General features: G+C 38.8%; 2 protein-coding genes and 1 pseudogene across 7 annotated transcripts in view; all 3 read left to right on the top strand.

The window, feature by feature from the left end:
* The window catches only part of LOC104870878, a 16640-nt pseudogene extending 12816 nt beyond the window's left edge, over positions 1 to 3824 (top strand).
* Positions 3825 to 9189: 5365 nt separating this feature from the next.
* Positions 9190 to 28084, top strand: LOC104870879 (guanylate-binding protein 4). 5 transcript variants are annotated; one of them, XM_010636650.3, is made up of 12 exons: positions 9191 to 9480; positions 10373 to 10512; positions 11624 to 11819; positions 15383 to 15510; positions 17530 to 17639; positions 17825 to 18021; positions 19448 to 19693; positions 20652 to 20932; positions 22612 to 22824; positions 25128 to 25230; positions 25558 to 25751; positions 26502 to 28083. In XM_010636650.3, exons 3-12 carry the CDS (start codon positions 11630 to 11632, stop codon positions 26721 to 26723), a joined length of 1884 nt encoding a protein of 627 aa, XP_010634952.1. In that variant the 5' UTR covers positions 9191 to 9480; positions 10373 to 10512; positions 11624 to 11629; the 3' UTR covers positions 26724 to 28083. The 5 variants fall into 5 exon arrangements, with proteins under 5 accessions (XP_010634954.1, XP_010634952.1, XP_033614192.1 ...); XM_033758301.1 differs by lacking the exon at positions 9191 to 9480 and adding an exon at positions 10152 to 10230; XM_010636652.3 differs by lacking the exon at positions 10373 to 10512 and having other exon boundaries at positions 9190 to 9480; positions 26502 to 28084.
* A 36750-nt stretch (positions 28085 to 64834) lies between these two features.
* LOC104870880 (guanylate-binding protein 1) overlaps positions 64835 to 68707 on the top strand; it is a 19847-nt gene continuing 15974 nt past the window's right edge. The window contains exons 1-3 of one of the 2 annotated variants that reach the window (XM_010636656.3): positions 64835 to 64886; positions 66593 to 66698; positions 68041 to 68249. In XM_010636656.3, coding sequence (XP_010634958.1) covers positions 68060 to 68249 — 190 coding nt within the window. In that variant the 5' untranslated portion in view covers positions 64835 to 64886; positions 66593 to 66698; positions 68041 to 68059. Of the gene's footprint in view, positions 64887 to 66304; positions 66447 to 66592; positions 66699 to 68040; positions 68250 to 68707 lie in introns of those variants that run through there. The other variant, XM_010636655.3, reaches the window with a different exon arrangement.

Below are 68707 nucleotides of genomic sequence, written 5' to 3'. Positions count from 1 at the left end.
AAAAAAAAAAAAAAAAAAAAAAAGATGCAAGCATACTAAAAGAAGAAAAGAATGCTAAAATATATGAAACAACAGAGAGTATGTTTTGAGGATTTTTCTCACTGCTAAGACAAAATACCCAGCATTCACAAGTTAAGGGAGGAAGAGTTTATTTAGCTCACCGTTTGTAGAGGTTTCAGTCCATAATCAGCCGGGTCCAAAGCAGGGTGGATGGCAGACAGGCATTGCAGAGGAGAAACAGTTCATGGTGGGCAGAAGGTAGCAAAGCAGGTGAGCAAGAGGCCTTAGCAGCTTCTTTCTGACTCTTTTATACACTGTCTAGACTACCAGAATTAGGGTGGCAGACGAAAAACCGTTCATGGCAGGCAGTAGGTAGCAAAACAAGCAAGCAAAGGGCATTAGCAGCTTCTTGCAGCCCAGTTTGTACTCTGTCTAAGCTACAGGACTGAAGGAATGCCAAACCAATCAGTGGACTGATTTAGTAATCACACACCCGTGACCCCAGTATCACACACTCTAGATTTAGCCACCTCTGAAAAAGCCCAACCTATGACCACATGAGCCTTTGGGGGGATATCTAGACACAAATCATAACATTCCACCCCTGGCCCCCCAAGGATTCCTGTATATTCCTATACACAAATGACATTTAGTTCATCTCTAAGAGTTGCCAAAGTCCTAACAGTTGCAGCATTGCTGAAAAGTCCAAGTCCCAAGTCTCCTCTGAGATTTAAGGAAAACTCTTAGCTCTGAGCCCCTGTACAAGTGAAAAGAATGTTAAACACTTCCAACATACAAAGGCACAAGATAAACATTACCATTTTAAAAGGTACAAATAGGGAGATACAGAGGAATAAGACCTAAGTAAGTCCAAAATACAGCAGGGGTAACATTAAGTTCTGTAATTCCATGTGTAGCATCTGAGGCAATCTGTGGCTAGAAGTGAACTCCAATGGGCTTGGATGGCTCCACCCCTATGGTTCTTCTGGTGGTTGTAGCTCCCACGACTTTCTTCTTTGGCTGGCTTTGCTTACTTCTTCCAGATTTCCTTGGACAATCCACATTGACTTCTCCAACTTTCTGGGATCTTTGGCCTCACACCAAAGCTTCATACACTGCCCTCTCAGGGGCACACTGGCTGGCCTCATAGGTCTTCTTCTAGAATCTGGGTGGATGCCTTCTTGTGATGCCCGCTTTTTGATACTCCTGTTACTTCTCAGAAAACAAGATCTCCTCTGCTCTACCTTTGTAGTCCACAGCTTTACTGGAGCTTCCTTTCTGGCCAAACTCAAAATGTTTTAAATCATCCTGCTGGTCTCTTTGCTCTTGATTCTCAACATAAATCTTGACTAAAAGTCCCCAACAGTATCCATGCCACCTGAACATTAGAACATCTTGAAATTTTTTCTACAAGATTAATTAGTCTGCTGCCTTTAATCTCAGTCTCAGGCAAAGTCTCTGGACGTAAGCAAACTGCAAAAAAAACTTTCTGCCAAGCCATGACACACATTGTCTGGAGTCCAACAGCCAATGCAGTCCTTTTTCCTAGCAGAAATCTGCTGAGTCTGGTCTTTTCCAGCAGGATTTCTATCAGCCTGTAGTCTTCTGAGCTCTGACCAGAATCTTCCATCAGATACAGCCTCAGGTGTTCCAGTTCTACTTTTTCGGAAGCATATCCAAACCTTTCCTTACTCTTCCCTCTTTCCACAAGCCAGTTTGAAAGGCTCCTAAACCACATGGTCACATACAGTCACAGCAGAGACCTCACTTCTCTGGTATCAAATTTTGTCTTCATTACTTTTCTCACTGTTGGGACAAAATGCCCAATACTCACAAGTTAAGGAAGAAAAGGCTTATTTAGTTCATAACTTATAGAGAATTTAGTCCATAATTGGCTGTCTGCAAAATAAGGTGGCATGACAGACAGGCATTGCAGAGGAGAAACCGTTCATGGTGGGCAGAAGGTAGCAAAGCAGGTGAGCAAGAGGCTTTAGCAGCTTCTTTCTGACTCTTTTATACTCTGTCTAGACTACCAGAATTAGGGTGGTACCAAACCCATCAGTAGGTTGATATAGTAATTGCACATACTTAATACCAGCATCATACACTCTAGCCACCTCTGAAAAAGCCCAACCTATGACCACATTAGGCTTTGAGGGGACATCTAGAGAAAAGGTATGACACTGGGGTTCATGGTAGAAGACTTTGTGAAACAAGAATGGAAAGCTAGGATAGAGACTGGAATGGAAGGCTTTGAAGTCCCACAAAAGAGACAAGAATTTATATTGTGAATGTGGCTAGAAAGGAAGCAAGGAAATCTTAAGGAGGATACAAAACCATAAAGTTTAGAGAATAGTAATCTGCCCAAGAAAATATTTGCTCCCTGATATTTTTCTGCCCATTCTTGGTTCCTCAGGCAAATGAGATACTCCAGAGCTTAGTACAATCATAGGCTGCTATAGAGAAATCCATCCTGCAGTCTTACAAAGCCCTCACTGATGGGGAGAAGGCCTTAGCAGGTACGATTGTGGAGGCTGAGGGGAGGTTGCCACAAAGCCCTCTGGCTAATTGGTCAGGAAAATCTTCCTTAAACAATGAGAGTCCTCTCCTACACTAGATCTCCTGCTCCCCCTAATCTGAAAATAAGAGGGCAGGTGTGTAGCTAGTCAGGTGAATTCTAACAAATGTGCTCCAGAAGACGCGGGGACCAGGAGCATTAAATGATTTCTCTCTTGTCCTTTTCAAAATCAATTTGGTCTCTAAACTCAAGCCTGACTGTTGGTTCTTTTTCTTTCTAAAATCTTTGTGGAGCTGCCGAGCGGACCATGAAGGAAGCAGCTGAGAAGGAACAGGAGCTGCTAAAACAGAAACAGAAAGAACAGTAGCAAATGATGGAAGCACAAGAGAAAAGCTACCAGGAAAACATGGCTCAACTGAAAAAGCAGATGGAGAGGGAAAAGGAGAATATTCTGAGGGAGCAGGAAAAGATGCTGGAGCACAAGGTGAAGGTGCGTCTGCATGGGGCCTAGAACATATCATGGGGACAGTTGTCAAGCCTGTCTCTGCCCAATCCCTCCTTACTCTCACTAAGGAGGCACTGAGGGAATCCTAGGAAACTAGGAGCCAGGGAACGTGAAACATCAGACACTGCCATCAAGGAGCACTTTGGGGGTGGAAGTAGATGCAATCGTTGAGGGCAAACCCCAGACCCTCAATGAGTGTGATTTTCTGCTTATAGATCCAAAAAGACCTGCTTGAGGAAGGATTTGCAAAGAAAGCGGAGGAGATGAACATAGAGATGCATCGACTACAAAAAGAATACGAGGCAACTAAGAAGCAAGCACACTCTTTGGGTGCACGCATCATTGATGGGATTGGCAATGTGCTACTTTCAGAATTGCCAGGTGTCACCAAACTATTTGGTGAAGGGTTGAAAATTATGAGTGAAAAAATGAAAAAAAAATCTCTTATTAAACTATAAGCAGGCTTCTTTTGTTTTTCTGAGGCTGTTTTGAAGACTGTCATGTTAGTTTCACTTTATTAAGTTAAAAATTTAAAAGTATGTACCAGAGCCTATCACCCAGTGAATGCATAAAGATGTGGGTTTTTTACACAACATAATACTACTCCGCCATAAAGAAAGATAAGCTTAAGATATGTCTAGGTAAATAGTTGCATCTTGAGACCATACTCTTAAGTGAAATAAATGGGACACATTTGTTTAACTAACACACTGTTTCTCTACTGTGTGAAATCAAAAGTGTAAATAAGGAACAAAATGTACAATAGATATTGGGGAATAGGAAGAAAATGTTCAAATATGAGGGGCACAAAGACGAGGGGAAGGGAAAGAAAAAATGAGAAAAGAGGGGAAAAAATAAAGCAAAGCTTTTGTAAATAAGGAGGGGAAAAGGGGTTGAAGAAAGGAGAGGGGAATGTGAAATATATATATATATATATATTGCACAGGTACAAATTCCCTGTGATGCCTATTATCATCATGTGTACCTAAAATGTACCAATAAAATTTTTTAAAGATTTTCTGTTTCCTAAATTCTGGCCGGGTTGTTTCCTCTGCACAGCCATTGATGCATGATGTCACTCTCATGGCAGTTAAATCTGTTGAGAGCAACATGGGGAGCTCTTCCTGATACTTTTTATTAGTCCATGTTTGCAGTAAATAACTTTTCCTTGTACAGAGTTGGTGCATGTACATGGCACATCTTAATTCTTTTTTTCATTTCTCCCCTCATCTCTTGGTCCCCTGCTTTCCATTTTAGACAGATCTATCTCCCTGCTTCTTATTGTCTGTCTTTTATTTTGCTATTTATTTTGACTCACATTTTATTCCTGGCTTGAAGTCTTATCATCATATAGAGGATGCCTTCATCCTTGTTTCAGAATTTCTTTTCTTGGAACTTGTATAATAGCTATGTTCTTATATACTATACCTGATTCTTCACAGGACTGGAGATGACTTACAATCCTGCAGGGATACAGTTAGGGTTGTAAATCAGCAATATAGCACTTGTCTAGTATGGTCAAGGCCCTAAGTTTGATCCACAACAACACAAAAATAGAAAGAAAATACAACACACAAAGAAATTCCCTTGAGCTAAGCCATGATGGCACCAAATGGGTTTTTTGAGGTTCTTGAACCACTGTGCATTTGGTTTCACACTGTCCCTGACAGCCACCCACAGGGGCTCTCTGGCTTTTCACCTTGGTTCTTTGTATCCTTATATGATGAAGCTAAGTGGCCCATTGTCAGATGTCATCTTCTATGACCAACACCAGTATCCCTTGGTGGTTACATAAGAGGGAGCCTAAATCCTTGAAGTCAAAATTCCATGCCAGGTTTTTGGTTACAATAAGAAAATGCTTAAATTAAACTTTGTTGAATATTGCATTGCACATATATGTGCCTGGATAATAGCAAGGAGATAGGAATTTTTAAAGAATCTATCTGTAGTCATGGGAGTGCCTTCCCTTTGAAACATTTGGGCATGAAAACAGGGAATTTCTGTGGCAGGAATTCTGACCTTGCAGTGATTTTTAGGAGCAGGACCCTTCAGGGGAATGGGGGTGTAGCAGGTTGTAGCCCTGGAACAGGGCATAACTGGCATGTGTTAGCAGGCCTGCTACTCGCCACACCTGTTCATAGAAGTGTATCCTGTCCTGCTCTTCCTCCTGACCCAACTCATGCTCTAAACTTCACTGACTCTTTACCCACTCTTCTGCCATTTAGCAATGACTTTGTTACTGATTCAAAAGCCAGTGCTTCTAATCCTTAAGGGAGCTCTTCCTGAGTAGAGAGTTCCCTGTGCTTATTACAAAAAGGGCTCAGTATCCAGACACATAGAACATGGCTAATTGTAAAATATTTACATAAACTGCCACATAAATAAAATTAAAATTTGTCCTAATTACAACATGCTATTGTCATCCAGTTTTATCTAATTTGGAAGTCCAACCATGCACCTTTCTTGTCTGCAGTGATTATCAATCAGAAGCCTATTTCTGTTGAAGCCCATACAGTTCCTTATTCTAAGCAGCCTCTGCAGTCTAAAATACTAGTACATAAACAAGTTATGTGTGCCCAATCTAATACTAATATGTACATAACTATTGCTTGTAAATAAATTTCTAACAGTAAGTGACCAGTTGAAAAGCAGTACCCAGTATGTAGGGCTACCAGAAATTGTTTCTTGAAATAATTTCCTTTGTAAAATGGAAAATGCTTTATATTATCCATATGTATTTGTATGATTGTTGTATTAACACTTCCTATTCATGTAAACAAATTCTTCTTACTCCACAAAAACAAAACAAAACAAAACAACAACAAAAAAACAAAAAACCCAGACCAAATGTGTAGGGACAGTGAGAAGGATAGGGAAGGGGGAATAAGAGAAAAGGAAAAAAATATGAGAAAATGTAAAAATGGAATTCAAGTGTTTGAAGTGGGGAGGGGAGGAGGGGGTGAAGGGCAGGTGGGGAAAAGGGGAAAAAATGAGAAACAAGACCTGGCATGTAAAGGTACAGGATCCCAGTAATGAATGTAACTGTACTGTATCCCTAAAATGTACCAATAAATTAAATTTAAAAAAAACAGAAAAATAAAAATAATCACTAATAAATTCACTGATCTAGTAATCCTGTAAGTCTTGGAGTATATATGCTTTTATGGTCTCATCAAGTATTTTTCATGAATAGAATCTCATTAAAATTACCTGAAATTAAATTATTATCCAATATTTCTAAATTTAACTTCAGACGATTTAACTTTTAACTTTCTCTGGAAAGAAGCTTGGTAGGTACAAAATTCAGTTCTTGTACATATGAAGTTCAAACTTTACTTGTCCCTGAAGCTGTCTTTTGGTGGTCTGATGTAAACACAAATTTTACTGGTGAGAAGGAAAATCTGCTGATTTCCTAGCAATGCTCCTCTTTCCGAGAAGCCTTGCCTTGTTTTCACTTTCGATCTGTTCACATAGTTTCAGTTTGTGTCCTAAAATAAACACTGGAATTTGGTTCCAAAGAAAATCTAGGAATAACCTTATCTCTTAACATTACAAAACTAGGAAACTGGTGGGCTGAAAACAAAGCAACAGTAAGAAGGAACAAGTGGAACTCGTGAGCCCTTGCCAGCTATTCTTAGGTTATGGTTTGAGACACACTGACTGGCAACGGTAGAATCTGAACAACTTTTTCTGACAGCCCATGTAGGAATCTTATTTCAAATTATCCAATGACTCCAGAGGAGACTCCAAATTCTATAGGTGACCCAGACACAGCAGAGGCAAACTTTTTTACATTAGACATTGGGTTTGTCTGTTTGTAAACCTCATCTAAGTGGAATCACACAATGTGTACCTTTTGTGTCCAATTCCTTTTGCTCAACATGATGATTGTGATGTTTACTTATCTTCCGTGTGACTAGAGATTAGAAATGTTTATTGCCATAAATTTTTCTGTGTAACAAATATGTCACATTGATTACCTAATAACGGTGAATGGACAGTTGGGAGATTTTCATTTGGAGCTACTATAAATATTCTTTTTATGATTGCTATGATGATTCTGTATAATTTTGTGCACACACAAATACATTTTCATCAGGTGTATAATTAGGAAACATGTAGCCAAATGAAAGAATATATTTGTTCCTTAGTAGATAATGGTTTTCCATTGTGTACGTTAAATGATCCTCAAACTTACAATGCTTTCTAAAACAGAAGTAGATTTCAGGAGGAGTAACTATTTGTTCATATTCAATGATCTTACTTCTGTCTATTTGATTGGAAATGATGCACTTTTGAAAACAATGTGCAGAATAATCTCTGGGAAGTTTCTGATTGAACAGGTTTGTAAGAAACCCAAGGAGCAGGAGGAGCAGGCGTCATGGAGAGAAGAAGAGTTCAAAAGAAAAGAAGAAAAGGGGAAGAAAGAAAGATATAAATTCTGCCAAAAAAAGAAAAAAGGCAGGAGAGGTAAAACACCTCTTCTCGATTGGGAGGAATTGATACCGTCCTTCGGATTTGGTCATTCCTCTGAGAGGTTGGGCAACATTGCTCTGGACATCTGGGCCCATTGGTGACCCAAACAACTGCTGGTGAGATTGGATGGGACCATCCTAAAATTTTTCTGTTCTCCATTAAGAAAACCTAAGTCTACTTGTGAAAGGGGGTTCGCGTGTCCTTTCGGGTGCCCCTTCCCAATTAGGCCACTCATGCACCGAGAGGTCCAGCAGGAGAACTTTATTGTAGGGAGGCGAGCAGGAGGCAGGAAGTCAGAGAGAGAGAGAGAGAGAGAGAGAGAGAGAGGAGGAAGAAGCAGAAGGAGAGAGAAGAACAAAGAAAGGAAGGTCCTTTTATCAGTTTTGGGTGGGCTATTGCTTATTTAGGAGGAGTGAGCTACTTTTAACCCCTCACAGGCCAGATTGCTTTTATGGGCCCAGTCCTGCAGACACAGGTTTCAACTTTCCTGGACCACTGTGGCCTTGCGGGGGAGAGAAACCAGAGATAAGGGCATGAGGTCATTTTAGGAACCAAGATGTACCAGGAGAATGCAGCCTGTGAGGCGGCGTCACAGCGTACTTTAACATGATCAATTCCCTAACAACTTGTAATTACTAAAACATGTGAGAGAATGCAGTGTGAGGCGGCGTCACAGCGTACTTTAACATGATCAATTCCCTAACAACTTGTAATTACTAAAACATGTGGAAGAAGATATTGTATCTTACATATCTCTCTTTCCCCAGAAAACAAAGGAAAAGACATGATAATAGCCGCAATGTGCTTCCTATGCCCAGACATGTCTGCACACTGATACCTAGAAATATATTTTTATGTCTGTAATTTATTTTACTTTGATGTTTCAAATTTACTTTAATTTTATTAATTGTAATTATTCTATTTTACATCATGGGGTTTGGTGTGATAATTCAATAATATGTATACAATATGTGATAATCAAATTTAAATAATTAGCACATAAATCCATATTGCCACACACAATAGCCATACTTTATTTGTGGCCATGCTGCTCTTGGTCTGCACCCAGTTTTCTAAATAGTCTTTTGATTGGTTTCTAGTTGTATTTCTTCCTTAACCAAACCACAACTACTGGTGCTCAGGGATTTGCTCCACTCTCCTCAGTCTCATATTTTACAAGGAAGAACAGACAACGATCCACCTAAAAACTAGGAAGCAAAGACTTGCACAAATGAAAAACCCTTCCCTTATTCCTACAAAGTTGCTCTCCTCACTGGGTAACATAGCCAAAGGAGTTAACGTCTCAGTATTAAAAATTAAAATTATTTCCAAGAAGCATTTTTTAACCACAGCTAGTGAAAGGAGTGAATACTGAATCCTCCAGTCCTGGCTGTCTTCGACTTCTTGCAGCTAGTGTTATTTTTAATTTTTCAATCTCCTAGTTAGGTGGAAATGCAGAGTCTAAGGAAAATGAGGAATTCTCCAAGTCCAAACTGCAGTACTAGTGTACACAGATCACAACTCCAGGGACTGAGACAGTGTCCAAGTGCACATCCTGGTGAGCACGTGTATAAAACACAACGAAACTGAAGTTCCATCGCACAGAGCTTCTTTATAATTTAAACAAAGTTAGCTCTTGGGCCCCATTGCCTCTTGTAGTAGAAAAGTTGTTCCCCCCAAAAAGTTAAATTCGATTATTTTGGTTTAATCTTGTTTTGTGCAGGTTGGGTGTACCATATTTGAAATGCCTTCTTTGAACTTTCTGTACAATTCTCAGCCTTGGGAAGATGAGGACTTTGGCTGAAGGAACAGAATAGAGAGCTGATAGGAGAAATGGGAAATTGAAAAATAAAAATAACAGTTGCAAAAAGGCTAAGATACCCAGGGCTGGAGGATTCCGCTCACTCTTCACTCACAACAGATTCGCTTCAGCCCTCAGCTGCAGGTTTCTTCCCAGTAGACACAGGAAACAGAAGAAGTGGTGAGTTGGGGCTGCAGACCTTAGAGGCACTCGCCCTTGCAGGGACCGGAAGCCTGGTGTCAGGCTGTGTCAATGCTGCTCTGTTGCTCCATCTGTAAAGTGATGATTGCGCCCCAGGGTTCTTTCTTTCTGAGTGGGAAGTGTGGTGAGCTGTCCGCTTCCGGGAGGCTTAGAGGACCCAGCAGCACTGAAAGAGATGAGAAACTGGTTCTGTTACAGTGGTCACAGCTCGAAAGCACCAGGGACAGACGGGTGGGGGGGTCACGTTTTGTGCGAAACCCTGCTTTCTCCCCTTGTGTGGCATTATGGTCAAGCCCGTTCTGCCCACCTCAAATACCAGGTCTCTCAGCTTGAACTTTGAGAGGACTTTGGCTTTCAAGGAATGAGAAGTATTGTTCCCAAATAACTTATTCCTCTTTTAAATGGGACTGGAGAGGATATGAGTGGGCGCGTTCCAACAGTGAAACCTGTATCAGGTCCCAGGGTTAAAGGTTCTTGGATTTAAAACGCAGAGGGCCTGAAAGCGAGCTCTCTGAGGGTGCTCTGAAAACAGTGGGCTCACTTCTGCCTTCACCGACCCAAACGTGCTCAAGCGGGCCTCCAGGAGGCCCAGCAAGCTGCCCCTGGCCCGTCCTTTCCCAGTGTCTGGAGACAAAGTGGCTTTGTCCCTGGACTCCTTCCCAAGTCAATGGGCCTGGTTCCCAGGGACCCTGGAGAGTGCGTGAGGTCGCAGCAGCGCTGTGGCACAAGGTGAAGACTTGACTTTAGGGGGAGAGGCTGCAGGCTCCAGTCTGAAGGGAGAGGACTCGGCAAATTCATAAATGGGTTTGAAAGTTTAGGACGTTCCTCCCTCCTCATCTCATAATCTGTCTTTCTGCTTACTTGGAAACAGGGCAAAAACCTCAAAATACAATGTAGTTTCGATTTCGGTTTTATCTTAGCCGGCTGTAAGAGCTGGGCTGTTTTCAGAACTGTGGTTTCCGCGGGCTAGAGCGGCTGAGAACTTGTCCCTCGCTGCAGCGCCGGCGCTAGGTGAGTTCGCGTTTGCCTTCCGCCAGCCCGTCCGCAGTCAGCGCCACTCCCTGGGGTGACAAGCTCGCGCTGGAGGGTGGTGCGGACCTTGGGAGGACTCTGTGGCTTTGCCCTATGGTGTGTGACCCGCAAAGCGCCTTCCGGAGGCGGCTGCAGAGGGACAGCGGCGCCCCGCATCCGCGCGGTGCGCTCTGCTGCAACAGCCTGGGACGCTGAGGAGCGCATCCCACCCTCATCTTGGGTACAGGAGCAGGAAGCCTACTCTGGGGACCATACCCCGACCCCCTTGTGGAGGGGCTTCTCCGAGGTCACTTCTTCCAGCCTCCCTCTTCCTGCGCTCAGTGGTGTGACTGACTGACTCCCTGAATCTGTCCTCGTCAATATCCATGAGATCATTGACTTTGTTTCATTCTCATGGAGGCTTTCCCAGATTATCTCAAGTGTAAATCGAACTTCTAACGTCCCTATCCCCAGTCCCTGTTTATTTTCCTCCGAGAACTTACCTTTAATGTGCATTGCGTGTGTGTGGGGGGGGTTACGTATATATTACAGGCATATATGTGTGTATAGAGTTTATGGCTTGTTTATTAGCTTTCATTGTCTGTTTCCTTCACCAGAACCATTATCTGTAAGGCAGAAATGTGTAAGCATTTTGTTCAGTCCTGGATGATGTGCACCTAGAACATTGGATACCACACGCCAGATACTCTATACAAACTCTCTGAAAGAATGAGAGACACAATTCTTCTAGGATGCTTAGAACCTTTCCTACCCATTCTTCATCTCTGTCTTGTCACCTCCTGCCTCTACCCATCCCCAAATGCTAAGGTTTTCAGGGCTCTGTCAATAGCACTGTCCTTTTCTCATTCTATTCTTACAAAGTCTGGGTAGTGCTTTTTTGTATTTCTTGTAGAAATCATAAGATAACTACCAAAAGGCATTCTGTACTAGGTCTGGACATGCTATACTATTTTTTTTCTTTAGAAACATACAAAATGTAGAAAATTAATAAATACATTCCACAAGCAAAAAATTGACATGCATGTGCCTTGAATAACCATCAGAGATGACTGTAAGATCTGCTCCAAAGCGTGGCTTTTCTGGGTTGCAGGTTACCATGGCATCAGAATCTATCATGGAGGCTCCAGTTTGTCTGGTGGAAAACAAGAAAGGGCAGCTGACCGTGAATTCCAAAACCCTAAGGATTCTTGACAAGATATCTCAACCGGTGGTGGTGGTGGCCATTGTAGGTATATATCGTACTGGAAAATCCTACCTCATGAATCGTCTGGCAGGGCAGAACCATGGTGAGTGTGATCCTCGGCCAGGGACAATTTGCTTGAAACCAAAGATAGAACACACTGACTATACCTTCTCTACGGTCATTTTAAGGAAGGGTTTACCTTCCCACTGAAGAAAATTTCTAATCACTACCATCCCATTCATAACTTGAAACTTATCCATAAACCTCACTCTTTGGTTCATTAAGAGTTTCCAACCTTATCAGAAGTTCCAGAATACTATTCTGCCCCAACTCCTCCACTGTCACCTGCTCAGATTCTCGCTCCAAAAATCACTCCCTTTCTTTCTCCTGCATCTTTCGTATGCTTTGCCCAAGTGACATACTCATTTCAAGTAGCAGGCAAATACAGATTAATGTGTTATTTGGGGGGGGGCTAAAGAAGGTGCAGTAGGATCCCACTTGTCTGATATCTGAATTGGGCTACTATCCAGTTTTTTTTCTTTTCTCTATTTCATAGCAAATTTTTGACAAGTAATCACTCTCACACTTTTTCTATTGTGTCTTTTGTAACATACAAACTATAACATATTGAGTACATGCAGCATACACATAAAATAAAGTTAATAGAGTAAATATCTGTTATCCATTCAAAATTTAATTTGGCTTTTTGAATTTTATTTTGGGTGTTTTGCTGCTTTTGTATGACAAGAAATTTATAATCTTTGTCTAGTTGTCATGTATATCTATAATTTTTTACACTATGCTTAGTATGCTATTTTCTAAGGATACCACAATTTACTTGTTATTGATGACTATGTTATTGATAAACAGTGGTGTTATTCCTAGTTTTTATCTTTCATGAATATGTTGTCATGAGTATTCTTACATTTACATTCTGGTGCACATGTACAAAAACTCATCTTGTACAAATATATCCAGAATTTCTGGATCAGAGAATAGGTAAATCTCCAGCCTTTCTGAAGGCTGAGTAATATTAAACAGCTTACCGAACTTTATATGCAATTTACTGTACATCGTATTTCATCAGTAATTGAGGATTCCACAAATTCCACAAAAATTTAATAATATAAGGCAAGCTTTCTCTCTTTTTGCTGTTAATTTTGGGAGGATGTTTGGTGAGTCAGTCTTTAAAGTCTATGCACTCAGGCAGGGGATTTAGCTCAGTGGTTCTGCAGCCTGCCTCACAGGCACAAGGACCTGAGTTCGATCTCTGGTAACAAAAAAATAAATTAAAAATACAGACTGTGTAGCCATTTCCTCTTTCATGTCTTACTTTCTGTCCAGCTCAGCATCTGAGGACCATGAAGAGGCCATGATTTGGCTCAGTGCCTCCTCCTCCTGCCTTGCAAGCGCAAGGACAGGAGTTTGATCCCTGGGGGTATGGGGGGAAGAGTTGAAACTCAGTCTACTAAGCTAAAGATCCCTGGGTCTTATCTCTCCACTGCCTTGCTTATTCTATCACTCTCTCCCCCTGTTTTTGATTGTCTTTCTCAATTTCCTCCCATTGTTTCCCCTCTCTTTTACCCTTTCCATTCTTCACTATTCCTAAAGAAAACATTTTGTCGGTATCTTTTAGAATTCTGGACCATCAATTAGGGGAGGACATTTTTCCTTTCATAGAACAAATAAATTCAAAGCTTATTTTTAAAAATTAAGTTTATTGGTACAGTCAAGGTATACAATATAATGACATTCATCATTGGAAATTTGCACCTTTTCACAATCCAACTTGGTTTTTTTCCCCCATTCCCCTGCCCTCCCTTTAACTCTTCCCACCTTTAGTATTTATTTACACTTTCATTTCTCACACTAGAGAAACTTCAAAGCTCATTTTTAAGGAATTAGAGTTGAGAACCCTCAGATGATAGACTTATTAGAAAGGAAGTTTTAGGATCATGGAAAAAAAATACTTTCCTACTCAAAGTAAAGTCAAGTAACAAGGAGATAATTTCCCAGGGCTCAGCTATAGGAGGCTGTGATCCCCAAATACTTTAAGAATCTGAACAGTGACTCTACTATCCTCCTGTGGCATAGGAAGAGCGGAAAAAAAGAGTCCCACTCCAAGTCAAAGACCATGAGCAGGAACCAGAACTTCACTCTATGTGCTAACTCACTTTGCTTTATTGCCTCTCAGATTACTGAGAGTGGAGATCTGCCATCACACTTTACAATTTTACAGTGATAGCAATGTGACACTGTCACAGTGTAGGAAAGTGCTGATTTGATACCCTCTTTATGGAAATCACACAGGGTGTAAAGTTGATTGGTCTGAGTCATGGGGAAGCAATCCTCCAGGAACTTTATCGTACTGATTTCTGTTCTCAGTTGAAGGAAGGAAGTATTGGTCTATGGCAAATGGTCAAAATCTTGCCTATTGTCCAAGTTATAACATCCATGTGTTCCTGGAAGCAATCTTCAGATCCCTTCCACTGTGGGCTTAAATCTGTGGAAAGAAAGGCCTATAGGTGTTGTTTCTTGTTTTTCCTTCACTTCTATGACTGCCACTAATGAGGCAATAGACAGAGAGCTCATCATTTGCTTGGAGAGAAGAAAGTATGAGTAAAATAAAGAGAATAAAATAAAGGGTATACTAAACCCAACAAAAGCTAATAATATAGCAGTTCAGGTCCTGGCAGGACACGGATCACCCACTGTGTCAGTTTTCCATCACTATAAGACATACGGGAGATAAGTTAACTTATAAAGATAAAAGGTTTGTTTTGCCTCACAGTTTTAAAGATTTCAGTTCATGTTTGGCTTGGCCTTGTGCCTTTGAGCTTGAGATGCGGCAGCATATTGTGGTGGTAGCACATGGCAGGACATAACAGCTTACCTCATGGAAGGTCAGGGAGAAAAAGAAGAGGGAGAAACCAGGGTCCCACAGTATCCTGAAGACCTCTCACTAGGTCTTGCTTCTTAAAGTTTCCACCACCTCCCAATAGCACAAGCCTTTAACACATGGGCCTTTGGGAACTATTCCAGATCCAGACTGTAGCAAACACAGTAAATCCTTTATGAGAGAGCACAGGGAGTTCACAAAGTGTGAGAAAGCCCCCCACCCCCATGAGTGAAACATTTTATGGCCAAATGAGAATTGCCATTTTGTCACTCTTATTCTCTGAGGAGGTTAGCAATGGATGGAAGCCAGTATGTTGGAAAGAGAATAACTCTTGGATGGAAATGATGAAAGGAACTGTGACCTGAGGTAGAGGAAAAGAAACAAGCCCCGGGCACTGTGGCCTTGCAGGGTGGAAGCTGGAGGAGCACATGCCTGCCTTCTGTTGTCTCCTGTTGCTTCCTACTGGCTTCCTACTGGCTGAACTCTACCAGAATCCAGAGGACAGGAAAACTCTTCAAGGTCAAATAAAAATACACAACAGACTTCACACTAATATCATAATGTGACACAATTTGAGTAAAAAAAGTCAGGTGAACAGGACACAAAATGTTTCTCTCCAAGTCTTTAATGCAGACCTAAAGACTGGACTGGCTATCCTCCTGAAATAGCTTTCCTTGCCTAGCACTTGCATTCCTGTAACTTTAGCCAATGTAACCCCTGCTGGCTTAGTCTCTGTGCTGTTACTGTTTTTTCTCCTCTCCCTTTAGGATTTGCTCTGGGGTCCACAGTACAATCTAAAACCAAGGGCATCTGGATGTGGTGTGTTCCCCACCCCACCAAGCCAAACCATACCCTGGTCCTTCTGGATACTGAGGGCCTGGGAGATGTGGAAAAGGTGAGTCAGATAATCACCTTAGTTCACCTTCTGTGATATATTACTACAAACTGAAAATCCGTTTATAAACAATGGGGCTAGATTCCATTTCCTCAAATACATTGGTATATTAAGGATATTTCATTTTTTTTAATACTAGGGAGAATGATTTAATTTAATAAACATTCATTGAACAAATGAATTTCAGGGTTCTGTATTAAGTGCAACAGATAAAACAGTAAACAAAATAATGTCTTAGAGTCTGGTTGTGGAAGCAAGAAATGTGGAGTATGATCAGTACAAGATAATGCAGAGGCAAAAAGTGGGGAATTGATCCAGTTATTAGGGAAAGCCTCCTGGAGAAAACTGTAAAACATGGCATTAGTGAAATCTTCTACTTAAGATGTGAGGATGTAATGGAGTTGACGATAGGGACCATGAAAATAGTCTGAGTGGTTTCAGGTGGTGCACACTTATAAATCCAAGCACTCAGCAGGGGAAGCAGGATTGCAAGTTTCAGGCCTGCAAAGACTACCTAAAAAGACCCTGTCTCAAAAGAAGCATGGGAAAGATAAGGAGCACAAGAAGACAATGAGAAAGAAGAAAAAGGAGAAGAAACAGGATTTCTATGGTTGAATCTATTTAAATAACCCAAGTAATCTTCATAAAAGCCTTCATTTCATCATTAAGGATTTGGTCCATGTCTCTGAGCTCTGGAGATGAATTCTTCCCTATTGAAAAAGCATGTGAGGGCCAGGGATTTAGCTCAGTGGTTGGGTGGCCTGCCTTGCAAGCGCAAGGACCCGAGTTCAATCCCTGGTACCAAAAAAAAAAAAAAAAAAAAAAAAAAAAAAAAAAAAGCATGTGCTAGACGCATCAAAACTATTGCATCTAGGATAATTTAAAATGCTTTGTCAATATTGATTGCAGTCAATCTTTTCTCCTAGTTTCTATTAGCCTAATCTAAACTGAAAGTAGCAGTGGATCTTTGGATTCCATTGTTGCAAAAAAGAAGGGGAAACACAAGGAAGGAAATCACAGACTTAGAAATTCAGAATTTTAAAAATTCAGCTTTAAAGTTCTCAATTTTCTTCTCAATATCAAGCCAAGATTCACTATCAATGTATAATTGATTGCACTTTGCATAAAGCTTTTTCTTTATATCTCATTTCATTTGTTATAAGACCAAAACATAACAAGATTTGAACAGTTGGCAGAAAAACTACAGACTGTCTTTTCAGCTTGTGAGGTGCTTGGGGTGGGCCCTGAACCCATTCAAAGCTTTTCATGTCTCGCATGAAACTTGTTTTCAGCCTCCTTTTTCAGTCTGGCCTATATACTCTCTGCCTCAGTCAAATAAAATAACTCTGGTGCCTTCCTAAGCCTGTCCTCTAGCAATTATTCTATCGACTCTTTAAAGTTCACCTACTCTACCTCTTGCCATATTTCAATATAACGTTTTGGGGGCAGTATTAGAGATTGAACTCAAGGTCTTGCACATGCTGGCCAAGCACTTAATCACTGAATTACTTCCCCAGTCCCCAACATGATAACATCTTGCTCGGAATTCACAGAATAATTATTCAGTTATGTGCTTTCCCATACTGACTTTTTTATATGTTGTCATGTTTGCAGAACTTGGTATTCACAAAACTAAATTCAGTGTCTAGTGTTTTGCCGAGTGTTCAAATAAATAGTTTTAAACTTGATTGGCATTTATGTGATTGAGATGAAATTTGTAATGCAGTAATTGCCCATTTATTACTGGACAGCAACTATGTTCTGGGTACTTCATTAGATATTTTTATACAAGTTGAGAATGGCTTTCATTTGTTTGAATATCTAATAAGTTAATGTCTTGAGAAGGACCAAGGTAAATATCAAATATGAGTTATGTATTTATTATCATCTTCAGAATTTATTGTTTCTCTTGTACTCAGCAATGGTATAGCTAAAAGAATGAACAAAGTACTGAATAAGTGAATGAATGCGTGAGTAAACAGTAAATTCCTTAGTCCCTCAGTGTAATGTGCTTTCTAGGCTGATCCTAAGAATGACTCGTGGATCTTTGCCCTGGCCGTGCTTCTGAGCAGCGTCTTTGTCTACAACAGCATGAGCACCATCAACCACCAGGCCCTGGAGCAGCTGCAGTATCCTTCCAGGACCTGAGCCACCACGTGTCATCAGGTTTAGACAAATGGCAACTAGGAATGCTTCTTCTCCTCTGCAGCTCAATTGTCATGGTTGAGTAAAAGCAGAAACTGGAGAACGAGTGCTGTTTTTAATACTTGTTTCTAAAGGAAACTTGTTTCTCATTCCTTAGCTAAGATCCCAGCTATGTGACTGAATTAACACAGCTGATCAGGACAAAAGCTAGCTCTGGACCTGATGAAATAGAGGACTCTGCCGAGTTTGTAAGTTTCTTTCCAGACTTTATTTGGGCTGTTCGGGATTTCACACTGGAGCTGAAGTTAGGTGGACGTCCCATCACCGAAGATGAGTACCTGGAGAATGCCTTGAAGCTGATTCCAGGTACTGTGGCATGGCTTGGGTGGAGGAAGCTTCATTACGGCTGTGGGAGCAACTAAGCTCTGTCATTCATCACTCGACATATAGTGATCCGCGACTGACAGGTGGCCATGATTTTAGCAGTTATTACTACTCAAAAATCTGCAGAGGCTAAGATTTCAATTCACTAAGGAAATAGATGTCTCGAGGTTGTATCAAATAGTTTTAAATCAGTCAATACCAAGAAAAAGAAGTGAGGTTCATAATCAATAATACCACTTCCTTAGCCTGATGTATTTACTTACTAAGTTTATCTGCTCCTATTCCATTTGGAGAAAAATAGCTCCTCAAGTTAGAAAATGTTAAGTCCAGAATCACAAGGAAATCTCGTGGCCTCATTAAAAAGTATATTTTATTCAGTGCAGTATATTTTACTAATCTGTATAGTCACATCCTTCAGAGAAAGCATATTAATACACTACATGATTCTGAAATAAAAATACTGATATGTGTTTCTAATAATACAGTCCAATCATTCACTTTACCTTTTTGATAACATCATCTTCATCCTATAGCAGTATACATTATAATGACCTGTTAATACTATAAATTCATTACTTGAATTTTGCTTGATAGAATAGATAAGCAATAATACCTACAATTAATAACATTTTTTCATTTATTTATTCATTTTTGAACCAACATTTATTTGAACAGGTGATTTATACCACAGAACTTCTGCAAAGCAATGTGAAATATAATAGCATTTGATATCAAGGAGTAGTGAGATCTTCAAATTATGTTTTGATTAATTTTACTTTGGATTCTAGTAAACTAATCTCTGAATATAATTATGGTATGTGTGTGTGTCTGTCTGTGTATGCTTGTGTTAGTTCTGATTTTGAAATACTTTTTTCTTTTACAGATGTGTCTATTAGCTCTTCCCCTAGCATTCCACTACTTTAGAGCCCACATCTCATTTCTGACATGGGTCTCAATATCAGAAGGTCTGACAATGTTTTTGATTAAAATGTTAAAGATTTTAATTATATTACAGTGACATACCCATGTCCAGCACAAAATTCATAGTAGCTAAATCTTGGAAGTGGACTACATGTCCATCAGCTGATGAGTGGATGAAGAAGATCTGATATTTACATACAATAGGGTACTGTTCTTCCATAAAGAAGGATAAACTTGAGGCATCTGTAGGAAAATGGATGTATTTTGAGTCCTCTGTGTTCAAAATTAGCATGAGATGAGTGCTTCCTCTTTCCACCACTCTCAGCTCTGGTTCAGAAGTGGATTACCCATGCACTGGGTAGATTAGCATAAAACTGCTCTATGTGATTGGACGAAGGAAGATTTATAAATCCAAGAATACAGTTATGCAGAGATGCTCATTCTACTTGCCTGCAGGCAGTCTTTTCAATAAATGCTTGTTTTACAGGGAAAAATCCCCAAATCCAAAATTCCAACATTCCTAGAGAGTGTATCAGATATTTCTTTCCAGTACGGAAGTGCTTTGTCTTTGACCGGCCTACAAATGATAAGAACTTATTATTCAGTATTGAAGATGTTCCAGAAAGCCAGCTGGAATGGAGTTTTCAGATGCAATCAAAAAATTTCTGTTCATATATTTTTACCCATGCAAAGACCAAGAGGCTGAGAGAAGGAATCGTTGTCACTGGAAATCGTAAGTTTTGGTTCATTTTGGTTTGGTTTGGTTTTGTAATTGCAAAGCATGTCTCTGTGATTCAGCATAAGTGATGTAGCTATGTGTCTTTTGTGGATTTGCCCATTTGCTTGCTTTTGTAAAGGAATATGGAAAACAGATATTCATGCCACAGATAGAAATATATGTTTCTTAGTTAAAATTTCTCTAGATGAATGTTTATTGAGCCTTAATACATCTCAGAAAGCCAATATACTAAGAATACAAGCACAGACTACTGCCAATGAGAGACATCTTTAAAATGAGAGGTTCCATAGGATAAATGCTTCTGATATTTTATGAATTGATACCAGTTAAATGTAGGCACGGCACTACTGAGCTAAATCTCCAGCCTGATAGCAGTTAGAAAATATGGAGCAGGCTAAGAATTTCATGCAAGCTCATTGAGTAATTAAGAAACAAATTTAAAACAGACTAACTTCATGGAAAAATAGCCTGTACACCAGTGCAGTCTCCATGGGATGGGCCCATACTGGATTCAATACACTATGGTTCCTTCTTCAAATTTATGATGATACATTTTAGAAAGGTACTTGAATTTTCATTTGGAATTAGGAATCACAAGTTATGTAATACATATTACCTAATAAACTCCTTTTATTTTATTTAAATCGAAAAGTATTTTTCCAGGAAATCCTATAACCTCTTGTTTGCAATTGGTAATTTAACTTTGTATTGTGGTAAATTTACCATAAAAGAATGTGTGGGACAAATGTTGCTGTTGTCCAAAAAATTGGCTCATACAGAGATAAAAAAGAACGGATTGCGATTAAAGAAAGAAAAGAAAGAGGAAGAGAAAGGGAAGAAAATTTTAAGATATATATAGAAGTTGTTGTGATTTTTGTAATGGCATTCTTTAAAGCTTGTAAAAATGATGAGTGAGAGCTTTCTATTTATTCCCTAAATATACATCATTCAGGGCTGGGGACTCTGGTGGAGACCTATGTGAAGGCCATTAATAGTGGGGCAGTGCCTTGCTTGGAGAATGCAGTGACCACTCTGGCCCAGCGAGAGAACTCAGCAGCCATGCAGAAGGCAGCCAGCCACTATAGCGAGCAGATGGCCCAGCGAGTGCAGTTCCCCACAGACACGCTACAGGAGCTGTTGGACATGCACACAGCCTGTGAGAAGGAGGCCATCAAGGTCTTCATGGATCACTCCTTCAAGGATGAAAATCAGGAATTTCAGAAGCAGCTGGTGGTAATACACCTTAGCATTTATCCTTTCACAGCCCTGGCCTTCTGGAATGAGGCTTAGACTCCACACTCCTGATCCCATGGTTTACATCCACCTCAGCCTTAAAGGAACCTGGGTTTTTGTGGCTAACAGGGCTCTTTGGGCTCTTCTAAAAGATGGCACCTAATTTCCTATTGCTAGGAAACAAATTATGTGCTTAACAGCTTAACACAACATTATTCATTTATTAGTTCACAGTTCTCTAGAGGATTCTGCAAAGGGGACTAAGTCCTGTGTTCTGTGCACCACAAGCCAAACACAGGATGTTATGTGGGTTTAGTTCTCATCTAGAGGCTTTGTAGAAGCTATTTATACAATCGAAAGCAATTCCTTCTCTTGTTTCTAGACCTTCAAATTTTCTTTTTTGCTAAATTCAGAGAAAACTGCTTGGTAAAGACATTTATGATTAACTAATACCCAACAGTGTGCTCTCCATTTCCTACGGTCCCTTTGTGTCATATAACATAATGTAATCATAGGCTTGATGTGATCTGACTCACAGATCAAGGGATGGTTCAGCAAAAGAACTCTCCTGAGACACCTTCATTCTGTCAACCCCAGGCACCTTCCCCAAAAGTCACCTTTCATTCTCTCTAGGACTAACCTTAGAGTACCAAAAATATTAGTTCTTTTTTTTTTAAATCTAGCTAGACTGAGATTTACAAGAGTTAGCAAATAAAAAACACCTCTTCCTGTATCCTCACACAAACTGTCACTGAGACAGTTCATGAAGAGTTCAAAATTCTGTTCAGAACACATGTAAGTCTTTCCTGGGGATTTATTTTATCATGTACATATTTTTATCCACAGCAACCCATATTGTCTGATTTTTACTTCCATCCAGAGTTTAACTTTTTTGGTCATTGATAGAGTTTGGGTCCTTGTTAGTTATATTATAGCTGAATAAAACTTAAAATTTAAGTCTTCTGACTTCATCATTTGACAGAATGAGCCTGACTACGAGAGACTTTCCAGAACTCAGATGGAATTGACAAAATTTGGGACTAAAATAAGTCCCCTGGCTCTTTTCCATATTCCAATCCACTCTGGAGTAGTCAGATTTTTTTTATAGTGTTGTGTTGCTTTCAAAGAGAATCCCAGTTACCCCTACTCTCTAAGAGCTTCTTTCTAAGAGCTTCTTTGTAGTGTGTTTCCTATATTTTTATATATTGCATATATTTTATGTATTTTTAATTTTTTAATAGTTTATTGGTGCATTTTAGGTATACAGTACAGTTACATTCATCATTGGGATCTTGTACCTTTACATGACAGATCTTGGTTCTTGTTTTTCCCCTTGTTCCTGCCCTCCCTTCACCCCCTCCTCCCCACCCTGTTTACAAACACTTTATTTCCATTTTTTTCATTTTCTCCTATTTTTTTTCTTTTCCCTTATTACCTTTCCCCTACCCTTCCCACTTTCCCTACACCTTTAGCCCTTTTTTTCCTATTTCACATTGTCAATTTTCTCATTAGGATCTTATGTACTATTATAGTTCTTCACACCAGCGAAACTATTCAGTATTTGCACATGTGTGACTTATTTATTTCACTTAGGAGTATATCCTCAATATGTATCCATTTTCCTATGAACGACTAATTTCTCATTCTTTGTGGCTGTGTTTCCTATATTTTATTGGCAGAGCACCATGGAGAGAAGGAAGGAAGATTTCTTGCTGCAAAATGAAGCTGTATCTATCAAGTACTGCCAGGATAAGCTGGAGCAGCTCTCAGCGTCACTGATGAAAAACATTTCAGAAGGAATTTTCTCTGTTCCTGGAGGCCATGGTCTCTACTTAGAAGCAAAAAGAGGGGTTGAAGAGGGCTACAAGCATGTGCCCAGGAAAGGAGTTAAGGTGAGGAATAAGAAGGTGGTATGGGGGCGGTCAGCAGGGTAGAGTCAGAAAGTCTTTGCTGCTCCTTCTAAAAATTTAAGGCCACAGCACCATTTGTAAAACTTAATCAGAGCATGGTGATGTGTTGACATTTTTCATTTTTATATCTACTCTTAATTAGATGCTCTTAAATAAATCAGAAATATTTTCCCAGAGTGGATACTGTACTAAGAATTCAAGTGAAACAAACTATTTCCTTTATTTATCAAAAAATGGGTAGTTTGGGGGCCAAGCGTAGAAGATGCAATATGAAAGAAATTACTTTCTTCTCCATAAGCTGATCTTACTTAAGATGGGCAAAGTTCTATTCAGTTGTTATGGTGTGATAATGGTTATTATACACCCACAGTACCTGTTATGTACTGACAGTGACCGTGTGGCTAATAGAAATTGAGCATTCTCTCTTTTGATACCAGGTACAACCATATTTTCAGGTGATTCTGTTGGGTTACCAATTTAGTTCTCGAATAACACAAACTAGGTAGTACTGTCTTCCATGCTTATGCACTAGAAAACAGTGATCCACAGAGGACCAAAAAAGTTGCCTAAGATCACACACAATTGAGTGGTAAAGCTGATGGGGCAGCCTTTAGCGACTTGGAAGTTTTCCTCTTGAGAAGTCTTCGTACTATTGTCAGTGGGGGCTGTACAAATTTACATTCTACCAACAGTTCTACAAAAGTGCCCTTTTCTGCACAGCCTCAGGAACATCTTTTATCCTTTATGTCCAACAAGTGTGAGGTAATATCTCATCATGGTTTTGATTTGTATTTCAGTGATGATTAGTGATGTGAAGCACTTTCACAAATATCTACTGGCCATTTGAATTTCGTTTCTTTTTTTTTTTTTTTTGAAATATGTTTTTTTAGGTCCATTTCCCACTTTAAAAAAATCAGATTCTTTGTTATTTCTACTGTTGAGCTGTATGAGTTCCACATATACTTCAGGCATTAACCCCTTATCAGACATGTATTTTACAAACATTTTCTCCATTCTATATGTTACCTTTTCATTTTGTTGATCATTTCCTTTGCTGTGAAGGAACTGTTTAGTTTGATGTCATCTCATTTTTTTGTAAGTTTTACTTTTGCTATCTGGGCTTTTGGCATCAAATCCAAAAGTTCATTGCCAAAGTGATTGTCAAAGAGATTTTTCCCTGTAATTCTTAAGAGTACAGTTTTAGATATTGTGTTTAAATATTCAATCCATATTAATTTTATTTTTATGTAAGCTTTAAGGTATGGGTACAATTTCATTCCTTCTTGGCTTTCCTGTTCTATTGGTCTATATACAGCAGTAACATGTGAATTTTCATTACTAAATAAGTATGATGGAATATTCAGACTTAACAAAGTCCTGTTGATTGTGATAATATGGATGAGGAATATTCATACTGTTTTCCATGGATGATCCTGAGGACTCTAAGTGAAATAAGCAAGATGTAGGAGGGCACTCAGTCTTAGTGGCACAAACAAAAATCCCAAAGTCAATCTTCTATCAAAATACAGTAGAATGATGATTACTAGGCATTGAGGGGGAGGTAATGATAAATAGATATAAGCAAACAGTTGTTAGATGAAATAGTTCTGGAAACCTAATGTACAGCATGGTGGTTACAGTTCAAATTATCCATTACATGCCTGAAAGTTACTTAGAAAGTATGCCTTAAGTGTTCTAATGGCAACAACAAAATGCAAACATAAGAGGTGAAGGATATGTAAATTAGCTTGATTATAGTAATCATTTAATAATGTATACATATATCAAAACATAATGTTATATACCTTAAATGTATGCAATTATTTTTGACAATCACACTTCAACAAACCTGGAAAATCTCAGAAGGCATTTTAGAAATCTTCCTGATCTGGGAGGGAGAAGATAAAAGATGAAGTATCTATATATCCTGTTAGGAAAGGACAGAGCACCATCAAGGCAGAAGAGGTATATGTGAATATTGCAAATGGTGGAAGTTCTGTGCTTGTAGGAATGCACACAAGTCTGATAGGAGCCGTAGCTTGGTGTGGCTGGTAGGCAGAATCACTGAGAGGAGGCCAGAAGGCTGGGAAGGAAGGTGCTGTAAGTTTTCATGGGCCCAAACAGCTTGGACTTTCAGCTGTGACCACCAAAGCAAAGAACCTCTATGAAATCCTAAGAAGAATGGAAAATTTATGAAGTCAGATTTATACTTTTATTGAATAATAACTTTCTCATCAGAAGACTAGATGCTTTCCTAAAGTGTTTTGTTGCTTCTTGGTTTCCAGGCAAATGAGGTCCTCCAGAGCTTCCTCCTGTCTCAGGCTACTATAGAAAAATCCATCCTACAATCAGACAAAGCCCTCACTGATGGAGAGAGGGCAATAGCAGGTACAAAGAAGGGCTTAGATCTCAAGTGGGGTGGATAGGTTTCTGCAAACCACTCTGGCTAATTGGGCAGGAAACCCTCCCTGCAATAAGGAGCTTCCTCTCCGACAACTGATCTCCTACTCTGCTAAATCTGAAAACTGTAAGGAGAGTTGAGGTTCACACCCAGCTAATCAATGCCTTTCCATATTTGGAATCCTGGCCCTACTGGCTTGGATAATGGGTGAATTCATGTTTCCCCTCTTTTCAAAATCAGTTTGATTTCTGAGCTCGAGGTTAGAGTTAGGCCTGACTGTTGTTCCTTCCCTCTCTAAAATCTTTGGGGAGCAGCTGAGAGGACCAAGAAGGAAGCAGCTGAGAAGGAGAAGGAGCTGCTAAAGCAGAAAAGCAAGGAGCAGCAGCAAATGATGGAGGCTCAAGAGAGAAGCTTCAGGGAAAATGTGGCTCAGCTAAAGGAGAAGATGGAGAGGGAAAAGGAGGACATTCTGAGGGAACAGGAAAGGATGTTGGAGCACAAGCTGAAGGTGAGTGGAGCTTGGTAGTGCCTGAGGGAGAAAGGACCAAAATTTTAAACAGGAATGATTCCAATTTTTTTCCCAGGGAAATCCCAAAGATAAACATTTCACTAAAACTTCGGTACACCATAGAAATTCTGTCCCTCTGTAGTGTCAGGCTTTGGAAGGTATAAATAATGTCCCCCAAGGTCTGGGTGGCTATTTATTGAGATTATACGATGTTCTCACTGTGTACCATTTGAATAGTACCTTAGTCCTCTAATCCTTACTTAGGATTCTTCGTAAAAACATCAAAGAGACCTGAAACAGAACCCTTTGATCTAAATTTATTAGATTTGTCCTGATACAAAATAGAAGATAGTAAAAGTTCAGAAAAGGCTCCATTTGTTTCAATATCTGCCTGATTCACTCTATAAGTAAACCCTTGTCCCACACTGTTGCTTGATGAACAGAGTTCTATAAAAGCTCATCATTTCCAATATTTTGTTAAATGAACATTACTACTATTCCTCCTTAATTGCAATTCAACCTGCATTCTTTGCCAAAGGGCATTATTTGGGCAGGAACCAAATGCTTGACTCCAGTGAGACTGCCATGAGGAAACCTCTCACTGTCAGGCTCAAACACTGGAAATAGCAAAAAGTATTCTAAGATCAAAGGAAAATAAATAGATGTGCTTAGCTACTGAAGTGAATAAATGCACAACTCTGGCTGACAATAATCGAGGATTTTCAGAAATGAATGCTTCATCTTTTATAGGTCCAAAGAGAGCTACTTATGGATGGCTTTAAAAAGAAATCTGAAGCATTAAATAGAGAGATACACCAAATAAAAGAAGAGATTACAAGAACTAGGAAGAAGAAATCCTCTTTCTTTTCACAGCTCTTTGATACAATTGGTGATGTTTTTATAGCAGTATTGCCTGGGGCTGGTAAAATGGTTGGTTTAGGGATGAAAATGCTCGGTTCACAAATGCAATAATCTGAGAGTTCTTGGCACAAAAATAATAAAATGAGACTTCTTTAATTTTAATAGCATAAGCATATGACTCATAAAGTGTATGTCATAGCAGTTTTATTCATGAAAAAATTAAGACAGAAAGTAATCAAAGAATGGCAGAGGTATCCATAAAAATGAAATAGATTTTGATTGAATTAATTAATTTAAAGAAGTGGGAAACAAGTTAGAAGATAATGAAATTATTTCTACAAAAGATTTAAGTAAAGCAAAAACCAATGGAATGATGAAGAAAAGATTAGCAGATTATATTTTAATCATGAAGATAATTTAAATTATGGAGAGCTCTTCTGAGAATAGGCCAATAACATTTTTAAATAAACATATAAGAAAAATGTTTCCACTTTGACATAATGAAAGTGGTGCAAAGTAAAACTATGAAGTTTTTGTTTCACCTCAATTATGGGCAAGAAAAATGGTTTTGACAAAACCTTAAGCTGACTAGGGGTTAAGAGAAGTTAACAGTCTCATATTTGCTACTGAGAATATGAACTATTGAAATAATATATCAAAAATTAAAATGCACATACCTGTGATTTAACAATACTGCATTAGGGATTTTTTTTATGGCTTTAGCCTAGTTGAAAATGCCATTTTTAATATTTTATTTGTTGAGGATCATTTGAATTCTAGAACAATGGAAACCACTTTAAAGTTCCTCTGTTAGTTGTTGGTACGTAAATTTCAAAACATGCTTTAAGAAAAATACTGTATAGTCACTAAAATGAAAGAGGACACTTTCATTAATATTAATATGAGGGATGTTAATATGAAAACATATTAGTATCAGATATTAATATGAGAATGTCTCTAAGATGTAAGTGACAAAAAGTATAGAAAGTGTATAAGGTTACTGTCATAGAATTTAGAAAATAATGACTAACTTTGAAAAAATAGCTAACTCTGAAACTCCTTTTGTGCTTTTAATTGTATGAATGTGTTGCTTATTTGAACAAATATATACAATTATTAAAATTGAAATTATAAATAAAATAAAATATGGCTGGGAAATTTTCCCTGATAGGATGACAGAGCCATCAGACGGCAATATTGTGATGCCTCCTTATTTCTTTCTTCCACCTAACGTCCTAAGAGCACAACCTGCTTTCTTCAGGGTTTTGAAGTAGTACTTGGTCACCTGCTATTTTTCTTCATGAAAACCACTGGCAAGAGAACTCCTGCTTCTGTCACTGACAGGATGGCTGTGAATGCAGTGCATCGAGATGTTCTGTGAGGGCAGTGAGAGAGCAGGACACATCCTGCTTCCCCATCGCATCTCCCCAATGCACAGAACCGGCATTAGACAAATAAAACATTCGATAAGAAAATGTTGAAATCATAGCTATTATACATCAGGAAAAGATCATGAACGGAAAAACAAAATGATAAAAGCAGAGTAATACTTAAAATAATCCTTATGTCATTTTTTACAGAAATAGAAAAATACTAAAATGTATGAAATCTCTGGGACATCCAAGGGAAAAGTCTTGAAACAGGAACAAATTTGGTGGTTTTGCTTTTCTATTCGCCCTTTTATTATTGCTATATCAGAATGCCTGGTGGTAGGTAGTGTATTTTTCAAAAGAGGTTTACTTAGTATACAGTTCAGGAGGTCCAAGAGCACTGAAACAGTAGCTGCCAGCTGTGCTATGGGCTTCCTGGCTGTATCATAACACAGTGGAAATATTGTACTGGGAGCACATGCAAGAGGGATAGGTCCCACAGAGAGACGGGAAGCAAGAGAGGTGGAGGGGAGCTGCCCAGTACCTCATAACAGCGACTCTGAAAGGACTAATCAAGCCCCATGAGACACTGAGCTCATACTAAGCAAAATAAACTCATTCCCTGAGCATGGTGTCACCATGGCCTAAGTACTTCCCACTACATCCTGCCTTAAACACTCCACCGGCTTAACAATGTTGCCTCAGCTCTGGGAGACACATTCACACATGCTGACACCGAGAACACTTCTTGAGTTTAAAATGTTGGCGGGGTTGTGGGGAGAAAGGAACCCTTCTCCATTGTTGGTGGGAGTACAGACTGGTGCAGCCACTAAGGAAATCAATACGGAGATACCTCAAAGAGCTGGACTAGAGGTTCCATTTGACCCAGCCATCCCTCTGCTGGGTATCTTTCCAAAAGAATTAAAGAATCAAATCACAGTGATATATGTGCACCTATGCTTATAGTGGCACAGTTTGCAATAGCTAAAACTTGGAAACAGACCATTTGCCCATGAGTTGGAAACTGAATGAAGAGGATGTGGTTTTTCTATAAAATAGAATACTACTCAGCCATAAAAAATGAGAAATTAGAGTCATTCATAAGAAAATGGATATATATTGAGGATATACTCCTATGTGAAATAAATAAGTCACACATGTGAATACTGAATAGTTTCTCTGGTGTGAAAAACTACAATAGTACACAAGATCCTAATGAGATAATTGACAATGTGAAATAGGAAGAAAAGGGCTAAAGGTGTAGGGAAAGTGGGAAGGGTAGGGGAAAGATAATAAGGGAAAAGAAAAAAATGAAAAATGGGAATAAAGTGTTTGTAAACAGGGCAGAGAGGAGGGGGTGAAGGGAGGGCAGGGGTAAGGGGGAAAAATGAGAACCAAGACCTGTCATGTAAAGGTACAAGATCCCAATAATGAATGTAACCATACTGTATACCTAAAATGCACCAATAAACTCAATTTAAAAGAACATATTATAAAGCTGCAGAAGTCAAAACCAGGGTGACTGGCATAAAATGACAGACAAATAGACCAATGGATCAGAGAAGAGAATCCAGAAGTAAACCCTAATGTAAATGGTAAAATGATATATGACAGGGGTGTTGAGACCATGCAACAATAAAAGAATAGTCTCTTCAACAAGTGGTGTGAAAACATAAAGAATGAAGTTGGACACTTACCTTATCCACACATAAAAATTAACACAAAGCAGATTAAAAATCTCAGTGTAAGGCATAAACTATAAAACTCTGAGACGAAACACCAAGGGAAAGCTTCATCACACTTAGGTTGGGAATTATTTCTTTGATATGACACTAAAGTTGCAGGCAACAAAACCAAGACTATATCAAGAATTCCTACAATTTAACAAAAGAGAAAACCCTAGATAATGAGCAAAGAATTTAAAAAGACAATTCCCCAAATCATATGTACAAGTGGCCAAAATACATGAAAAGTTGCTTAACATCTTTTGTCATGAAAAAAGCATGTGATTTTTCTATAAAATGGAATACTGCTCAGCCGTAAAGAATGAGAAATTAGATTCTTTCATAGGAAAACAGATATATATTGAGGATATACTCCTAAGTGAAATAAATAAGTCACACATACTGAATAGTTTCTCTGATGTAAAAAACTATAATAGTACATAAGATCCTAATGAGACAATTGACAATGTGAAATAGGAAAAGGGCTAAAGGTGTAGGGAAAGTGAGAAGGGTAGGGGAAAGGTAATAAGGGAAAAGAAAAAAATAGGAGAAAATTTAAAAATGAAAATAAAGTGTTTGTAAATGGGGAGGGTAGGAGGGGGTGAAGGGAGGGCAGGGACAAGGGGTAAAAATGAGAACCAAGACCTGTCATGTAAAGGTACAAGATCCCAATGAAGAATGTAACTGTACTTTATATCTAAAATGTACCAATAAACTCAATGAGGAAAAGAAAGAAGTACACCTCAAATCCTCAATGATATATCCACTAACACCTGCAGTGGAGAAAGCTTCTGGTTTCCCCCAGGCCTTGGAGAAAAAAAAGTTCTTCTTGCAATAGAATACAATACAGTGGCTTCTTAAATTACCACAAGGTGCAGCAATTCTACTTCTGGATATATATCCAAAGTGATTGAAAAGAGGGTACAAAGAGATATTTGTGCACCCAATGTCATTCATCATAGATAAGATGGTAAAGCAAAACAACTGTACCCTAATAGATGAACGAATAAAATGTGCTATATGAATATGGTAGAACACTATTTAGATTTTTTAAAAATAGGAAATACTATGGCACAGCATATCACAGATGCTAGTGTTTAGATGGATATCCCTGAAAGAATTGATGAAAACGGTTTTGTCCACACGGTGGCCAAATGGAAGTTACTGTGGTTCTTTAGAGTTGGACATGATGAGATTTCCTTAGTTCTTTCAGGATGTGCCCTCAAAAGTAATTTGGGGTCCCCACCAATCTCCTTTTCTATTTTCTGCTTCCAGATGTGAACACTCACTCTTGAGAGTGCACCTGCCGTAATGTCAGTCTCACCAAATGCTGAAACAGATAAAGCTATAAATCCTGAATCTGAAACGCTAAAATATGAGTTATGTAAATACACATTATCATTTTATAATTGCCTAATCTGAATACTACAATGGGAAAATCTTGAATACTTAAACCAAGTGAAATCAGCCAGTCTCAAAAGATAAACACTTGTATAAGTGTTAGTCAAGATATAGAAATGGGACAGATACATAGATTTCTGGCAGGAGATTTTCTAGGGGAAGTCGTGCCTGTGCTCATGGAAGCTGAAGAAGTCCCCCGAGAGGCCTTCAACAAGCTACAGATCTTATTACACCAGTAGAGTGGCTCTGTCCAAGTCTAATGATCTGAACATCTGGGTTTATGTTGTCCAACAGTGAGGGAAGTGTGTATGCCAGCTCCAGGAAACAGACACCTGCAATCATCTCTCTTCTCTATTCAAGCCCTTAGCTGACTTGTGGGTGCATGGCCAACTTAAAGCACATCTTGCTTGCTCATCTCACTGACTCAAATGCCAATCCCTCTAAGAACAGCCTCAGAGACACACCCACTAATGATGTTTACTAGTTCTCTAGGCATTCCTTAATCCAGTCAATTTGACACCAGTGTTTAAACACCACAGAGATGTGACCAAAAGAGTCAAACTCTTAAAAACAGAATAGAGTAGTGGTTGCCAGGGATTTTGGTGTAGAAGAATGAGAAGTTGTCTTTGAATAGGGACAATTTTTGTTTTATGAAGCAAAGGAGTTCTCTATTGTGTTGTACTAAAACATGAACATACTTCACACACTGACTTGTTTGTGGAAGGGGGATATGATGGTAAATGTTATGTTTCTTTTGGCTCAATTTAAAAGGAAAAGAAAAATGACTGCATCAATAAGCTGATTATAAGATTTGAATTTGAATGGAAATATACAAAAGCAACAAATATTAATGAGAAATTTATGCAGTTTTAAACAGCTGAGTAGTTTTATACCACACCTTAACTCACAGGGGACTACCACAGGAGAAGTGCAGCTTCCAGGCCAGTCTAGGTTACGTTAACAAGTTCTAGGCTAGCCTAGGCTACATCAGGACATTCTGTCTAATAATAACAACAACAACAAAAACAACAGCAGAGTTTTGAATAAATAAAGCAAAAATCTAGGCCATGAAAGGAAAGGAATGAACAATAAATAGTAGGAATAAGTAAATTTATATTTTCCCACTATACTCACTACAACTCCAATGTTGGTGAAACTTCATAGAATGATTCTAATTCTCACTGTGAGAAATTAGTCGGTCGTTAGAGTTAAAACAATGGACTGGGAAAGAAATCACTGCAATCTGAAAGAAGGTTTTCATTTTATAGAGCTGGTAGATCTTTATAGCATTGTTCTGAGTTCAGTAAACTAAAAAGAAAACAGGAGATAGTTTTTTGCTTGTTTTGGGGTTTTTTTTTTTTTTGGTTTTTTTGAGACAGGGTCTCACTATGTAGTTGAGTCTGACCTGGAACTCACTATGCAGCCCAGGCTGGTCTCAAACTCACAGTGACCCTCCTGCCCCAGCCTCCCAAGTGCTGGGATTACAGGCGTGGACCACCATGCCAGGCTAGGAGATAGTTTAAATACATTTAAATATAAATAAGAGCAACTGTTGGACCATGTTTTAAATTATTAAATACATTTCACATATCTAACATCAAACTAAATTCCTCATGTTAACATTTCAAGCATCCACATTTGCAGTCTTGGCTGCTTTTTGGTGTCCAGTGCTCCTCCCTTCCTCTCTTTTCCAGGCCTTTGCTTTCATTAGGGAGAGTTCAGGTTGATCTCCCCCTAGGGTAAGTTGTGTGAGGGCAGGGACTGTGTGAATTCTCACACTCAGAGCCTGCAAAGTGCAGTGCAGTGCAGTCAGTACATCTGAACACACACACACACACACACACACATGATGCATAGGTCTTGTCTTCATTTTGCACGGTACTCAGTGAGCCCAGCTGAGTGAACAGTCCATGTTGCTATGTTCTGTGGCACATTTACATGGAGCTCTTTATGTAAAAAGCAGTTTATTATAAAACCTTCCTATAATCTCAGAACTCTAGGAAGCTGAGGCAGAGCATCAAAATTCCAGCCCTGGCCTGGACAGTTTGGCAAGACTCTGTCTCAAAAGTAAAAAATAAAAAAGGCCTGGTGATTTAGCAAGAAAGGTGGAAGAAAGAAAGATAGAAAGGAAAAAAAAGAAAGAAAGGAAGGAAGGAAATCCACACCTGAAATTTATAGTATATCTACCCTTGAGATACAAGTATTTAGAAAAATTATTGAAACTACTAAATATATGTACTAAATTGTGAATTAATTTAACCTACAACCCATTTTTAAATAATATAACAATTCCATGTGCTACAATGTGCTAGATGAACAGGAAAGGGAGGAAATGCAGCTTCCTCACGCCAGCATTCAAAAACTCTAGAAACTCAAAAACTCTAGAAAATGTTTCAGCAGCCTGACCCACAAACAAAAAAATGCATGCTTGCTCAGTATGCATGGTGCTGGGAAATGAGCTATTACCTTAACATCTAGTCATTTCTGAGAAACTAAAAGCACACCACAGTTCCACTTTCAATCTGACTTGTGTCCAATACAAAAATCGTTTCAAGTTGTCCTGAACTGATACCAGAAATCTTTTATTAGTGAATAGAAGTGGAGACATCCTCATTTCCTGGAGAGCTACTTTAAAAGTAGAGTGATGTGTGCCTTATCAAAACATTACAGGTCACTTTAGCAAAACATACAGCCATAAAGGAGCCTTATGTGAACTTCTTTTAACTCACTGTTCCATTATTTCAGGAAATTGAAAACCAGAAAGCAGTCAGGATTTTATAGTCTGACAACAGCTACAAAAACATATCAGTCATGTTTAAACTGCATCTACTGGCCTGAGAAAAATGCAGATAATAGCACCTATATCATAGGCACACACAGAAGGAAAATTCATTAATAATACTTGTAAACAATTTAATGTTCCACCTCCCACAGAGTAGACACCACAGACATTTTACTTTTTATCACCGCACTCTCTCTGGCTTCCTCACCTCATGGTAGTCAGTGTATTGAGATACAAATGTGGTGAAAATAATTCAATAAGAAACAAAACTTATCTATTAAAACATTTCATTTCTTCCCTGTCAGTTAAGCTCAGGTTTAATAAAGGGGAGGATGCAGAAATCTTCATAAACACTTGGAGAAGTGGAAAGGACTGACTACAAATGTTTCCAGAAGCAAAATTCATAGTAAGTTTCAAAAAGCTTTAAAAGAAGCATAGTTTTTAATAAATTCACTTATAGACATCCTTACTATCCAGGACAGTTTGCTTTTGGTGACAAGAAAACATTCAAGTGCAAAAGCCCCAGAAAACTCTTCTAGGATTTTTTAATCACATTCTATCATAGCAGGTGTGGATGCAATTTTCAAATATTAATGATAATTTTAAGAAGTATTTTTCTACAGCAAGAAAAAATTATTTTGCAACATTAACTTGTGTTTGTTAGATGCTTTCCATTTTGTGGGCAACGTAGAGGTAACAGTTAAAAATTAAATAAGATAAATATATAAGTAAAACACCTGAGTTATTTCTAAATGTGTTAAAATATTAAGACATTTGCTAAGTATAAATTCTTGTACGCTTTGCTTCTTAAAATTTATAAATTATAATGTATTTGAGTCTATTAAGTATATTTCATAGATTGTATGTATGTATATAACACTGACATAAGATAAAAAAATACTTGATTCATGTTTCAAAATAACCATCTTAGAGGGACAATTAGTATCTGAAAACAGAGACTTGGAGAGCTGGGAATTTAGCTTAGTGGTTCTGCCACCTGCCTCACAAGTGCAAGGACCTGAGTTCAATCCCCAGTACAAAAAAAAATGCAAATAGACCTGTGAAACTATTATATAGGCACAATTCATTTAATATTCTAGTACCAGTTGTGTTTAAGAAAAAAAAAAAACAGCTTTTGCTATGAAGAGTTAAGAGTGATGACTTACCTGATGCCTTAATGTATTGGTTTATGCAGTCTAATGCTAATAGTTTTAGGAGATGCTAAAAGCTCTCCCTGTGATAGGTAAACTGCTATTATTTTACTGTCTAATATTTCTGTAAATTAATTACTTTAAATAAGTTTTTTCCAAAAAACCATATTGTTTTTACCAAAAAGCCTTGCAGCTTTCAAAAACAAACATTGAGCATTCCCAATTCAAGTAAGTTATATGCTCTTTTATAGAACAGTTATTATACTTATACATGAGTTAATAACATGAGTTTTTAAAGTATGGGTAAACTACATGGAGGAAAAATAACTATAATAATGTAAGAGTTGTGTTTTGTTGTAAATTCATCATATACATTAACAGTATATCTTTTCAGTAAAACTTTGCTAATTAGAGACAGTATTCTAAGAAAATATTTAAGAAAAAATTAAAAATATATTGCACAAAGATAACATCAGAATCTTTATGTTTAAAACAAGACTTAGGCTATAGATCTGTTGTAAAATTTACAGCAAAACTTTAAAAGAGGTTTTACATTTGTCAATTTCTTGTGTTTTCTACTGCCTTGTTAGTTTTTAAATGGTTAGAAAAAATTATTAGGCAGTTCCCATTTACTTGGATATCTGTTTAAAGTTTTATTTTATAATTCAGGTTAATTATTATTATAATTGACTTGCCTTATTTTTTTTCAGCTTTAATTGAGTCTATTCGTACATTTTAGGGATACAGTACAGTTACATTCATTGTTGGGATCATGTACCTCTACATGGCAAGTCTTGATTCTCATTTTTTCCCCTTACCTCTGCCCTCCCTTCACCCCCTCTTCCCCTCCCCATCTACAAACACTTTATTTTCAACTTTTCATTCTCTCACATTTTTTTCTTTTCCCTTTTTACTCTTCCCCTACCCATCCCACCTTCCCTACACCTTTAGCTCCTTTCTTCCCATTTCTCAATGTCAGTAATCTTATTAGAATCTTATGCATTGTTGCAGATTATTCACACCAGGGACACTATTCGGTATTCACACATGTGTGACTTATTTATTTCACTTAGGAGTATATCTTCAATATGTATCCATTTTCCTATGAATGAATCTATTTTCTTGTTCTTTATGGCTGAGTAATATTCCACTTTATAGAAAAACCACAACTTCTTTATCCAGTTTCCAACGGATGGGCAAATAGGCTGTTTCCAAGATTTAGCTATTACAAACTGTGCCGCTATAAACATGGGTGCACATACTTCTCTGTGATATGATTCTTTTAGTTCTCTTGGAAAAATACCCAGCAGAGGGATGGCTGGGTCAAATGGAACCTCCAGTCCAAGCTCTTTGAGGTATCTCCATATTGATTTCCATAGTGGTTGCACTAGTCTGCACTCCCACCAACAAAGGAGAAGGGTTCCTTTCTCCCCACAACCCCGCCAACATTTGTTATTGTGTGATTTCTTGATAGCAGCCATTCTTTGTGGGGTGAGGTGGAATCTCAGTGTTGTTTTCATCTGCATCTCTCGAATGACCAGTGATGTGGAACATTTTTTCATATATTTTCTTGCTGCTTTCACTTCTTTGTATGAGAAATGTCTGTTCATTTCGGATGCCCATTTTTGGATCGGGTCTTTATATTTGGGGGGACTGATTGTTTTGAGTTCTTTATATATCCTTGATAATAGTCCTTTGTCTGAGGTACAGCTGGTAAAAATTTTTTCCCACATTGTAGATTGTCTCTTAGTTCTGCTAATGGTTTCTTTTGAAGTACAGAAGCTTTTTAGTAAGATGAGATCCCAGTTGTTGATTCTTTCTGCTAGTTCCCGTGCTACTGAGGATTTGTTCATAAAGTCTTTTCCTATACCAATGTCTTCCAGAGTTCTGCCTAACTTACTTTCCAGCAAGTTTAATGTTTCTGTTTTAATATTTAGATCTTTAATCCATTTGGATTTTAATTTAGTGCATGGCGAAAGATAAGGGTCTAATTTTAATCTGTGGCAGGTTGATATCCAGTTTTTCCAACACCATTTATTAAAGAGGCTATCTTTCCTCCACTGAGGATGGTGAGCTCCTTTGTCAAAGATGAGGTAGCTGAGTACATCTGCATTTGTTTTTGTGTCTTCCAGTCTGTTCCATTGATCCTCAGGCCTATTTCTTTGCCAGTACCATGCTGTTTTTATCACAGTGGCTTTGTAGTATAGTTTCAAATTGGGAATTGTTACACCTGGTGCCATGTGTCTGTTGCCTATAATGGCTTTTGCTATTCTAGGTCTCTTGTGGTTCCAAATGAATTTTTGGATTCTTTTTTCTAGTTCTGTGAAATATAGTGTTGGAATTTCAATTGGCATTGCATTGAATGTATATAGCAGTTTTGGTAGTATGGCCATTTTCACTATGTTGATTCTTCCTATCCAGGAGCAGGGGATATCTTTCCATTTTTTTGTATCCTCTTCGATTTCTTTTTTCAGAGTGCTATAGTTTTCAGTGTAGAGATCTTTTGTTTCTTTTGTTAGATTGATTCCTAGATACTTCATTTTTTTGGATGCTATTGTAAAAGGAATTTTTTCCCTTATTTCTTTTTCCGTGTGTCTGTTATTTGTGTATAGTGACTTGCCTTATTTTTTTAAATGTACTCATCCTTGTATAATGCAATCCATCATGATTATTGTCTTAACTGTTGTAAAGTTACTAAATTGCTTTGCTACCTTTAGTCATACAAGCAGTAAAAGCCATGTTCCTCTTCTTTGATGAGACAGCCTTATAAAAAAAATCTTGATTAAAAAGCAATCTTATCAAATATTCTTATTTGGTGAAATGGACATTAATTCATACTTTTATATTTCTGTACACTTAAGAAATCCTAAAGGTGTTACTAAATTGTAAATTCTTTGATCTGGGCATTAGTAAATTATATGCTTTTTCCCCAATGGTAATTTACATTGGTTTATAAGAAGAGTACACTCTTAAGAATTTGTTTGATATACCTTTCTGGCAGAACTAAAAGAAAGGGCTTGAAGAGATGTCAGCTTTGTCCCAAGAAGAATTTGAGGTTAGAAGCCAACCACAGTTCAGAATGGTTCTGCAGTTTGAACTGAAGTTTTGACTCCAACATTTTCCCTGAGGCCTTTTCCCTGTTAAAGTCAATGGAGAGGGTGATATAAAGTACAGTTTTTTCTCAGTGAAAGCAGCCAACACTGCTCTGGTATGGCAATCAACTCCACTTTAGGAATGAAGTAAAACAGTAGTCACTAGACTATCTGCCTGTCTGCCTGACAGATTTATAAAGCACATCTTTGTGAGCCTTGCTTTGTGAGGCAGTTTGGCCTAGAGAGTACCATCCAGTTCTCCTGAAAAAAAAAAAGGGCTTGGAGAGCTGTCAACTTTGTCCTAAGAAGAACTTGAGCTTAGAAGCCAAACACACTTTTCAAAATGGTTCTGCAATTTGAACTGAAGTTTTGTGTCAAACTTACCAGAATAAGAGCTATAGAATCATAAAAGAAGGTTGTTATACACAGTTGCCTAAAGGCAAAAGGCCCTTTGTAGCAGGTGTAGATATCTCCTGGCACTTTGATTTTCTTTTGTATTTGACCTCACAATCTTTAATGATAACCTTTTCAGGTAGAAGCATCTGGTCTCCCTCTGCTCGTGTTCCAGGTGTCTTTGATGAAATCTATGCTGAAATCCAACCTAAGAGAGACAGCCAGATAATGTGACACCTCAAGACCCTCAAGATTGAGGGCTGTGCTAAAGCAAAGAGGCAACTGTAACTGACAGTACAAGATGTAACTTTAAAAATTAGATCTTTTTCCTTTATAAATAAGTGGCTTCTCCAAACTTATTCAGGCCCAGGGAATAAATGGCTATTTCACCTCTCTTTAGTCCAGAGGCATGGACAGAATATGCAGATACTAATATGCACAAAGTGGAAGTGCAGTTTCCTTTCCTCCTGAAAGGGGACATGAGATGATGATGGCTGGAAACATAAAGCATGTGTGGAGATCAGCATTATGTCTGTGCTTCCCCATCCTCTGTTCCTTAATATATGAGACCCTCATCCACCTGTGTATGGTGAGGTGGTGATTTTAGGCAAGTGGGCCCCTTCATGTCCCCAGAGCTAGCTTTGACTAAATCCTTTTTACCAAATCAAATAACTAAGTGAGTAAATAAATAAATGAACCATTTTAAGTCTCAGCAAATTGCCCTAAAAACTAAATTGACAATGAAACATTTTCCCCAGAAGATCTGCTACAACTCTGGAACCAATAATAAGTCTAGCACTGAGTCAAGACCTGCTTTCTCCCTGTCCTGAGACAGTTTGACAAAAGCTCTCCTAATGTCATTTCAGCAAAAAGATGCGGCTTCTTCATCTTTTGTTATGAAAGCAGGGATAAGACATCCCAATAGAACAACAAACCACCAGCACTTCTTGCCTCAGAAATCCCAGTTGTAGAGACTAAATTTCTGCTCTCTATGATCAGAGATCAAGAGTTCCCCCTTCGGACTCAGCAGCACTCACAGATAGCAGTCTGTAACCCAGGAATATCAGGATGAAACCCGGCCTAATCACACCCAACCTCCAACTCTGCTACAGTCCTCACTTCAGTTTCCAGGCTGACAGAAGCAAGAGAGAAGGTCAGCAGCCGCCACCCTTACCCAGTGGAAGGAGGAAAGAGCAGTCTCTCAGAGAATGTCCTAGGGAGTGGGCAGTCCATAAAAGCAGTGCTCTGAAGGTCTCTCCAGGGAGCAGGCTTGGTGTGTGGGAAATTGCTATTTAGAGACAAGAGAAAATGTATTGTTTGCAGATGTACATCATAAACTATATTAAAAGAATTTTTTCAGGCAAGAAACAAATGACCCTACCATAATACAAATCCACAAAGAAAAATAAAAATCACCATTAAAGGAAGTAATTATAAAAGACAGCATGAATACATATTTCTTCCCTCTCCTCTTAACTAATTAAAAATTTGCATGTATATAAATGTACTGCATGGTATATAACATACAGAAATATAATGTATTTAACAGAGTACAAAGTAGGTAATTGGGAGCAAAATTGTATTATAATAAAGAAATGACAGTAGATTTTGACTTTGCCCACAGGAATGAAGATTTTTAAAAAATCAGAATGGGAAGAAAAGGGCTTAAAGGTGTAGGGAAAGTGGGAAGGGTAGGGAAAGATAATAAGAGAAAAGAAAAAAATGTGAGAAGATGAAAAGATGGAAATAAAGTGTTTGTAAATGGGAGGGGAGGAGGGGGTGAAGGGAGGGCAGGGACAAGGGGAAAAAATGAGAACCACGACCTGTCATGTAAAGGTACAGGATCCCAATAATGAATGTAACTGTACTATATACCTAAAATGTCCTTATAAACTCAATTAAAAAATCAGAGATTGTATCTCAGAAAGCTCTGTAAAGTTGTACTTTATTCTTGTGGTTCTTTAAGACATAAAATTATATAAACTCATTTATAGTAATGTTAATGGTATTAAGCCTATAGGTTTAATATATATGGCAGTATTAGCACAAAAAGAAAGAAAAGTTCATAGAGTTATATAGTTGAATGAATAACAATTGTATATGTTATTGAAATTAATTTATCATAAATTTGAAGTATATGCTGATTTCTCTAATACATACATACACACACACATATGTGTGTGTGTGTAGAAAATAATAATGTTAAATCAATGCTGTACCATTTCAACTTCTGATCCTAGTAAAAGAAGAGAAAAATAAATCTGAAGGAAGCAGAAGGAAGAAAACAACACTTTTGCAAAATAAATCTGAAGGAAGCAGAAGAAAGAAAATAATACTTTTGGTTATTCATGGAGAGAAAATTAATGAAATAGAGAATACCAAATAGAGAAAATAATGGAAATTATACATAAGTTGGTCGTTTGAAAAGTTTGACAAAATTCACAATCTCTTAACCATACTGGTAAGAGACAAAGAACAACAACAAAACCAAAATCAAAACAAACAAACAAACAAAACATCAGAAGATTCAAGTTGCTAAAATGCAGAATGAAACAACAGACTTGCCTGCTGCTCTACAGAAATAAAAAGTGATACAAGGGCATCTACAAACAACTGTATCCTAACAAATTAAATTACATGACATGGACAAATTCCTAGGACACAACCTGAAAGTGCACCCTAAGTTAAAAGGTTTTCCTCTCTCCTTTCCCTTTCAGTTTGCTTTCTCTGTGCTCCCTACCCCAGATTGTCCTGAGTAACTGTGAAGATGCTTTAAATGCACCAACCATTTCCCTGTACACCCTCCATTCCTAGATTACAGGAGAGGTCACAATTAAAAGGCAATGAGCAGTCAGAAAAATATAGAACAGACACTGTTCACAATCTCATTGATCGTTGAGACTTCAATTGTGACCACTGGCATACAGAAGCCTATCTCCAAACACCAGACAAAAGGTCAATTAGAAATTTACACTTAGGCCTTGGAGTGACTCACAACCTTAATCAATAGCCAGATTCATAAACCAAATCAATACTCTCTAAAACTTGCTCAGTGTTGTTTTAAGCTGATCTCCTACAAAGATCAGATGCTCAAAACAGTATTCAAGTGAGCAGGGCATGGTGGCGCATGCCTGTAATCCCAGCACTCAGGAGGATGAGGCAAGAGGATCACTGTGAGTTCGAGACCAGTCTGGGCTACCTAGGTACTTCCAGGTGAGTCTCAACTACATAGTGATGTAAGACTTAAGTCTCACTTTTACTCCTGGAGCGTGAACAGCCAAGAGGCTTCCACGATGCTGAGCTCAGAAGCTCAGCAAGGCTCCAGGAGCTTGTCACACAGCGAGAGTCACCCAGGAAGGAACACACCAGGCAAGTTGGCAAATAGACCTTTATTAGTCTGGCCAGATGGCACTCCCCAAGCCAAGTAGTTCAGAGAGGTGGTCAGCTCAGAAACAGAGGCCATTTTATATAGGGCTGAAAGGGGGGTTTACACTTAAAACTTACAGGAAAAGGACAAAGGCAAAGAGTCAGTTGATCTGAGTTAGTGGTCGTCCACATACTAATGATCAGCAGAATGATTATCCATTGTTCCATTTACAACCTAGATCATCATAAAGTTCAGAACATTCAGACTACAGGCATACAAGGAGTGGCGTGACCTGTGTTGGGTCTCTGTGTTCACTACAATTTCCACCTAGTTTCCTAGCTACTTCAAAACAGCCACCTAACAATTCACAATTAATCATTAGTTATCCTATAAGGGAGGGGGAGAGCGACAGTCTCTAGGTCATTCACTGGTCAAGATGGAGTCGCTCTGGTTCAGCCAGGCTCCCACATTCCCCACTGATTTTTGGACCTGAATCAAATCTTTGATTTACTTATATCTGACTCTGGGCCTTATTAATGGAACACATTGTAAAAGATAACAAGTTATTATAATATATAATCTTAATGCCATTATACAGAGTATCAGTTGTTTTATCCAGGTAATGTCAGGAAACCAACTTGTTAACCATTTAAACAAATCCCATCCTATCCATTCATTATGAATCTTTGTAGCTAAATCTTTGAGCTTTTCTATGTCTTGTTTTATAGCTGGCCCATTATTTGTTAAATTGAAGCAGCACATATTTTTGACCCTCTCACAACCTTGGTGATGAAGTAATAGCAAATAATCAATGGTCGCCCTATTATGTAAGATTGCCTATCTCTGTTCCTGGAGTTCTTGATTAATTAGCACCAGCGCGGCAGAGGTGGTATTTAACCTTTTAATTACCTTGCAAGCTAGTTTTCTAACTGACTTTTCAGCATGTATTCCAATTGAGGGCAAACCTATCACAGAAATAATCATAGGAATAACTTCAGCATCTGTTAAAAGTCCCACATCATCATCACAGCCTGGTGAAGTATAGGGAGACCAGCGTTTTGTTCTGTTGGGTGGTGAGAAGTCTCCCCTGTCAGGTAAGACGACTGCCAATTTATTAAGATAACAGCGGGCCTCATTTAAATTTGCTGGGATGTAATTGTAAGTTATTCCCTCACAAGTATAAAACCATCCCAGTGGCAAAGTAATATGGCATTTGCTGTAAGGAATCTTTTGTTCTCTAGAACACTTCATTATATCTGCTTTTTTAAGATTTAAACATTGGGAAGTATAACCTTTATATTTGGCACAGAGAGTCTTATTGGACATAGCTACTCGATGGGTATATAGCTTAATAGCATTCTTTGGTTTGTAACATGTCACCTGTCCGCAATTGTAACTATCTAAATAACTGAGATTTACTTGTGGGAAATTTTTGAACATAGTATATGGTCTAATATCTTCAAGTGGGGTGTATATTGGAACCAAATAATTTCCAAGCACATAATGAAAATTTATATCAGCATTTAAACATATTTTAGACAAATTTAAGGATTCAGCTAGTTGTATCCAAACATTTTTAGTATGACCTAAGTCCTCTTTGGACAATGCTATTATTGTCTCAAGGGAAATTATCCAGATCATAATGAAGGTCCAGTTGAGGGGAGTTTTACTTTCAATTCTCCGGGTCTGTTGACGATGCTCCATTTTCCATGTGCCTCCGGGCTGTTGTCTGGTCCGGGCTTGAGGTGGTTGCGATGGATCCACGTCGGGTGTCCTGCAACCTTCACAGTCAGAGGAGTAGACAGGACAACTGGAAAAGGTCCCTTCCACCGTGGTTCCAAGGTTTTGGAGTCAAACCTGCGAATATAAACCAGTTCTCCCGGCTTATAGGGCAGTGGCTGTAAAGGTTTCTCATGAGGAAGGGTCAGAGATCCTCTAACCTGGTCTTGTAGTTGAGACTGTATTTCATGTAAAGTTCTCAGAGACTTAAGTAACTTCAGATGAGAGAATTTTTCCTTTAATTCCATATCTATATGGGGAACCAAGGGGGGAGTACGCCCATAGGTAATTTGGAAGGGTGACAGATTCAGAGGATCCCTGTTTGTGAACACCTTTATTGTTATATTTATTAATTTTTCCCTATTCTCTCCTTCAAAGCCCTCAATTCTCTGTAACTTTTTCCGAATATCTGGGGCTGACTGAGTTATAAAAGCCAGATTAATTGTCTGCCTGTTCGCTGGAGCGTCTGGGTCAATTGGAGTGTACGTGCGGTATGTTTCCAGTAAATGTTCCAGAAAGGCAGAGGGGGATTTTTCAGGCCCTTGTAGGACCTCGCTTATCTTGTTCAAATTGGTAGGCTTGCGAGCGGCTCCCCTAAGGCCGGCCAGGAGATGCTGACGGTAGTTGCGAAGAGCTTCCCTATCTCCAGTGGAATTTGATTTCCATTTGGGATGGGAGATGGGGAGTTGTGCCTCGACTCGGGCCTGTTGTTGGTCGTCAACAGGCCCCTCAGTTCCCCCCAGCATTGACCGAATAGTGTGTCTTTTAATTCTTTCTCGTTCCTCGGATGTAAACAGAGCCTGTAAAAGTTGTTGACAATCATCTCAGGTGGGGTCATGGGTGTTAAACACAGACTCAAGGAGGGAGATTAGGGCTTGCGGCTTCTCAGAGAAGGGGAGATTCTGGTGCTTCCAGTTATATAAATCACTTGTAGAGAAAGGAATGTATACATAATGACTTTGTTCTATTTCCCTCAATGGGAGCACAGGGACAGGATCTGGTTTCTCCTGGGGCGCCTCCAGGGGCCCATAAGTAGAGCCCCCTCGGGTACAGGAAGGAGAGGTGGTGGAATCCGGGATCTCCCCTTCTTTCAGGGGAGATGGGTAGATGGACTTAACTTCTGCCTCCCCAGGGGATGGTTTTGCATATGGAGGGGGTCTTAACCCAGGGTCAGTAGGCTCTAAGGGATCTGAATCCTGGGTAAACACCAGCCTAGGTGCCTGCCGCTTTGCAGACTTTATCTCATTAGGTACCATTACCAGAATATGAGAACTGGTGCACAGGGAGCAGTGTTGTAACCATTCCGGAGGTTCTTCACAGGCCTGGGCCCAGATATTAATATAAGGGAATTGGTCAGGGTGTCCAGGGTGTCCAACGACTTTTGCCCAGACTGCTCGGCAAAGCCTTGGTTCGAAAGAACCTTCAGCTGGCCAGCCCACTCCGAAGGCGGGCCACTCCAAGTTGCAGAGGGTTTGGAGTTTCTCTCGAGAAAACTTCATTCCATATTTATCTTCCTGCTCAGGGGAAAAAGCCAATTTAAAGTTAGTGAGAAAACAGTCCAATGGGGTATTTTTGGAGTTCGATCCTCCCATCTTGTTCCTAGGAATGAATGTAAAGTTAATACTCAACAGACAGGACACAGACAAGACACACAGGCGCCACACAAAAGAAAAGAACTTAGATTCCACCCGGAGTCCTCGTCAGGGCCGGGGTCAGGGGAGGCTTCCCGGCTCGTCAGCCACCTTTATCTTGACATCAAATGGTTGCAACCAATTCAAATCTTACCTCCGGAGGCTTTTCAGGTCTATGTTTGAGAATCTCCTGCTGGATATTCCTGGAGCGTGAACAGCCAAGAGGCCTTCACGAACAGCCAAGAGGCCTTCACGATGCTGGGCTCAGCAGCTCAGCGAGGCTCCAGGAGCTTGTCCTGCGACAGAGAATTTCGGTCGGATTTATAGTTCCCACCTGGGGATCTTGCTGGGGCCTCCAAGATGTAAGACTTAAGTCTCACTTTTACTCCTGGAGCATGAACAGCCAAGAGGCTTCCACGATGCTGAGCTCAGAAGCTCAGCGAGGCTCCAGGAGCTTGTCACACAGCAAGAGTCACCCAGGAAGGAACACACCAGGCAAGTTGGCAAATAGACCTTTATTAGTCTGGCCAGACGGCACTCCCCAAGCCAAGTAGTTCAGAGAGGTGGCCAGCTCAGAAACAGAGGCCATTTTATATAGGGCTGAAAGGGGGGTTTACACTTAAAACTTACAGGAAAAGGACAAAGGCAAAGAGTCAGTTGATCTGAGTTAGTGGTCATCACGTACTAATGATCAGCAGAATGATCATCCATTGTTCCATTTACAACCTAGATCATCATAAAGTTCAGAACATTCAGACTACAGGCATACAAGGAGTGGCGTGACCTGTGTTGGGTCTCTGTGTTCACTACAATTTCCACCTAGTTTCCTAGCTACTTCAAAACAGCCACCTAACAATTCACAATTAATCATTAGTTATCCTATAAGGGAGGGGGGGAGCTACAGTCTCTAGGGCATTCGCTGGTCAAGATGGAGTCACTCTGGTTCAGCCAGGCTCCCACAGTGAGACCCTGTCTCAAAAAACAAAACAAAACAAAAAACAGTATTCAAGAAATGACCATTTTTCAAGTCTAATGGACAACCCTGGCTTCCATCTGCATGAGATAAGTAACAAACTTGATAAGTATTGGAGGATTGAAGGAATCAAACTGTGCCACGACCACTCCAGTGGAGTCTGCGTGACAATGCCGGTCACCTGGCAGAAACCAGACCCGAGGTATCGTCCCCACGGGGTTAAGCCTCCTGGAAGTCCTTGGCACACACCGCATGCAAAGTCAGCCGTGAAGAGAATAGCTGGCCTCTCTGCCTGCAGTTTGGGGACATTGGGTTCATTTGTAATTCTGTTCTATTTTGTCTTTATTACTATTTGTTCATTATCTGTAGAATTGCATTCTGGGCCCAGGAAAGATCAGGAACAATTAGGTGTTCCTAGAGATTGGCAGGTGTTGGGGCACAAGAGGATGGGCGGCCAAAGTGCTGACCCTGAGCCCCGGACTGTGAAGTCCTGAAGGTGAACCTGAAGGTGACATGCTGAAGCCAGTCCTTTGTTTTACAAACTTCCCCTTCTGACTGCGTATAGGTGTGGTCTTACCTTGACTTAATGGTCTTAGCTTTTGTGATGGTATATAGGTGTGGTCTTACCTTGACCTTGTGGTCTTAGTTTTTACAGTACTATTGTCTATCTTTCTCATGCTTGCCTGTGACTGAAATCACTCTTGAGGTGTGCCCTTGAAACTAGTATATAAACACCTAGAGTTAGAAATAAAATTGTAGCAGCTACTACCTTCACTACTCAGTGCTGTGTGGTTTCTGACTGTCACCGCCGAACCTGCTCCCACCTTTCTGAAGATCCCTGTTCTCCACGTGAAATCCAGTCTTTGCTCCCCTATGGTCGGTAGCAAAACTGTGTAAGTAAACATATTGAAAAAAATTAGGCTGTTTTTAATGATTTTAGAGCCATATTATGGAGAATGCTTTATGGAATATTTCAGGCCCTTGCACTCTTCCCAGTGTTTATTTGGAACAGGTGGAAACATGCTTTAAATCTCAGTTCAAGTGATGAGGTAAATGATATATGATAATACAGAAAATTTTGGTTCCTATTGAAAAAGCACGTGTTTATATGATTTTCACTGTCTTTCCAACTCAGCATGGTAACTACCTTGAGGTGACAAAGCCTAAGTGATTGCAGTAATAACAAGTAAAATGGCCCTGGTGTCTACTCTATGATAAGTGGTATGCTAAATTCTTTGCACGTGTTATCAACTTTTCTTCTGTATGTCCTTGTGATTTAGTGTTATCATCTGCATTTTCCAGACCAGTAAATCCAGTTGAAAAATGCTCAATGTGGGTTTTTTTTCAGCTTTAATTGAGTTTATTGGTATATTTTAGGGATACAGTACAGTTACATTCATTGTTGGGATCTTGTACCTCTACATGACAAGTCTTGATTCTCATTTTTCCCCTTACCCCTGCCCTCCCTTCAATGTGGTTTTAATAGCAGCTTGTGTAAATCACTGTTTCCCAGCAGCAGTTGATTTATGGTTTCCTGACATGTTCAGTCAGTGTATTGAAAGATGTTTGACTTAGGTTTTTTAAGGATTCCATGTTTAACAAAATGAACTAAAAATTTCTGATAATGTATGTTTCCTCCTTTATTTTTCCTCTGTTTGAAGTCTGAATAGTTCTCTGATAAATGAAAGTCCCAGGTCTTCTCCATTTTTACTTATGAATGAGAATTCTGGGGTCAATTCAGGACAAGTTGAACATTTCTTCATGTTGGGCTCAGTCATTTGGAAAGTGAAAGCACAGTATTTGGAAATAAACTAGATATTAAACCAAAAAAAGCTAGATAGTAAGGTACAGGTCCTTGCCCAGCAGCAAAAATTGGAAGGAGGATTGTGTATTCTGTTTATCTGTTAGGCAACACAAAAATTATCTGGGGACAGTATTTTTTTTTAAGCTGGTTATGAAAGAGCTACATTTCCTCCCTTTGCTGTTGACTTAATTCACAATCCATAGAACTTTCTATAGTTGTAGTATGAGCTTGCAGATGAGATTAATTCACAATTTAATATGTTTGCTGGTTTCAAAGATTGCCCCAATTACTGCCATGCAAATGATAGATGGACTATTACCTTCAGGTGTGCAATGCTTTTTATATCAAGGTGCTTGTCACAAAAAATCCTTCTGTACGGTTGGTGGGAATGCAAACTAGTACAACCACTATGAATATAAGTATGTAGATTTGGGAAAAAAAACTGAAACTAGAAATTCCATTTGACCCAGCTATTCCATTTATAGGCATCCTCTCAAAAGAGCTAATGACATCATATTATAGTGATACCAACATACCCATGTTCATAGCAGCACAATTCATAATAGCTAAATTGTAGAAGCAACCTACATGTGCAGATGTATAGCAGACCCCTCTGCCAAGTATCAGCAGGCTATAGTGGTACCAGCTTCCTGCCCCTCCATAATTTGGCTGAGTCACACTGGAAGTGGCAGAGCTTGGCTGAGTTCACTCTCAGTCAAGATCAACTGGCTCCAGCTAAGTTCCTCCCCTCTGAATTAACTGTTTGCTCTCTTCAACAAAGATATGCTTGTGCCCTCATCTACAGTCCTGCCTGCTTGATACTTGTTATCAGCAGGTGTCCCCAGGCCTGCTCAGCTTCCTCACTTCCCACACTTGTAATGAATAAATACAGGCTGTCCTGGGAGTTCTTTGTCTTTGCTGCCCAGGACAGCTTAGATCAGCCCACGACTCAGTTTATCTCAAGTCTCTGTACACTTCTTTTAATTCCCAATTTCCTATCTAGTGTACATACTGGCTTGCAGAAGGCCAAGACCACTGCAGGAGTCTCTGCCAACATCCCTTTCCCTACTAGATGAATAAAGAAAATGTGCTTCCAGAAAGCAAGATAAATGAGTAATTTGTAGGAAAATGGATGCATTTTAAACCACAATATTATACATGAAATATATGAATATATGAAATAAATCAGACACACCAGATTAAATAGTGCATAGTTTCTCTTATATGAGGAACCCAAAGTATAAATAAAGAGCAAATTAAAAGTAGACAATATGAAGAGGGATGAATCTCTCTCAAATGAGAAGAGGATCATAGATGGAGGGAGAAGGGAAAAAAAGAGGATAAAAATGGAATTAATATTGTGCTATATATACATACCAACTCCACCCAAGGAATGTAAACATTATGTACTCCAAACTTGTACACAATAAAAGGAATGGGATCAGGGCAACCCACTTTCCTGTCCCCCTTCTTTCTCTTTTATATGCTTTCTTTCTCTTAATAAATTTTTCCTGCTCTTAACCTCCATTGTTCCTAGAATTCATTCTTTGATTTTTTTGAGAACATGAACTCACATTTCAGATATCTAGCTGGTTTGGGAGTTACATCTCTTCCCCCTATATTATTTTGGAGGTCTTCCATCGAGATTACTGGTCAGAGTTCTCAACAGTATTTAACACAAGACACTTCCCTCCTCTGTAGTTGCTGGATTTCAAGACAAAGCTTCCAAAATGAGGCAAGCGTTCATACAAATGGAACCAATGACAAATGTGCTAGAATTCTTTTACCTAGATCCACCAGATTGACCTTGCAAACAGCTCATAACTTCTAAACTATACAATACGACTTCTATGTTATATTCTGAAGTCCCCTGGACCTTCTCCTTTGTCCTCTTTGTGGGCTATATTCATAGCAATCCTGCTAACCTTATAATTTGGGCCACGCATTCTTAGCTGTTTCTTTGACTTTGTCTCCTTCAGACTTAAAAGCTATACAGCTACCAAGAAGACAATGCCTGGCACCTATTGAAGGCCTTTAGATGGACCCCCTGTAGAGTAACTCTAACTGCTGATCACAGCTATGACCCCCTTCAGCTGGAAGTAGCCAGAGCTGTCTTTGCCCTTTGCCCCCTCACAGCAGTTAGGGGTGCTTCTTCAGAGGGAGGAGTATTGCAGAGAGGTAAGTTAATTAGATATTTTGTAGGCAGTTAGACAGGGGCGCCCTCAAGGAGCCAACACAGCAAGGAGCCAATATGGAGGACAATAAAGACACATTCAATGTGGCCAGAATTATAAAAGGAGTTTCCAATTGTTCTTCCCCTGGGGCTAAAGAACAGTGACTGATATTCTAATTAGGTATCAGTCATCTGGGTGAGGGGTCAAGGTCTTAACCCAGCCTTTCCAGGAAATATCCCTGTCCCCCACCCTTACTGAAAATCCTTGTATGCTTGCTACATGACTTGCTCCCCATTTGACCCCCATTTAATCAATACTACCTGGATGACTGTACTTGTAATCTTTTTGGATTGTCATGGCTTTGGCCCACCTCATGCCCACCTTGTAATTTTCCATTGTGTCTTATAGTTTTGTCCCACTTTGTACCTGCCTCACCTCATGGCTTTGCTGCATAAAATGTCTTTGAAAAGTGGGGTCGGTGGGCAACCTATTTTCCAGTCCCCTTTCTGTCTCTCTTAGACAGAAGCTTTCTTTCCCTCAATAAATTTTTCCTATGCAAAAAAGCGGGGGGGATAAGGTCAAAAAATGGAGAGGGAAGGGACAGAAAAATTGGGGAAAAAATTATAATATGTCATGTGCATGTACCAACTCCTCATATTTGCAGTTATATACTGCACACATTTACTAATAAAAAGAATATTGTCATTGAAGTGTTCAATTTAGACATCAAGTTGACTATATGTAGCTATATGAAAATAACCAATAAAGCATTATTTGGGGTGTGTCTCTGAGTTTGCATCCAGAGAGTCTGGCATTTGAGTTGGTGAACTGAGTAAGAAAGGTCCACTCTCATTTGGATGTGGACCCTCAAGTCAGCAGTGGCCTGGAGAGAGCAAGGCAGAGAAATTTAGGTGTCTTTCTCCTTGAGCAATGATATGCTCTTCTCCTGCCACTGAACAACAAAAATGCAAGTGTTCAAGTCTTTGGATTTGGATGGAGCCAACTCCTGGCATCCTAAGATCTGTAGCTTGCTAAAGGCCTCTCAGCAGACTTCTTAGGCTCCATCAGCAGAGGAGCCATTTTCCCTAACAAATCCCCTGTCATAAATCTCTGTATTTACTATATTGATTCTGCGTTAGTGGAGAACCCTGACTCACACAGTCATATAAGTGAATCTTGCAATATTTATCTTTCTCTGATTGGGTGATTTTGTTTGTTATAAAGTATTCAGGATTCCTCCTTCTATTACTCAGGTTTGCATTTCAAAAACAAAGTACCTGAACTCATTAACTCATAAAGGGATAAAGTTTTAGGGTATTTAGCTCAGTGGCATTGCATCTGCCTTGCAAGCTCAAGGTCCTGAATTCAATCCCCAGTACAAAAAGAGAGAGAGAGAGAGAGAGAGAGAGAGAGAGAAGGTTTCTTGCCTGGAGTGGTGGTGCAAGCCTATAATCTCAGCACTTGGGAGGCTGAGGCAGGTTGATTGCTGTGAGTTCAAGGTGAGCCTGGGCTACTTAGTGAGTTCTAGGCAAGCTCAAATAGTGCGATGCTATCTCAAAACACGCATACACAGACGCACACAGACAAGATTTCTTTAGCTCACAGTTTAGAGGTTCAGATTCAACACTGTATGGCCCCATCTGTTTGGGCATCTGGTGAGGATGGCACATTGCGATGGGTGTGCCCTCAGAGTGAGTGCTCACATCTTGAGCCAGGATGCAGAAAAAGAGATTGATTGGTGGGCACATGAAGCCCCCTTTGAAGGCCTCCATCCAACAACCCAAAGACATTGCATAATGTCACTGTAGGTCCTTAACGCCTCCCAATAAGGCACCACTGTTTCCGATTACTCCAGCCGTTTTGGGTGTCTTGTGCTAAGATCTTCATTTGAATATATGGATCACAGATGAACTTCAGAATAACCATGGTTTCTAGTTTCTGATTTATTGTTTTGAAATCTTCTTGTGGCTTTGTTGACATTGGAGGGACTGACCTTACCAGGGTTTATCAATTCTTAGCAATGATAAGGAATTTGCCCAAGTATGCCTTTTATATATAAATGAGCCATTCCAGAGCTCACCCCACAACTACTCTCTGTATAACTTTTAAATAAGGAAAACATGGGAATTATAGCTAGAGATTTGCTTTTCCCTAGCCAAATTGTAGTTAACGTGACAGAGCTCACAGAACTAGTCAGGGCAAAGTCCTCCTCAAATTCTAATGAAGTACAAGATTCTGCAGAGTTTGTGAGTTTCTTTCCCAGCTTCATCTGGACTGTGCGGGATTTCATTCTGGAGCTGAAGCTGCAGGGTCAGCCCATCACAGCAGATCAGTACCTGGAGGATGCCTTGAAGCTGATTCCAGGTATCAGCGCAAAGACTTGGTAGGGAGTTCTGTAGGGTTGATGTGCTGACACTGGATGGAGGTCTATAGAAATGGTGACTGGGACATAGGCAAGAAAAACTAAAACATGGCTTATAACTTCACTTAACAGTCATAGAACATGAGCTACATTGAAATTATTCAGAACAAAGTTGTTATTTACAAAATTTGAACTTTAGCACTCAGATTACAATGGATGATAAAACTTTCTAGAGACCACACCAAGTGTATCCTGTTTTGGTGTCCCCTTCCTCTCCTTAGGAGAACAATTGATCCCAGAATTATTTTACAAGAAATTCCAATACAAAGCTCACCTGAGTATATATGTGTGTGAGTGTGTGTATTTCATACACTGAAATATTATTCTCATGGAGGAATATAACTTTCTAATAGTGATGTACAGCTCTCTGAGTGAACATCTAAAAATAACTGTATGTGCTGAGTAAACCTGAAGTATTTAGCTTTCTAATCATGACTTTTCTTATTATCACAATTGACATAGTATTATGGTTTGGGTCCAGATGTCCCCCCAATCCCTCATGAGTTCATATATACCTTTTTCAGAGGTGGCTGAATCTAGTATGCATGATTAAGGGTATGTGGTTACTAATGTGGTACCACCTTAATCCCTGTTGTCTGGATAAGATAAAGGGGGCAGAAAGACACCAGTAATATTCCCTTGTTGCTTTTACTACCATGTGGGCACTTTGAACTGTATCTCCTCTGTGATGTCCCTCTGCCTTGTGCCACTTTGCCTTGGAGCCAGCCGAAGAGGGACTGAAATGTCTACGAACTGTGAGCTAACTAAATCTTTCCCCCTTTAACTTTGGTGCTGGGTGTTTTGTTTCAGCAAAAAAAAAGTAACACACCTAACATCATTCATTTTAATTTATATAGCTAGCATTGCTTTCGCTTAATTCAACATATTTATTCATGTTATCATTTCAAATAAATTTATTTAGAGGTATATATTATTTGCAATCATATAAGTGTATAAACAAAGAAACCTTGTGAAAAAAAACAGTTCTGATTTACTCATCATTTGTGTTGTTTTCTATGTCTGCTTTCTGAATTGGCAGAAAAATTGGCAGAAAACTGGCAAATCAAATATAGTCTTTTAGGTCAAAGATTTTCTACATTAGTCATGATCATTTTAAAACTATATACTGGAGTATTTTTCTAAAATTAGCCAACAATATGCAAAAATTTTTAAATAAACTTTCCTGAGTATATTTTAGGCTTACAACATGATGACATGGGATACATAAAGTTAGCATAGTGGTTACTATGATTCAGGTAACAAGCCTACCGAGGGCCTTCCAGCTTCAGTAAATCCCGTCAACCACACCCAGAACTATGCTGATCCAATTTAGATGGTGTTTGTTACTCAAGTTGACACTACCTGTTAGCTATCACATGTCTGTATCATATTTTTATCTCTTAGAGATATCTTTTACACTTGCATCATAGAACAATAAAAGAAAGGCTAACAAAATGTTCATGGTAATAATGATCATAGCAAGAAATACCATACAAAAATAGCTCCAATTAATTAATTCATATTTTGAGTATTATTAATTTTTTGTTTATTTTAAATATTTAAAATGCAGACAGAAAAATCCATGTGCAGCCCTGAGGGAGGTCAAAGCCAGTTCATAAAAAACAGTATTATGTTTATTATGTTAAGTTATTCAATAGGTATTTACTGACCAAAGGCCATGCTGGTGGCCCTGTGGAAGGGAAGGCAGGAAGGAAGATGTGGCTTCATAAGGATCAGAGTTCCTCTGCACATGCAATCGCCAATTCAGAAATAAAATACTAAACAAGCTATACGAACAAATGAACTTTTGAATTTCTCTTAAGCATGGTAAATGAAATAGTACAAGGTGCCATGAGTATGCAGAAGTATAGAAAGGAAGGATAGATTCCCGCTCGATTAGCGAGTCACTGATCCTTCAGGAAATGACATATATGATTAGTTTTTCCAGCAATCACAACAACAAAAGCAATGAGAAAAGCTCCAGAGAGTGAAGCCGCTTGTACAGGATTCCTGGGGTGAACATGATGTGTTTGGTCTAGAGTGAAGTTCCATATGGTGAAGCTAAGACAGTGTGAGATGGGAGGAGGAGTGCACAAGATTCAGTACACACTGTGCATCATGTGAACGGATAAAATCACATGATATCTCAACTGACACAGAAAAGTAATTCAACGAAACTTAATTCTCTTTCTTGATTAAAAACACTAAACAAACTAGGAATAAGAGAAAATTACCTCAACACTGTAAAAAGCCTTTTACGAAAAGCTCACAGTAAACAGCACTTTCAATCCTAAAAGATAGAACGCTCCTCCTTTAACTTCATCGAAAAGGGAAGGATTGGTCAGGATTTTAACTCAGTGGCTCCATGCCTGCCTCACAAGTGCAAGGTCCTGAGTTTGATCCCCAACACACACAAAAAAAACAAACAAACAGGAAAGGTGCTGTCTTTTGCCACTTCTGTTAACCTTAATTCCTGAAGTACTGGCCAGAGGAGTTTGACAAGAAACAGAAATAAAGGCACTTAAGGGCTGGGGATTTAGCTCAGTGGTTTGGTGACCTGCCTTGTAAGCATAAGGAACTGAGTTCAATTCCCGGTAACAAAAAAAAAAAAAGAAAGAAAGAAAAGAAAAGAAATAAAAGCACTTAAATTGAAAGGACAGAAATAAATTTCATATTTGTTTCCACTTGACAAAATTTTTACTAGTAGAAAATGCTAATAATTACATTAAAATATTAGAATAATAAACAATGCATCACAATATATAATACCAACACTCAAAAATAAAATGAACTGCTGTACATGAACAATGTCCAAACTGTAATGAAAACAGGAAAAATTCAATTTATGATTTCATCAAACATGAAAATACTTAGAAATTAACATATTAAAATACTCCATTAAAAAGGTAAAAGAATTGTGCAAAAGATACTACAACACAAAAGGATGGGTGGTGCAGGGAGAGAGGAAAAGAAAAGGGAATCAAAAAAGGAATTAAGATGTGTTATGTACCTGTGCCAACTTCCCACAAGAAAAGTAAACATTATGTACTATACATGTGCTAATGCACTAAAATAATAAAAAAAGAAAAATAAATAAAGTGAAGCATGAAATGCAGGCTATGGGGAACAATATTTGCAAATTATAAATCTACATAAGGATGCCTACACATCCAGAATAAAATTCTGGAAAATAAAAATGAGGCAAAATGGGTAAAAAATTAAGATTTCTCCATAAACAAAATACAAATATCATTAGGAAGATGAAAAAATAATCAACATCACAAATTATTTTAAAAAACAAACAAAAGCTGCACATTTAAAAATAAACATGGCCTAACCCAACTAAGATTGGTAGGAGGAACCTACAGTAAGAAGTATGGGACTGAGCATGTAGCTTGCTAATAGCAAATAACTTCCAGTAGTGAGTTAGTTTATGAGCAGGCAGTCAGTAGGGACACCCTAACATAGAGTCCACTGGATAAACAAAATAAGCACATGCAACAAATCAAAAGTTTATTCAAGCCATACAGTTAGTTAAGCTTAGAAATGTAAAAGCAAACACAAGGAAAAAGATAAAAATTTAGGATAAGAATGAGAAAATAAGGACCCTTCTTCATCCCAGGAAGAAGCTTCTTAAGTAGAATATACTAAATTAGTTGAGAGCTCCTCCATACTGCCTGGTTAGGCTTAGAAGAACATTAGAAATGTAAAGTAACCAGTTTTCTTTTAACCTGTTTCCAGCTGAGTAACTGACATTTTAAAACTTTACAAAGGCCTCTGCTCTCTGCCTATCCATATTAGACCAATACAAAGAAAACATTCTGGAAGTCCACTTTCAGAAGTCCCTCTTGGAAATACAGAAGGTTTTTTTTAATAAGATTTTCTGATTTCCTCCTTTTGTCCATGATTTCATTCTTCAATTTTGTGAGACATTAAGCTCAGTTTTACACAGTATGTACATAATTAATAAGTTTCAGTAACAGTGTGCATTTTTATCATACTGAATGCACGGTTCTCTTCCTACTGCTGAATATAGCCACAAAAAGAATAACATGGATGCTGGGATGCACTCTCTCTCCTCTGACACTTAAGGCAATAAGGAGAGGTTAAATTTACAACTGTTAGTATAATCTTTGTTGCCTTGTGGGGTCAACCTGTTTAAAAAGGCAGTAGTCCAGAAACTGGAAGATAAAAATGAATGAGAGTGTTGGAAAGAAAAACAGGAAGAAGGAAAATTCATGATATTGTTTGAACTTTTCAATACCTATATCTGTACTTGAAACTAAGTCTAAAACTTTGATTTTAGTTTAGATAAGCCATTGTATTACTGATATTTTCTAAAATTACTTTCAATACTTCAGCTTCTTTCCTGTGTAGCTAAAAATAATCCCTTCATTGTAATGAATACTGATGGTTGCAACAAAAGTCTGGTGATTGTAGTGATGGTTCATTTTAATCCCATAGCTATGCAACTTGCCAATGTAAGTGGTTTCCCATGCATGCTCATTCAATCAAACAATAAATACGAGGCCTCATCTTTGAGTCTCCATGGTGTCTCTTTCCTCCTTTCTTAAAGAGGGTCTCCCATATTTTCCATAATTAATAGATAAAACTAGGGATACCTGTATTCCTTTCTGGTGCTGTTAATAGTATTCAGTGCTTCCATTTTCTGAAGGAAGAGATAAAGAAGGGCTCCTGCCTTGTGATATAGCCCTGTTTCACTTCCTGTCTCAGAGGGCCAAAAAATATCCTGACTCAAAGTTGAACAATGTTCTGAAGAGGCTTCTTTGTTCTGCTTACAGTTGTCTTCTAATATGCATCTAATAGGGTCTTCAAAAGTACAAAGCCCCACAGAAAGGTTTGAAAAAATTTAGTATTTTCAGAAAATGTTTTTTAAAAGAATTTCTATTTTTGTGGAAATTTAATGTTGTTAGGACATAAACAAGGCTGTTTTCCAATTACATTCAGTGAAATTGAAAATGTAATTAAAGTTTACTAACTAAGAAAAGCCCAGGTCCTGATGGATTCACTGCTGAATTCTACAAGACATTTAGAGAAGTGCTATTGCTACTACTCTTTAAACTCTTCAATGAAATTGAAAGAGAAGCAATACTTCCAAATTCATTCCTGGAAGCAAGTGTTTGTTTCCCAAACCAGGAAAAGACCCAACCAAAAGAGAAAACTACAGGCCAATCTCCTTAATTAACATAGATGCAAAAATCCTCAATAAGATACTGGCAAACAGAATACAGAAGATCATCAAGAAGATTGTACACCCTGACCAAGTCAAATTCATCTCAGGGATGCAAGGATGGTTCAACATATGTAAATCAATAAATGTAATACACTATATTAACAGAGTCAAGGACAAAAACTTCAATAGATGCAGAAAAAGTATTCAACAAAATTCAACACACATTCATGATAAAAACCCTGCACATAATTGGAATAGATGGTCTTTTGTTTTGTTTTGTTTTTTCAGACAGGGTCTATGTAGTTCAGACTGCTCTGGAACTCACTGTGTAGCTCAGGCTGGTCTCAAACTTGCAGTGATCCTCCTGCCTCAGCCTCCTGAGTGCTGGGATTATGGGCATGTGCCACTGCTCCCAGCTAAAATGGTCTTTAAATCAACCTGATAAAGTATATCTATGAAAAACCAATAACCAACATCATCCTAAATAGTCAAAAACTAAAAATCTTCACACTAAAATCAGGACTAATACAAGGATGTTCACTTTCACCACTCTTGCTCAATATAGTTCTACAAACATTAGCCACAGCAATTAGACAAGAGAAAGAAATAAAATGAATAAAGATAGGAAAGGAAGAGATTAAACTGTCCCTATTTGCTGATGATATTATACTGTACATGACAGACCCAAAAAAACTCTTCCAAAAGACTGCTATTCTTAATTGACAGATTCAATAGAGTAGCAGAATACTAATTCAACATTCAAATATCAATAGCCTTCTTGTTTACAAATAACAGACTTCCCTGAGAGAGAAATTAGAGAAACAATTCCTTTCAAATTAATATACAAAAAAAAAAAGAAATATCTAGGAATTGATCTAACAAAGGAGACAAAAGACCTCTACTCTGAAAATTATAGTACTCTAAAAAAAGAGATAAAAGAGGATATAAGAAGATGGAAAGACATCCCTCTCTCCTCGGTAGGAAGAATCATTATAGTAAAAATGAGCATACTTCCAAAATTTCTATACAGATTCAATGCAATTCCAATTGAAATTCCAACAGTATATTTCACAGAACTTGAGAAAACAATCCAAAACTTCATTTGGAACAAGAAGAGACCTAGAATAGCAAAAGCTATTCTAAGCAACAGAGACATGTCAGTGGGTATCACAATTCCCAACTTGAAACAATACTTCAAAGCCACTGTGATAAAAAGAGCATGGTACTAGCAAAGAAACAGCCCTGAGTATCAATGGAATAGATTAGAAGATGCAGAAACAACACCAGACATACTCAGCTACTCATGAAGGAGACAACCATCCTCACTGGAGGAAAGATAGCTTCTTTAATAAATGGTGTTGGACAAACTAGCTTTCAACTTGTCAAAGATTAAAACTAGATCCCTATCTTTCACCATGCACTAAACTAAAATCCAAGTGGGTTAAAGATCAAACTATCAAAACAGAAACACTAACTGGGAAGTAATTTAGGTAGAACTCTTGAAGACATTGGCATAGGAGAAGACTTTATGAACAAATCCTTAGCAGCACAAGAACTAAAGAATAAACAATTGGGATCTCACTGTATTAAAAAGTTTTTGCAGTACAAGAGAAATCACCAATAGAGCTAAGAGACAACCTACCATGTTGGAAAAAATATTTACCAGCTGCTCCTCTCAGACAAAGGACTACTCTCTAGAATATATAAAGAACTCGAAAAAATCAGACCCCCCCCAAAATACAAAGACCTGATTCAAAAATGGGCATCTGAAATGAACAGACATTTCTCAGACAAAAAAATAAAAGCAGCCAATAAATATATGATAAAAATGTTTGACATCACTGGTCATTCAAGAAATGCAGATGAAAACAACACTGAGATTCCACCTCACCCCAGAAAGAATGGCTGCTACTGAAGAAATCAACCAATAACAAATGATGATGGTGCTGTGGGGAGAAAGGAACCCTTCTTCATGGTTGGTGGGAGTGCAGACTGGGACAACCACTGTAGAAATCAACATGGAGATACCTCAAATAACTTGGATTAGAGGTTCCATTTGACCCAGATATCCCCCTGCTGAGTATCTTTCCAAAAGAATTAAAAGAATCATACCACAGTGATATATGTGCACCTATGTTTATAGCAGCATAGTGCATAATAGCTAAAACTTGGAAACAACCCAAATGCCCCTCAACTGGAGACTGGATAAAGAAGATGTGGTTTTTCTATAAAATGGAGTACTACTCAGCCATAAGGAATATGAAACTAGAAACATTTATAACTAAATGGATGCATATTGAGGCTATGCTCTTAAGTGAAATAAATAGGACACCTTGAGTAAATATCGAATAGTTTCTCTGGTGTGAAAAACTAAAAGTATAAATAAGGTTCCAGTGGTATAATTGGAAATGTGAAATATAATGAAAATGTCTAAAGGGGAAGTGGGAAGGGGAGGGGAAAGGAAGTAAGGGAAAAGAAAAAATGTGAAAAAAGGAAAAAATGGAAACAAAGTCTTTGTAAATAGGGAAGGTTGAAAGGGATGAAGGGAGGGCAGGGGTATGGAGAAAAAACAAGAACCAAGATATATCATGTAAAGTTACAAGATCCCAGTGATACATGTAACTGTATTGTTTGCTTTATGTGTACCAATAAACTCAACAGAAAAACAAAAAATTTCAAATAGTGATTTAACCTGCTGGTCTTAGATTCTTTCATTGATAGAGGTTATCTGTAAGTCTCATATTCTGTCACAAGTCTCTCTAGTTTTAGCTGTAAGATAAGAGACAATTTGAAGAACAAATTTCCTAAGAAATATAAAACTCTTGCTGAGCTCTTATAGATTTTACCATAGTTTTTTCCAAACAGTCCATAACCATAGCTACTGGTAAAGCTGAAAACTGCTAGAAGGGATCATTGACTGAAGCCCCCTTTTATATCTAGCTTTATTACTATGGCATTATTTTATACTTCTTTGAGTTATTCTTTTCTGCAGGGTGTTTAAGACCAAGTTAAAGTGAGATCTATTTCAATCTACATGAACCTCTTGCTATCTATCAAGGTCACTTAAGTCCCTTCAGACATCGTTTTGGAACCTTACATAGAACCTCTCAGCTCCTCTATCAGTGTGAGCCTTCAGGATGGGTTACAGCCTTGCTTTGCCATGTTGCTTTCAGTGAAAGCCTGGAAGACTTTTCCCTCTCAGTGACCCTGCTTTGGTACACAGTATATTTGTCCTCTGGTGCCCAGAAATGTCCCTGCTCAGGAGGTTGAGTGACTTACCAAAGACGTAGGATCCTGAAGAAAAGATTCCTTTGTGTCCTGGATCTTGTAGACCTTGAGGGGCCAGGGCCAAAATATTGGCTGTCCTCATAGCCCAGTTACCTTTCTCACTTTGGACTCCAAACTTTAGTTGTTGAATACCCAGAAGAGAAGATCAGTGACATTAGTAGTGCAGTAGGAGCAGTGAGCTTAACAATTATAATTTTTTCTGAACATTAAACACTTTGAAATATAAAGCATAGTTAGGAGGCTGTTGTTTCTTATCAACCTTGGTTGTGGGCAAAATTCTTTTAACTTCATCTTTTCTTGTTTGGTTTTTTTTTTTTTTCTGTTGTATGTAACTTTGGAGACATTACTAAAAAGAGAAACATATGAATTATGTTTAAATCCACTATAACTTTATAAACATGTGGCATATGATTTTCATGTGATAGTTACTTACACATTTGTCAACACTGGTACTATAATGAGACTTATGTGCTTCTTATACTTTCTGTTGAGTTGAAGGAAATTACATGAACAGTTACTCATGAGCTCCAATGACCGTGATGCCTTCTGGAAGAGTCTTGGCTGTGGAGTGGCTGAAGATGTAGGAACAAAATTCTGCCACTTGTTGCATAAATTCAGGATGCAGCTCATCATCGTGCAGCTTCTCAAGCTGGAAAAGTCTCTTGTGAGTGGGTGACTTGACAATAAAGCATTTCTTTATTGGAAAGAACTTTTTATACATGGAGCAAACTGAAACTTTGAATTCTCTGAGTGCTACCTGGAGTAGGAAAAATAGGACCTTTTCATATAGAATATACTTAAATGATTCTTAAGATTGGGCATCAGATTTAGCATCCTAGAATGAGGGAGTATCATATTATTTTTTAAACCCCGTGTTGTAAAATAATAGACACATTCAGAGTAGGGATAGTTTTTCATTTTGAGATATAGTAAGTGATGGAAAGGGCACATGTTGCACTTTGAAGATCAATTTGTGGTACTTACAGTTGCTAAATATTCTGGGGAGTATTGCCTGCTTTGTACAGGTGTTTCAAGCCCAGTACTGACAGCTTCCCATCGAGTTCACATCCTAAGTCTCATAACAAACTTTCCTCATTCTCTTATAGAAATTGATGCACAGGCAGGCATTGTCAATTGCCTCAAATTGTAGTGCTAATATGAATACAAGCAACCTTGATCCCACAACTTTTTGAACCACCTCACTAGCTGTTTGTGTTTGCTGAGTGAGTGATTATAAAAATAATTGGTTTATTTGTGTATTATTTTGTAATTATTTCTTATAGTATGTGTAAATGCAGTCTTGACTATAAATATGCAAAATAAATTCTATTGTCTATATTTTACAATGGAAATAAGAAGTCTGGGGAAAAGGACTATGGTTTAATCATAATTTGATCATGTGCTCCACAGGTTCATTTACTGTAGCTTTGACTCAGTGATATTGAAATGTGCTGGACTATTTGAGAGTTGGGGCTAGTGGAAGGTGATGAGGTTTTAAGAGGGATTAATACTTGTTACTAGACAGGGTCCCAGGAGGTTCCTAAAGCTGAAAAAGGAATTTAACCACCCAACCCATAAAAAAGTTTGAGGTTTTGCTGACTCTCATTCTGGAAAAAGAATTTTCAAGCTGTATCAGTAAGAGGCAAGGGAAAGTTTCATTAGGTAGAAATGTAAGTGCACACTTAAGGGTGCAAGTGTGAGTGTTCGGAAAAATGAGATACATCACAGTTGGGAGCTGGGAATTTTTATGCTCTTTTGGTGGCAAAAGCTGTGGAATTTTTTACTCTATATTCTTTGTTTCCATTTAAGGATGGCTTATCCATGGGAAAATAGTGGTCTTTTTTGAAAAGTTCCACAAAATTGACATGCACTTAACTATCCTAGCAAAAGACAACAACAACAACAAAACCAAAATCACAAGCAAAGGAAAAAATTACTAAAATGGAAAATAAAAAGATGGACATAACCATCAGTGTTACAGAAATAAAAAGGGTACAAGGTCATACTGCAAACACCTGTATCTTATCAAATTGTCCATGAAATGAACAAATTCCTAGTCATCACTTGAAGATGTACTCACCAGGCAGTTTTTAATCACTTTTCCTACATTTCAGTTTGTTTTGTCCCTGTACTCTACTCCAGATCTTAATGACTAAGTATGCATTTAGGTAAAATTCACTGACCTTTTCAATATGTATGCCCCATTCTTTCTTTAGGAAAGATCACAACTAAGAGACACTTGTCAAGAAAACATAAAACAGAGAGTATCTGTGTGTGGTAAACAAATGCAATGAACTTCAAGTCTCTGATCAATTGTAACTTCAGATTGCTGAAGGACTTTTAGACCAAGACAACAAGCTCACAACTCATGCTCAAGAAAATACCTCTTATCGAATCTAATGCACTACACTTGGCTTCCATCTGCCTAGAAAGTAAGAAGACCTGAATAAGTATTTCTTGATTGACTGAGTCAAAGCTGTGGTAGTAACCACGCTGACTGAACATCGTACACTTTTTAAAGATTTTTGAAATCATAATGAAATTTACTACAGGAAATATTTTCTGTCTTTCCCATTCCTCCCAGTGTTTATTGAGCTTTTCTATGTTGTCCCAGCAGGAGGAAACATGACTTAAACCTCAATTCACAGAACAGGGAAGGACACTCTCTAATGAGCAAGTTTTGTTATGGATGAGTGAGTTTGAAATCCTAGAAACAAAATAGAATGGTGCTTGCCTTGAACCAGGGAGTAGGGAAATGTGCAGTCAGTCAAGAGGCAGAGAGTTTCTGTGTTGTGGGGAGGGAAATCTAACTTCCACTGTGTAGGGAACCAAATATATATACTCTCAGAGTTGTTTTTGAGCCTAACATAACCACCTCCATGTTAACTTCTGAATCACCTCACTGGCACGAACGGGCCATTACCCATGACAACGGCCTTGAGCAGAGAGGTGGCATGATCTGTCACCTAGCAACATCTTGACACCTTGTGATGTATGGATCCGCTCTGAAGCCACCGGTATCCTTATCTCAAGACATCCTGTTGCAGCAATTGCGCGCTCTGGAACTCCCCCAAAGAATTGCCCCCCCCTTTTCTTTGTCTTTATATATGCTGACTGTGCCTAAAATAAACGAGACCTTGACAAGCCTCTGCTTGGTCTCCTTCTTTCTGCGCCTCTCTTGTCCCATTTCCAGGTATTTCCCCTTCTCGAGCTCTGCTAATTACAAGCCCTGCTGGCCAGGGCACCACTGCACTAAAATGTGAAAGTACTCAACAGTACTTACATATTCATATGTGGTTTATATATGGTCCATACAGTTCATATATGTGGCAGTTATGATGGTAAATGTTATGTGGCTTTTTCGCGACTTAGAAGATAGTGAAAAATTAAGGTATCAGTAAACTGATCACAACATTTGAATTTGAATGGAAATGTAGAAAACGTTCCGGAGCAATGACATTAGATTTAAAAACGCCTTTGAAAGCCAGGCGTGGTGGCACACCTCTGTTATCCCAGACGGTAGTAGGAAAGGATCTAGGCATTACCATCAGTCTATTTCCCAGAAACTAAGAGTTGCCCTGCTTTCACTTTCCATTTGGCCTGTGTCCAACATGAAGCTACTTTCAAGTTTTCCTGAGTTACCCCATAGCTCTTCCACTCATGAGTAAAAGAGACGACTGGCCCTTTTCAGTTATTAACTTTGCTCGGACCTGTGGTGCTCTGGAGCAGGTGTGTTCACTTTCTTTCCTTCTTTATATCATGCAAGTTATTCTTGGGCTTCACTTGATTTTTCCAAGGTTTTCTATAATAATTTCTTCTCTAAATAACTGTCACTTGATAAGTAATTGTCCAATCTCCTGGAAATTCTAAATAAAAGAGTATTTTTTGAAGTCTAGTTTATTTACTTAACAGTTCAGTTTGCGCATGCTACCAATTTTGAGTAACTTGTTTTAACCAACTTCCAAATTATTTTTTCAGTACTAAGGATTGAACCCAGAATTATGCCAGTGAGTCGATTCCCTGCTCTTTTACTACTTTTTGTTTTGAACAAGTGCTCCGTAAGTCACTAAGTTGTCTAAGATGGCCTCTAACATGTGATTCTCCTGCCTTAGCCTCCCAACATGCAGGGATTACAAGCATGCAACATCGTGCCCAGATTGTACAGAATTTAAAATTTTTTTCTTCATAAGTAAAATAAATAGTCACTTCCCACAGATACTACCTCTTAAAGGTTGCAGCACATTTGAATATCACCACACTGAGTTCAAGGCACACAGAAAATGTACTTTGGGGGGAACACATCAAGTCCTATCTAAATCATAGGACCCTTCCCTTGCCTTCTTGTTTCCACTGTAAGATAGAGACAATGTAGTTTCTTTTACTTTTTTTCTCATTGAGTTTCTTGGTATATTTTAGGTATACAGTACAGTTACATTCATCATTGGGATCTTGTACCTTTACATGACAGGTCTTGGTTCTCATTTTTCCCCATGCCCCTGCCCTCCCTTCACCCGTCCTCCCATCCCTATTTACAAATACTTTATTTCCATTTTTTCATTTTCTCATGGGTTGTTTTTCTTTCCCTTTATTTCCTTTAACCTACCCTTCCCACGTCCCCTACACCTTTAGCCATTTTCTTCCTATTTTACATTGTCAATTATACCATTAGGATCTTATGTACCATTACAATGTAGTTTCTTTTAAATGGCTCAAGTTACAACAGATTTTACACAAAACACTGGAAATTTTACAAAATAATTAACAAGAAAAAGCAATTATTTTTGCAATTATTCGGTCTGGAAACACAGGTAGCATAGTAATGTGGTTCAAGGTTTGAGATAGAGGCTGCTTGGATTCAGATTATTTATAGTGCTATGATTTGAGACAAATGATGTAGCCTGTCTGTGCTTCATTTTCTATAAAAATCATGGGAAAGCTTTAAGGTGTGCAATCCATGTAGATCACGAGCCCTTCCCCTGGAACACAGGTACAGTGGAGGGAGCCCCCTCCTGACTGCAGTGAGCATCAGAACCAAGTGCTGTGAGGTCATGAGAGTATTACATGTCCTTTTTCTTGCTGCATTTCTCAGCAACCAGTTCCACTATGAGAGGATCTGTTATTTTTGGAAATTACACTTTTAAAATAATATGATGTTTCCTCGCTCCAGTATGCTCAAACTGACCCTCAATCTTGAGAGATATTCCGATATATTTTACACCTAAGGAACATTTTAAAACAGCAAATGGTTCCTGAGATTTCTTCCAAGAAACAATTTCAAGACACAGGATGGTTAGTCTTCTTAAACCTTCTCTCTGGAACAGCTACAAAAATTCCTTTTATGGTTGTTGCTCAATTGCTCGAACTAAGTACTTTCAGTTTCACATTCCTCTAACTGTATCACAAAGTTTGTTGTCTTTCGTTATTTGCCCACTCAGGCAAGTACAGAAGCCTGTTGACATCGGAGGGTGAAATAAAAGCTGCACATAGAGCCAGAGGCAGAGAAGAAAGAAGCCAAACCACCTACGCTGTGGAGAAGAGCAGGTAAGTGGTTGCCTCCCCTTCCAGCAGCTTCTCCAGCTATGAAGGAGTCTGCTCCGGGAGTCAAAGTTTCAAACTCTGATGCAGGGAAGGGAAGGAGATTATAAGGGCTACTTAGTTTTCTTAAAAGCTATCAGAACTTTGAACGGTTGGAGCTGAGGCTTAGATGGGACAGGGAGTCGAATGAAATCCAGATTTTATCACAGCAGCAGGTCCCCTAGTGTCATTACTGGACTTGTGTTGAGTGTACTCACAGAGGGAAATGAATGACTGTTGGCTTTGTGTGGACTGGGAACACAGGCTACTGTGGTTCCTGCTGGGCTCACTTAGAACTGCTCCTGCTGCAGTTATGGATGTTACAAGGTGGCCAGTGTGCTGTTTGAAGGAAAGCACAGAAATGAGACGCAGCTAAACAGCTACTTTCATTGCTAAAGACAAAGAGAGAAAAATACTCAGAATAAAAGAGGAAAATCACAAAAGCATCCTATTTCCTAATCACGCATCTGAACTTCGTTTCAAACTGAATGTTTTCCGTCAGCAGTGCTGCAGAATCAGTGACTTCTTAAGGCTCACTCACGCTCTACCCCGCAACAGCGGAATTTGGCCCCTGCACTTTCCTAAAGGGCTTCCTCTAGAAAAATCTCACGTAGTGCAGCACTCAGAGAGAGGTCTTTGCTTCCAAGAGTGATCTCAGACAAATTTCCCTGCCATCAGGGAACTCTTCCCCTGACTTCCTTGGTAGGTTCTAGCCTCATTTCTCACCTCTCGTCTAAGGCTTTCTCTCCTTGTCAGCTACTTACCCTCTGCTTCCTCCTCTCTTTCTTCCTCCCTTCATATTTCTCCTTCTTCTCCTCTACCAAAAGAAAACAAACGAGTAAAAAAGCAAGCACAGGACCTAAAAGCACATTGCTTAAAACATCCTAGAACAATGCCCATTCTAGTCCTCTTGATCTGTTGTCTGATTTCATAATCCTTATTTCATAGAAATTTTTAGCAAAAATCCAGTATTTGCCACTGTGTGCTCACTTCTTGCTGAGTTCACACTCAGCTTCACTCACTGTGAAGCTCAGGTAGCCCCCGAGTCAGGCACTGCCCTTGCCTATGCCCCTCCAAGTTCTGCAAGAGTCCCTAATGATGTGCACCCATGGTTAGGTATTTTCACAAAATTTGCAGAAGAAAATTGTATTTGTTTTCCTTCTGAGAAGGCAGTTAAAGAATTCTGTGGAGCTGCATTCCAGCAAAATGAGCACAGCTATTAGGGATGGGAGGAAGGAACACATTTGAAAATCCCTGGAAATTGAAAATGAAATTGAAATACTCACTCATTCCACCTCTGCCCTTGCAGACGAGAGCACAGGCTGGACATGGCCTCGGAGACCCACATGCCAGGCCCAGTGTGCCTCATCGAGAACGTGAAAGGGCGACTGAGGGAGAATCAGGAAGCTCTGAGGATCCTGTCTGCCCTTCCCAAGCCCGTCGTGGTGGTGGCTATCGTGGGCCTCTACCGCACAGGCAAATCCTACCTGATGAACAAGCTGGCTGGGAAGCAAAAGGGTGAGTGCCCCCAGCAAAGCCCTGCTGAGCCCTCTGTCCACCCACTGCCTGCATCCTGCGTGGGGCTCAGCCAGTGGACAAAGAGCCAGGACGAATACTGAGAGCTAATCTTCTGCTCACTGGTGAGCTTTATATCTTCACTCTGTCCTGGGGTATGAGAGTCACCAGCTGACCCCACTATGCCTTAGCTTCCACTTCGAGAGCATAAATTGGCCCTTTCCTAAAAAAAAGAAAGGCAGTAATATGAATAATTAATTTACATGGTAATAAACTCTAAGACTCTTATTAAGATGTTCGTAGAGTATGAGCCAGTTTCCACTGCTTTTGAGGCTAAAAAAATGTTTCATTTGTATTACATTTTCTATTGTTCCAGTTTTCTCATAATACACAATTTGCCCTTTTAAAGATTTTTAGGTGTTCAGTGTTTGGCACCGAGTAAATTCACACTTTTGTGCAGT

Source organism: Fukomys damarensis, unplaced genomic scaffold (genome assembly GCF_012274545.1).
Source record: "Fukomys damarensis isolate Sample0158 unplaced genomic scaffold, DMR_v1.0_HiC HiC_scaffold_33, whole genome shotgun sequence".
NCBI lineage: Eukaryota > Metazoa > Chordata > Mammalia > Rodentia > Bathyergidae > Fukomys > Fukomys damarensis.
The sequence above is the reverse complement of the archived record's forward strand: the minus strand, read 5'-3'. Positions and strand labels throughout refer to the sequence as shown.

What these genes read in the sequence shown, in the direction of transcription:
- LOC104870879 (XM_010636652.3), top strand. Translation starts at nt 11,630, where the DNA reads ATGGCATCAGAATCTATCATGGAGGCTCCAGTTTGTCTGGTGGAAAAC. An exon ending in TCTGGCAGGGCAGAACCATG is followed by an intron (nt 11,820 to 15,382) that starts GTGAGTGTGATC and finishes CTCTCCCTTTAG; the next exon opens with GATTTGCTCTGGGGTCCACA. An exon ending in TGGAGAGAGGGCAATAGCAG is followed by an intron (nt 25,231 to 25,557) that starts GTACAAAGAAGG and finishes TTTGGGGAGCAG; the next exon opens with CTGAGAGGACCAAGAAGGAA.